The 70,203-nt window shown below is 41.3% G+C and overlaps 5 protein-coding genes across 10 annotated transcripts; 3 read left to right on the top strand and 2 right to left on the bottom strand.

Annotated features, from left to right (window-relative positions):
- The first annotated feature begins 11,848 nt into the window (after window positions 1–11,848).
- zhx2a (zinc fingers and homeoboxes 2a) lies at window positions 11,849–38,120 on the top strand. Of its 4 annotated transcripts, XM_082553156.1 has the most exons (14): window positions 11,849–12,294; window positions 13,855–13,907; window positions 27,913–28,392; window positions 28,610–29,326; window positions 29,917–30,129; window positions 30,284–30,547; window positions 30,683–30,898; window positions 31,289–31,373; window positions 32,234–32,419; window positions 34,258–34,661; window positions 36,200–36,446; window positions 36,580–36,736; window positions 37,089–37,208; window positions 37,805–38,120. In XM_082553156.1, exons 3-13 carry the CDS (start codon window positions 28,294–28,296, stop codon window positions 37,204–37,206), a joined length of 2,706 nt encoding a protein of 901 aa, XP_082409282.1. In that variant the 5' UTR covers window positions 11,849–12,294; window positions 13,855–13,907; window positions 27,913–28,293; the 3' UTR covers window positions 37,207–37,208; window positions 37,805–38,120. The 4 variants fall into 4 exon arrangements, with proteins under 4 accessions (XP_082409282.1, XP_082409281.1, XP_082409284.1 ...); XM_082553155.1 differs by lacking the exon at window positions 13,855–13,907; XM_082553157.1 differs by lacking the exons at window positions 11,849–12,294; window positions 13,855–13,907 and adding an exon at window positions 24,217–24,364.
- Window positions 38,121–41,324: 3,204 nt separating this feature from the next.
- derl1 (derlin 1) lies at window positions 41,325–46,652 on the bottom strand. Its single transcript, XM_082553159.1, has 8 exons — window positions 46,314–46,652; window positions 44,796–44,907; window positions 44,619–44,683; window positions 43,954–43,980; window positions 43,323–43,418; window positions 43,098–43,150; window positions 42,870–42,980; window positions 41,325–41,759 (listed from the first exon to the last, which is right to left on the bottom strand). Exons 1-8 carry the CDS (start codon window positions 46,464–46,466, stop codon window positions 41,618–41,620), a joined length of 759 nt encoding a protein of 252 aa, XP_082409285.1. The 5' UTR covers window positions 46,467–46,652; the 3' UTR covers window positions 41,325–41,617.
- Window positions 46,653–47,799: 1,147 nt separating this feature from the next.
- Window positions 47,800–58,526, top strand: tbc1d31 (TBC1 domain family, member 31). 2 transcript variants are annotated; one of them, XM_082552304.1, is made up of 23 exons: window positions 47,800–48,213; window positions 50,124–50,264; window positions 50,464–50,579; window positions 50,897–51,075; window positions 51,255–51,406; window positions 51,489–51,648; window positions 51,886–52,086; window positions 52,209–52,382; window positions 52,470–52,549; window positions 52,628–52,774; window positions 53,249–53,382; window positions 53,631–53,764; window positions 53,883–54,062; window positions 54,156–54,388; window positions 54,510–54,582; window positions 54,723–54,802; window positions 54,894–55,029; window positions 55,667–55,741; window positions 56,097–56,225; window positions 56,339–56,494; window positions 57,239–57,308; window positions 57,390–57,560; window positions 57,816–58,526. In XM_082552304.1, exons 1-23 carry the CDS (start codon window positions 48,143–48,145, stop codon window positions 57,962–57,964), a joined length of 3,141 nt encoding a protein of 1,046 aa, XP_082408430.1. In that variant the 5' UTR covers window positions 47,800–48,142; the 3' UTR covers window positions 57,965–58,526. The 2 variants fall into 2 exon arrangements, with proteins under 2 accessions (XP_082408430.1, XP_082408429.1); XM_082552303.1 differs by having other exon boundaries at window positions 52,455–52,549.
- An 827-nt stretch (window positions 58,527–59,353) lies between these two features.
- Window positions 59,354–62,456, top strand: fam83a (family with sequence similarity 83 member A; the record flags this gene model as incomplete). The annotated part of the gene is made up of 7 exons (XM_082552976.1): window positions 59,354–59,645; window positions 59,726–59,845; window positions 60,002–60,120; window positions 60,314–60,481; window positions 61,066–61,190; window positions 61,303–61,618; window positions 62,256–62,456. The coding sequence occupies 7 exons, from the start codon at window positions 59,354–59,356 to the stop codon at window positions 62,454–62,456; spliced, it is 1,341 nt and encodes a 446-aa protein (XP_082409102.1).
- Window positions 62,457–62,852: 396 nt separating this feature from the next.
- On the bottom strand, window positions 62,853–68,282 carry LOC309716887 (fucolectin-5-like). 2 transcript variants are annotated; one of them, XM_082550976.1, is made up of 7 exons: window positions 68,112–68,282; window positions 67,975–67,998; window positions 66,738–67,032; window positions 65,262–65,410; window positions 64,203–65,084; window positions 64,031–64,118; window positions 62,853–63,552 (listed from the first exon to the last, which is right to left on the bottom strand). In XM_082550976.1, exons 1-5 carry the CDS (start codon window positions 68,143–68,145, stop codon window positions 64,738–64,740), a joined length of 849 nt encoding a protein of 282 aa, XP_082407102.1. In that variant the 5' UTR covers window positions 68,146–68,282; the 3' UTR covers window positions 62,853–63,552; window positions 64,031–64,118; window positions 64,203–64,737. The 2 variants fall into 2 exon arrangements, with proteins under 2 accessions (XP_082407102.1, XP_082407103.1); XM_082550977.1 differs by having other exon boundaries at window positions 62,853–63,522.
- Between the last annotated feature and the right edge of the window lie 1,921 nt (window positions 68,283–70,203).

Raw genomic sequence — 70,203 nt, 5'->3', positions numbered from 1 at the left:
GTGCAGTACTGTATGTCCACGATGTCCACGAAACGCTTTGCATCGTCAAAAAATAAAATTGGCTACTTGATTTCACCTATCGCTGGTTATTTTTAGAACATAACACCCGCGATAAACGAGGGACAGCTGAGAAATATAACATTTGAATCCCTTTTCTCTTTTGCTCTGAGGCACGGGGAAAAAATATCGACAAGTCGATGAACATCATTTACAGATATATTGGGTAAATGCCCAAGACATCTATAGAAATGTAAATCACTGCTTGATTCATTCATTTGCTTAACTTGTTTTGGACCATAAACAGGGCGTGAATAGGACACCGGAAACAAAGCTCCCCACAGGAGTTTCCGCACCGGAAGTAGCATGCTAACGTGCACATAGTCAATTCCATGCTGAAGTTTACCAATTGTCTAATTGGTTTGCTAAAGCGTGCATGGATAGCTAGATATAAGATGATTCCTCTCTAATTATCTAAGTGTCAAAGTGTAGCAAGAATGTGAAGAAACTTCTCAAACCATGCATAATTTCAGTTGATGTGCAGTAAGTTCTTGAGGGATGGATGAGTACTGCCACTTGTTCCATCACATTTCCGGGTATGCCTCAATGAACTTGTAAAGAACACAAAGATTAAAGTGACTAGTGCTGAGAACTGCATTACATTGGTAAACATCAGCACTAGTCACTTTTAAACTTGATTGAAACTGCACAATGAAGCACTATGCCAGCCACGGCTAGTGCAAAATCTGCAACCAATTAGAGAAAATCAATAGTAACTATTAGTAATTAAGATCTATGTACAGTACTTGCATGTTCTGTGGCTTTTGACCATATCGCAGTAGATGACTGTGTGACATGGTTAACTGGCACCGAATAACATCTCATTTTGTCTCGTGACAATAAGCAAACATGTAGCAGCTTGCTACCCTCCCCTTGCATGCCCACATTAGTGGTTTTCTTCAGTCTTTGCTACATGAATACACGATAAGATTAAGAGATAATCATGTTTAACTGTGATTTAGATGGAAGCAAATTACCATTAACCAAGAACAACCTGAAGTATTACATCCAGCAAGTTAGAAACAATTTAAACGTGTACAACTTTAGGCCCAGAATAACAGCGTACGCAGTATCCATCACTTTTGGTTCTTTTGCCGTCTCTTAAATAACCAGCCAAAACTGAATTTGTTACAAAACACAAAGAAGAAACAGCATGAAATCAGGGAGCCCTCCAGAACCCATACTGGACATCAAACAGTGTTCTCAGGGTTCAAACAATTTTCCTCTTCAGCGATCACATATCTATTCACTTCTGTTCCAGCCCATTATTCAAGCAAGCTGTTTAACCCGCGCCCATGACCATGGGTCAGACGTTCAATTAAACTAGTAAATCTGAGTGAATCAAGCTGGAATATATCCTGCTTCCAAGATGAACCCGATTCAAGTTGACTGGCTCAGGCTGTGGTCACAGCAGTGCACCCATTCACTCGTTTGCTGGGTTTTTTTCACTTGGCTGTAAACGGACACCATTAGCCAGTAGGGTCGTTAAGCCACTTTAAGCCAATTAACGTTCCTTGACACGCAACACACTCAGCTGGAAAGCTCGTGTTTAGGTTTTAACAAAGACAAAAGAAGTGGGAGACTGTGAGGAGCACGAAAGCTGTTTTTTATTTAATGCTTAATAACAAAACATCCATTATTGTGTTATGCTGGCTGCAAATTAAAGACTGACGCTTTTCAAAGAGGGAGTGAAAGGAAGGAAATGAGAAGGAGCGGAGAGGTAGAAAGGTCAGGTAAGGAGAGACCGAAAAGGAAAGGATGTGAGGCAGTGAATCAGAACTTGGTGTTGATTTCAATCTGTATCCCACGGTAATTTACAGTATTTTTAGTCTTACTAGAGGATTTTTGAGCATCCTGAAATGCTTTAATGACTACACGAACACATTGCTCATTCAATAACTACAAGACATAAAAGGGAAACAGAAAAGCACTTGCTACAATATACTGTAACATCTGTAATCAGCAAAATGAAATGATGACAGAGACAGACGAGGGGAAAAAAGCTAAAAAATGTTGCGGTTTCCAAATAACAGAGAAGAGAGGAAGAGAGAGAGAGTGAAAAAGGGAAACCCTTAAATGACTCAGTGAAAAATATTTATTCAAAAACAAGCAAAAACAGAGAAAAATGCTGAGAAGCTGTAGTGCTCTTTAGGTGATTATAGCCTTAGTCCCCAGCCCTGCAATAAAAACTTCATATAAATATATAAGCTGTGTATTTACCAAATACAACCACAGTGCTGTTTAGAGCCCTGTCTGAATTCTGCTACAAGGTACATGTTAAGTTCCTACCAGACAAGCAAGAGAGAGGTTCTCTGACACGCTGTATACAACCAAATGAAAGGGGAAATGGGAAGCACATTGCAACAGATTACATAATGTTGGTCTTGTATACTTTGATTACAGACCATGAGGCCAAGTGCATCATGCATATATAAACGAGGTAGATACACAGTGAAACTGACATAAGTTTCACATATATGCACACACAAATGCGTCCACTGAAGGGAGGGAACAAAGAATCAGCAACAAGGTGGATGGTTACAGAGTAGATGAGATCGGTTTCTATGCTTTGACATGCAACTGTGTTTTGTCAGGCCTATCCATATGGCTGCACTGACTATGCCACAAAGAGAGCATTGTTTCTGTGTGGAGCCTGATTTCCTACTCCAGCTAGGAAACACAGTTAGTTTGCGTTGCGCTGAATCCCACTGAGGTTTCTGGAACTATCTGCATGTAAAATACATTTAAGCATATGTCCTGCTAAAGATGTTATATTTAGTAACGTGTTATCATGTCTATGCTTCCTTATTCCGGTCCTTTGCTGTGTCCCATACTACACACTGAACAAACCATTCTTGTATTCTTCGGGTTTTCCACCACTCTTCTTATATTTGCTGTGGCAGCAGATTGCAGTACATTCTGCTCTCGTGCACTTCCCAAGCCAACAAACAGTCATTGACAGTCACTCACTGAACGCATCAATTTGTCAAGTGTGTGATGGTGAGAAAAGTTGCCTTTCATGTGTAGTTAACTGCAATACTTTACCTTAACATGACCCTCACTGTCACTTGTACAACAAAAATAGTGAATATGACCACTTTCCAGCAGAATTACACAGCCTCGACATGTACTCATGAAATCTTCCAAATTTGTAAATTTATGGTTCAGTGTAGCGTGTTCACATTCTTCACCTGTCCAGGGACTGCCCATCTACCTGCCACATGGAGGCAGTGTACAAAGTATGTGCAACAACCAGTCTGCGGGCCACTCTTGCTTCTGCTGTTATTGGTCCATCAGCTAGCCGCGTAGAAGAACGAAGTTATAACACACAAAGCTGAATGTAACCAAATGTTAAAAACAATGACAAGTATCTAGCATGGTTAGTGCTGTTCATATTGTATTGTTTGATCTTTTATGGCTTTTTTTTCCACAGTTCTCCTGTTCCCAGTTAGCTCCTCAGTCAATCCCTTCTGTATTCCCACGCGTTTCTCAACCAATCAGCATTCGTGAAATGCTTATGTCATCAGTGATGCACAGTCAGTCAGGCTCTTTCTGGCCTGCACGAGAGCATGTCTGAGGTGGGTGAACCCCCTGTCCTAACAAAAACGTGTATGCAGACGGACAAATTTGCGGAACTATAAATTAGCCATAACTATACCTTGCTGGAAGCAGATGACATATGGGTATGCCGGAGCAGGAATAGGAAAGAAAAGGAGAGGGAGCAACAATAGAGTTCAGCAAGAGAGTTTAGACTGACTGGTTTCATTGTGCTGATCTGGGCCCGAAGTGCCACTTAGCCAAATGATGACAAGTAAAGAGACAGTTTGTTGCTCACACCTTAAAATAAATAAGTGGCTGTAAGTTTCTTGGAGCCACTCTTTCATTGTCTGCACCCTTGCTTTGTTTTTTGCTTTCTAAAAAAAATCATTTTTCTCATTATTGTCTCCACTGTCTTCATCTTTTGCCCATCATCTTCTCTTGTTTCCCTGCATCACGCTTTCTGCTTACCTATCCCTGTGATTTCAGCTAATCGGCTTTGCCTCTGCTATCTCTCCCTCTGCTCCCACCCCCAACCCCAACCCCTCCCCTTCGGATACTCAAAGCCATATCTAATTGTAACCATCTGTGTGTTTGATGATTACAGTGGTAGCTCTGTCAGACTCTGAGAAACGCAAGTATAGCACAGAGAGGCGGCACCTACACATGCACGTGTGTGCAGATAAACACACACATACAGACACACACACATCTGTGCCATTGATGACTCCAGAGAAGAAGGGAAAAAAAACGCATAGGAAGCAATTTCAAAGTGTCTCCTCCCAATTCATGTCACTGTGGTAAATATTTTCATATCATGGTTTTGTGAAGTGACAGTGGTCCAAACCGCAAGGATAAGGATTTCACAGAAATGGAAATGGGGGTGACAAATCGTTGGATAAATGGTCCTCTTCCTCTTTTCTGTATGCCCTGGGAAAATATAATAGTGCCAGGCTTTGTGCATTGTGCTGCTGATTTTCTCAATTAGAAAGAATGCTGTTTTTGTCCTCCAAAACAAAAGAATTACATGGATTTGAAATTAAAGAAAGCTGGGGCAAAGAGGGAAGAGAGGCAGGAGCAGAGGGCATGAGAGAAGAGGAAGAGCGGCGATCTGGTTTCCTGCTTGTTAAGAGGAGAAGAGTAAGGGTTTGGGCTTTTTTCCTCATCAAGTTAGTAGAAGCAGATGGGAATCTCAAAAACACATTTGAGAAAATGCCGTTGTATATTCTCACTTATAATCACCTATTGAAACCCAAAGAAATCTGAGACTCTCTGTTCCTCTGAAGGATGTAGTAGAAAGAAGGATCCAGGTTTCTCGCATTTTCTTTCTGCTGCCATTTAAAAGTAAATCCACTTAAGTTTATTACTCTGGTATAAATGCCCTGTCCTCCAAAGCACATTGTTATAAACACATTAAGTAGTTCCTTTAAAAATTTTTAAAATGCTTGATAAATATTTTGACCTACGAAGGCCAAGTTATAGGTTGTATGTGCAGTCCGTTCTGGGCCACTCCAGTGGCACTCCAGCACGACCATTAGAAAGCTGGATTTTCTTACAGCGCTGTGCTACTTTGGATTGTGCTCTCAAGTCGAGCGAAATGAGCAAGTAGTCGTTACGGTTTTGCTGTCAATAAGAATTCAATTCAATTCAATTTTATTTATATAGCGCCAAATCATAACAACAGTCACCTCAAGGCACTTTATATTGTAAGATAAAGCCCGTACAATAATAAAAAACCTGACAATCATATGACTCTGTATGAGGAATCACTTTTGCGACAGTGGTAAGGAAAAACTCCCTTTTAAAAGGAAGAAACCCATGGTAGACCCCGGCTCAGGGAGGGGCAGCCATCTGCTGGGACCATTAAGAGGTGAGGGGAGGAAGACAGGACAAAGACACGCTGTGGAAAAGAGCTACAGATGAATAATAACTAAGAACATGTGAAAGGAGTAAGGAAAACATTTGTGGAGGAAGACAGCTTTCAAAAGACCTGTAGCTAAGAGTATATTAATGGTTCTGCTTATAAGCTATGACTAAAAGTGAATGCAGTATGTACAATTTTCTCCAATAAGGAGTCTAAATTCTTTCAGCTTGTTAGTGAAGATTGGTGTAAAAAACATGAAAGACAGGAAATATTAGTCGCTCTCCTGCCAGGCAGTGAGCCCTCTGCTACTGCCAGTTTGGTCCGCTCACCAGTTTATAAGCGTTTAGTGTTCTCCAGTTAAGAACTATGCAGCCACTCTTAAAAATGCAGACACACAGATGCTAAGGTGGTGAGCAGATGTGCACGAGCTGGTAATTCTGGACCATGATCAGCATGTGAACAAGCACTTGGCGTGGATGCAGTGGATTCTAGTTTATGAAAATGCTTTCTGTTGAATATGTTGCATCATTAAGATGACAGAAAGTGAAGCTCTTTACAAGAAAGAACTAGATCTTGGCAGTAGGCTAAACAAGGGGATCCTAAGATTCTCCGGAGACTGAGACAGGACCATCTGATACTACAATCCAGGATGCATTCCTACCTAAAACACACCGACAGAGGATTTATGCATAGCTCTTATTCCAAAAATGTTACCTGTTCCACTTTTTAGCTGCTCAACTCTGCATCCTGTTTCTCATTTCTTCTTGTCTAGCTCTTGAGATATTTTACCAAGCTGCTTTGCCAGAACACGCTGTGGGAGCGCAGCTGTAAGAACATGTTCTCTTTAGCCACCCAGCCATCCCTTCCTCTTCCTTGTATCTTTCTGCCATTCCTTCTCATCTCCCTCTCCCTCTTCATAGTATCCCCACTCTTCATTTCCTGTATCATGGTTGTATCGGGATGTGTGTGTGTAATGTGGGAAGAGCCTTGACAGGATTTATAAACTCCCAATGGATCAGCTGTCTGTGAATGTATTGTTACCAAAGCAGCTTCTTGATAATATTACAGCTGTCTAATGTGTGAATGGGCCAAAACTTCTCGCAGGGGAAGAACATGCACAACTTGGAGACAACATCTAAACACATTCACATCATTCACTAACTACATCCTCCACAGAGCTCATTACAAATGAAGACTCTCCAGTCTCACCTTTTGAGACTTTTAAACAAGTCAGCATGCTTTTGAATGTTTTCTCTCATATTTATGTACACTGTTATGGTCATGCTCATACTCCAGGCCTAAATTTGAAATAATGGGGTCAGTGTCTGTGCAAGTCCCTGAGAGCCAAAAGCTCCTCTAAACATTTTAAGATTTTCTTTTTCTCTTTTCTTGGCTCTGTATGATGTCACTGTGAGCCAGTATCCCGAGCACACAGCTCAAGCTGTGATCATAGAACAGCCACCCAGCTGCTGTTTATACCTTGTGTTTATAAGAGACAGCCAATCAGAAGAAGGTTTGCTTAAAGGGAGGAGCAGAGTTGTTTAGGACAGCTGATGAACTCTGGGGCAGCACTGCAGTCTAAGATAAGATAAATGCGGGTTATTTTGAGCCGTGGATCATGTAAAGCTTCTCTTGTAGTCAAGAATAAAAAAAGTTGAGAAAGAACTTAGCATAACAGGTCCAAAAGGCCAAGCTTATATTATTTCTGGAAGCCAAAAGAACCCAAGCACTTATTGGTACTAACAAATTAATAATAATAAAGATAAAAACATTAGTGAGGTGGCACTGGTGGTGCTGTTGTGAATGGATCGCATATTTGAGGGGATGACAGAGTGGGAAAACTGAGACTTACCACGTGTGTTAGAAGTGGTCAAAATTGTATGTGTCCTGGCATGAGGATGGTAAAATGGTATGCCATATGACAATCTGCAGCCTTCTATATTACGTTTCACTCGGACCGGAGGCAAACTCAGAGAAAATAACCATTTTTAAACTTAATTGTTGTTTCAGCACAGTTTTTTCAACATGCTAAGCTGGAGAATCCACCAAAGCAAGTTCAATCTGTGTCAATTTTAAGGTCTTAAGACCTTTGTGATATAGATTTTTAATGCTTAGGCGTCTGGGTCTGAACACATCATCTTGTCACTCCATGCACTAGCCCTAGGCTGTGTAAGAGGAAGCTACCAATAGCTGGTCAGGAAACATTTGTGTGGTTTTTTTTTTAGCAAAGCCTGAAGACTGACAAATGTTTCTGTTCTGATGATGTGTTCTTTTTAATAAGCCTGTTGGTTACAAAGGAAAAATTAACTTGGAAAACTCACACAGGCTAGCTTTATTATTATTTGTATTAGTCAAAAATCAAATGTCTAACAAATTAAAATCCAGCAGATAAACACTGTTTGAAACTTAAGCATCACTCTACATATATGAATCTACACAAGAGAGATTTTTCCATGTTACATAATCACTATGAGCAAGCTTCCGTGCACATACCACATGCTGACACTTTCATTTCAACAAACCACCCTGTCAGAATACTATATCATTATTAAATCAGCTTTCCTTGAATGCATCTCCCTCTTTCTTTCTCAGTCTTTGAACCTCTCCCAGCTCTTTTCAACTCTATAGTTCCTGCAGTGATATTAATCTTGTCAGAATCAGGAATAAGTAAAGGAATAAGTAATAAGTTAAAAATGTTCGTCATATTTGGAGTTGTCTTTGAGGCCGCAAATATACTGGCTGACTAACATGTTAAAGACATCTTTATTTAAAAATATAAATGACAGTTAACGTCACTGTTTAGCTGGCAGCACCTCCAGTCTTCACAGTGTGCACATCCAAACACAACCGCTCGATGCCAGTCAGGCGTGATGCTACAGTTATTTGGCACCATCTAGTGACCATTTTTATCTATCACGATTATCTTGGGAAGAGTAATGATTTTCTGATCTGCACACAAGTCCTGATGCACATCTGTTTCTACCATTAAAAACACAGAAAAAATGAAGATGAAAATATTTCTATCAAGTTTCTCGTAATAAAGTTTGTCATACCTGATTCCCTTTCATACAGCTGCCAGTGTGCATTAGCATAAAAAAAGATCTTTTGGATGAAATAATTAAAAAAATAATATATATGCCTAAAATTTTGATTTTAAGCAGTCTGATCACTTGAAATATTTCCATGTAAATTTGTTCCCTAAGCACAATGTAAAACATTAAATCTCATCAAATCTGGTCAAATGAAATTTACTCAGCTGGTATACAGTGCCAAGCATATTTTGCTTAATGATCAATTATTTTAATAAATAAACCTCTATTTTATATATTTAAAATGCATTTAACTTGCACAGAATTATAACTGTTCTGCTTGACAGATATCATGCTGGAAGGCTTAAAATGTAACCATAAATATGCATCTCAGCTAGCATTTTACAGCAAAGAAGGAAGTGAGATCTTCAAATGAAAGAGCAGCAAACTCAGTGTAGTACGGTACCACAGTTAGAGACGCACATTTTACCCACACTTTTAAAGGGAACTTATCTAAAGTGTTGAATACACAAAGGTTTCTATGAAAACTTTGCCACTGGCTCAGCATGCAGGAGAACTTCATGTAATTGCGTTTTTTTGTTTTTGTTTTTTTTGTTACACAACACATCTTGTGAGTTAACTCTCATTTTATGTGCATGAGCTTTCTTCTTAGCAAAGAAACAGATGTCTTCTAATTCAATTACTTATCCTTTGTGCTAAGTCATTTATCAAAAAGAGTTTAAGGCCCACTCAAGCCTTGGCGAGTGTTTCAGCAGACATTATCTACAATAAAAACGCACAAGACTTCAACCTCCTCAAAGTAAGCAGCTCTTACCTCTGTATTTCTTAACAATGACCCTAGATAGTTGTGTACAACTGAAGCTTTAATGAACTTGTGGGCTTGTCCTAGTCAATGTCTGTTCTGTTCTTGTTTAATTTTATAAAGAAAAATGTCCGTGATGAACTAAAACTAAAACCTTAAGACTGCACTGCATATATTTGACCCCAAAACACTTGTTTGCTAAATGAAACATTTTTAAATATTCAAAGAGTGTGTGAAATGCCCCCAACAGAAATGCAACTGGTTGAAGATCTGACTGCACTGACCTGTTCTAAAAAAATGCTGACAGGTAGGCAAGAAAACCTCTCCCTGTTATATTTTGATAACATGGTGCTTTACAGTATTTCCCCAAGGGCCACATGAGATCAAGACATATTGTGACAGGTCAATTAATTTCATCTACTTCAGCAGAAAATCCTTAACGATATCAAGGCTCAACTAAACCACTGTAGGTACAGATTAGGCAGGAAAGACACCGGTGAAGAGGCACTTAGCTTTAAGAACTAGCGTGATCCCAGCATCATTCAAACAGTGGGGCTGTTTTGTGGCAAAGGATCTGTGCGGACAGTTTGATCATTAAACTCAAGTCCTTATTTTTTAAAGTTTTTTAGTCATATCTGAAACCTTGATATTAACGATTGTGAACTTCCTCTGGAGGTGTCAGTACCAGCGCTGTAATCTTGAATCAATGGCCAAACACGACAGCCCTTCAGATTAAATATTTGCGTTCATTTAGCCAGATGAGTTTGTAGATTATCTGCTCTAAATGCAAATAACAAGCTGCTGATCAAGTTTTTCCTCTTTATGACTTGACTAATCAGGAAATCAGGGACTGAAAAAAATTATATCGGACATATACTGCCCTAAATTATATAATCCAATGCATGCCATTTCTGCATAAATAACAATTTATCTATTTTTATATTTAGCTGGTATTTCTGACCTTAATATTTAAGATGATTTGTGGCTGAAATCTGAATAGAAGCCATTAGCTTATCAGCATACCACACCATCAATCAAATAAGTAGCCACAGACAAGTAGCTCTCCTGCAACAAGTTAATTAATATGCCCAATGTGCACAGAGCTAAGAAAACCAGATCAAACATCACTGGATTAACCAAGACAACAAAACAGTGGTAGCATTGTATGCAACACACTGATACTTTTAGTGACCTTTTGCAGTTGTCTTCTAAATTGCTAACTGTTTCTCTACACTGTTATTATTATTATTTTTTAATATCTGTATTTAGTGTGGGGCAGCATGGTGGCACAACAAAAATGTCCTGGGTTGGTTCAAATCCACCCTGGGGTCGGGGTCTTTAAGTGTAGAGTCTGGACGTTCTCCCAGTGTCTGCATGGGTTCTCTCTAGGTGCTCCGGGTTCCTCCCACAGTCCAAACACATGCATTCAGTGGGGTTACGTTAACTGGTGATTCTAAATTGGGCCATAGGTATGAATTTAATTATGAATGGTTGTCTGTCTCTATGTGTTAGCTCTGCTACAGACTGGCGACCTGTCCTGGGTGTACTCTGCCTCTCGTCTTATGGCAGCTGGGATTAATGAATTGATGACTGATGGATGGGATGAATTCAGTGTCCTCCTGCATTTACAGATCCCAAATCTATAAATATTTTTGTTACTTTTTTAAAATCCCAGATACTTTCCTATTCAGACCAAGTCTTTATCTTTGCACTACTTCCAAGCACTTTGCAACTTGTTCTCTAATGTGTGCATTTCTATTGTTTTTGTATATATTTCTCTTGTTTTGTATATATTTGTATTGTTTGCTATTAATTCCTGCTGTCTACTACTATTTATATTTTATTCCGGCACAGTTGGTGTGAAGCACCCACAATTTTGTTGTACATGTACAATGACAATAAAGGCCTATTCTATTCTATTCTTCATCAACCTCTTCAGTGTCTCCACATCAACAACAAGCTTCGCAGTGGCTTAATCCTGCTCATGTGTCTAAGCCAAACAATGAAAACTCCAGGGTCATTGCTCTGTAACAACCAACCCTGGCCTATCTAACCTCCACTGATCTCTGATTGTCGAACATTTCTTGACACTGACTTTTGTGAATACCAGAGAGAATCAGAGCTTCTTAATATTTCTCCTGAATCCATCAGTATGCAGTTAGAAAACATGAATGACACATGCATGGATAATCCAAGGTCAATATCAGTTCTAAAGTGAATCCAGTGGAGGTCACTGTTGCGTGGGAGCTGGTCCTCATGTGTCACCTCAGGGCAGAATTTTACCAACACAAACTCCTGAGTATGAGCTGACCTCAGAGTAACCTTCTTGGATCCAGATGTAAGCGTGTTGCAGAGGCAGAGGTGAATACAGGATTCCCGTCTGCATAATGCAGGACAGCCTCCAGCTGAGAAGGCACTGCAGCAGCAGCCCCACACCTCACATCACATGCACGTTGCATACAGGGAGATACTGGAGTGGGCGTGGTAACAGGCGGGGGGCGGGACTTTAAGGGCCGCAAAAGCCCACCCCCTGAGCTTCTTAAATATTCAATTAGCTCCGAGCAGAGAGGCAGGCATCAGCACGGGGGGAAACTTGACGGCAAGAAGACTCGGTTCATTCATTTTTGGAGCAGCGGGACTGCTTCATGGAGACACTAGCACTCCTGTTGTGTTCCCGGAGAGTTGTTTCACTTTCTCCGGCCTGCCGTTAAACTTTTCACGGCCGTAACACCATGGACCCGCTGTGGACGGGCACCGGCGCTTCGGTACGGCATGCAAATACGTACTCTGACGTCGGCGATCATGTGGCTTTTGGCGTAGATCCTCCTTGTGATCGCCAATTTTTTCTTTCCTGTCGCCTGTTGTCTGCTCGGTTATCGAGCCGCCGAGAGAGTGTTTGAAACAGATTCGGCGTGTTTGTCGGCTCTCCAGCGGCTCTGGGATTGTACCGCACTACCTGAGCGTCGCGCCAAAACGGTGGGCAGGTAAGAAATGGAGAAACTCTTCTTCGTGTTTTTTTTCTCTCCCTCATCTCCCTCCTTCTCCCCACGGCTCCCCCCTCGAAAAGTCTCTCAAGTTAAAACTGCGTGTAGTTGTTTGTTTGCGCCCCTCTCGCGGCTCGTTCGGGCTTAGCGTGGTTCCCAAAACACCCACGCGCCTCTGGATAAATATTTTAACTTGTCTGGCCGCGTGAACTTTGCCTGCCCCTGCCGTTTCCACCTGCGTGCTCTCGCAACGTTTCCCGACAACTTCTTAATTGGACGTTTTCGCCTCCTCCGCGTTTCAAGTTGTGTGTTCGGTGTGTTGTGTGACCGTGGCGGGGGAAGGCAGACGGGAGGAACATCGTGCCTACTTTTCCTCCTCCCCGTGTCGACATAACCAGCAAAACATGGCCGTCCTTTGCCGACATGTTGTTACGTCGATGGCGAGAGGGGGAACATTTGGGGAGAGTATTTTTTTTTTCCTCCCTGCGCCCCTCTGTCACGTTTTCGGGCTGGCCAGAGGAAACGACCGTTGGGACTCCTTACCAGCGGCGTGCACCAGCTCGCATTCAGGCGTGCTGAGGTTTGAGTGTAACTTTTGGAGTCCGACGTTGTTTATAGACTTTGATTCGTGCGTCTCTGCGATGTAGGCGTAACGTTACCCCTGGTGATGCCTCCTCCCCTCCCGAGACCGCGGTTCTTACTGCAGGCAGGCAGTGCTGTTGCAGTGGGTCTGAAACTGCTGTAAAAGCCAGGCGTGGTTCTCTTTTATTCATAATATGAAGTTTGGTCATGAGGCCCGTGGCCCAAACTGTGAGCAGTCTGTAGCATTCAGCTGGGGTCAGTGCTCTCTGTCCACCAGTACGTTTTTGGAAGTAACCTGCGTGTACACACTGAGGTGACACAATGCCCAAACACAAATGTTAACACATTGCCCAGTTATACATTTAGGATGTTTCCTATATTAATCGTTGTTTATTTATTTTTACACATAACAGTGCATACAGATCTGGCTCTGTCATCTTTATTACTGGATAAATACTCATTATGAACATTTGAGGTGCTTTAGGAGAGTTGGGTGATACCTCAGTCTGGCACTAAATTTCTTTACCAGCTATGCAGTAAAATGCAGTGCCGTTGGCTCTGTTAGCGCTTCATTCATGTGGGCAGTCATCATTATTATTTTCCATGCAGCACATGGGAAAAATCATTAATGTGGGTGACTGTTAAATGTTCTTATTTACCAAATAACAGACCGAGGTGTTTGTAATAAGGAAAATTAATGGTGACATTCAGTTACAGCAGTCTGCAGCAACTGCCAGTGGCACTTGTGGTTTGATTATCAGTGCGCAGATTAAATATAAAGCCACACTGCAAATACTGTCTATAATAATTAAAAGTGCACGTATAGTCGGCATGGTCACTCCCTACAAGTGAAAAAACTAGTTGGTTAAAAAAGAAAACATTCCCGCAGTTGTCTGTCTGGTGTAAATTTTTAAAATGTGTTGTTCATTTCACGCTGTTCCCTCAGCTCTACGATGACCTGATGTTTTGTGTTTCTAGGCTTTCTCTGATCAACAGCGATTCCTCCCCTCCCACCCTCTTGTGTTAAAGATGTAAGTGATTTTGATCAGAGTGCAGTTAACCCTCCTGTCAGCCGCGTTACCAGCAATTCCTCTGGGTATAAACTTGGGCTCCGCTCACTAAGCCACGCACCCTTGCTCTTTCTGTGTGAAGAGACATTTGGCTCGTGTTTTTGTTCTTCGCGTGGTTTTCCACTTGTGATCTGCCAAAATCAGAGAAGATGTTATGTAATTTGGAATGACAGCCGGATCGTTTTCATTGGTAGCTGAATAATCAGAGCGGATACCTTCTTTTCTGGATTAGAAGTACACAATCACATTTCGTTTTTTCTCTTTTCTTTTTTTAATCGTAATTTGCTTTATTGCAGAATGGTGTAGGGAGCGTTGCTGCCAAAATTAATAAGAAACCAGAAAATTTGCTCAACAAACAGTCTGTTACAAGCCAGTAAAATCCCTATTGCCATCTGAAGTCAGGTATATGGGACAACATTACTGATTTGTTTTTACAGTTTGGCAGATGTGTTTAATCCCGTGAGAAACAGTTTAATTTATTTATTTATTTTTAAGGGATGTGTTCTCGGTATAGCTCTAGGGATTAGCGAAATGCACAGATGTCGGTGTCCTACCTTGTCCGATGCATCAGCCATCGGTCCACCATCACAACACTGTGGAGAATTTTAGCAAACAGACAATCATTGGGTTTATTTATTAAAGCGTTATGCTGCTATAGTTTTTAAAGAACTGGCATAAAAACAAATCTGCTCTTTTTAAAAGCTGATTTTATTTATTCTCTCCTTCCTAGCTTCCTCAACAGTCTTTCTCAATGTACTGTGACCCCTTCGAATGTCACAGCCAAAACATCCAGCTGGGAAGTGAGCCGCTCTATTTGTTCCTAGAGGCGTTTTATTCGTTTGCTCTAGTCAGATGGTGGAAAATGAACAAGACTCAGTCTGTCACAGTTATTCAAATAACGAGGGGGAAAAAAAAATCAGAGCATCAAGAATTGGTGTCAAATTATAACCGAGGAACTGAATGAAAACAAAAAGATCTTTGTTTGATTCACTCCCGACAGCCTGTACACAAGCTGTTCCAAATCAAAGCAAAGCCAAAAGGTGCGTTAACAGCGGGAAAAGTCAAGGCTGATGTTTTGTTTATTTAAAATAAAAATAAAAAAAATTACACACACGCTGCAACCAAACTAGCTTTTAATCTTTCAACATTGTTTTTGTATTCTGACAATGAATTGAGCGCAGTCTCGTCAAATGTGACTTTTAGAGAGGACGTGTGATATCTCATTGTTGACAGTCATCAGGATTGGCACAGATGTTGTATGTGCCAATCATGCTAGCAATCTTGTGAGATTGTCAGAGTGCAAATAAGCTAATATGGAGCAGAAAGCTATCAGTTCAGGGTTTTGGTTTTGTTTTTTTTTTGTTTTTTTTTTGTTGTTGCTGTTTTTGTAATAGAGAAATTCTGTATGTTTTTGTTTTTTTTTTCGATAAATGAAAGTGGACAGGCAGCTTGAGGGTTTTTTTTTTTTTTTTTTTTTTTTTTTTTTTTCCTTAGGGGTCTAAGCTTCCTTGAAGGCAGAGAATGACATTAGGATTAGATAACATATTTGATCAGATTGAACTGTTCTTGGTTTTTGGATTGCTTTTCTCTTCCCAGTCCAGCTCTTGTGTAATTTGTCATACCTTCCCTTCCTTAAGTATGGTTGCTTGACAGCCACCCTTTCACTAAGACCATTCCTGATGAGACTTTAGTAAACAGTAGATGGCTCAACTGAAGCGTCAGATGCATCTGTGCATTTCATTACGTATTACATTTGCTGCCCTGGATGTTAGGCCTGCCACTTCTTTTATCCTCCAACAGAACACTACATGCCATGGAGAGACATGCAGGTTTTTGGCTAATAGCTCTTTGGGAATCATCTTGTTGGTGCAAAAATTTTATTTTGCACCTCTCAGACTTCTATCTTTGGCATATTTAAAAAAAAAAAAAAAAAAAAAAAAGTAAATTCAACTAAAGAAAGGACAGAATGATGTTTTTGTGACAGGCTGCTAGTAACAAAAGAAACCTATTAAAATTGGTTATTTGATAAGTCGTCTGTTATGTTTGCACACAATAGTTCATATATCTTGAGTTGGATGCCTACTGGAATTCATAGATCAGTGTTAAATCTCTTAACAAACAAAAATCCTCTGAAGCAAATGTGGTGAATCAAGACTTTTACACAGTACTATATATAATGTGTACTTTTAAAATATACTTTCTTTTCTGCTGTTGTCAGCATTTGAAGTAAGCAACAGGTTTCCACATTAACCCCGGGCAGATTGTTGTAGTTTGTTTAACTCAAACAATAATCTGAAGCACGATAACATCAGAGCCTGTTCAATTTACAGTGACAGTTTGGAGGGTGTAATGATGGGAAATTTGTGTTAAAAGGGGTCATTGCCATAATGTACGCTTAGTAGCTCGATGGGCGTCTGCTTGATTTTTTATTTTTATTTTTTTACAGCCGTATGTTAACAGTGAACCATCAACCCACGTTGCTTGTTTTTTTTTTGTTTTTTTTTCCCTCCAGGTTTATGCATCCGGATAGAAATAATATAAACTGCATGTGAGTGCACAAGCATCAATTTATGGTCACACATTTTTATGTTTGTCTTTAGCTCACGCTTGTATTCCACAATCTACGGCTGCTGTTTTTTAGAGACTAGCAGACCTGTCGTGGGTTTCTAACACAGACTTTTTTTTTTTTTCTTTTACACTAATTGGGAATGCATTTCCTGACCACACATCACACTGGAATGAGTCATCACGGGTTGGAGGATGGAGGTTGTTGCTGTCATCACGGCCTGTCGTGCTCAGCTTGGCACAGTACTGACATCACCAGCATCTACGCTGTGCTTTGTTCCAGTGTTTTCTCAGTTCAGGTCCTCCTCTCCGCTGTGCTTCCGCCGGCTTCTCAGACGTGTTGTTAGGTGACTAAGGCAACCACAGAGATGAGCTCATCACCTGTAGGTGGGGCTGAGAGGGAGGATGTGAGGAGACAACTTAGGGAAAACAAGAAATCAACACTTGTATTAGAGACGACTTGTGATGTCTGAGCTTGGTACACAAGAAGACGTTGGTTAGCACTTACCGTACTGAAAGTGATGCAGATGGACAACTGGAGCCAATGGAGACTTGAGCCTCACACGCATTTTAACCTGTAAAAGTAATTCTCCATGTTAGCATCAGGTCGATATTTCAGCTTAAAAGAGCTGCCATTCGTCAGCTCAGGACCTAGTTGAATTCCTTGAAATATTCCCCCACAGCAGAAACATTTCCAGGTAAAGCACACAAAAGGTCGCAGCGTTCTTAACCGCTGACAGTTTTGCGTTTCCACTAAGGCAATCCCCATCTCTTAATGGATCACTTGATATGGTGTCGCCCGCTCGTTCTCTTGAAAATCTTATCGCCGAATAGGGGGCGGGTCACGGATAAGGAACTGAATGTACGTTTACAATGCTGGAAATTCAAACTGAATGAAGGGTGTCGAGGAGAAAACTGGTGACACGGAGAGAAAGAAGGGGTGACAAAGAAAAGAAAGGAGACACTAGAGCCAGAATGTCTAAGCAGTGTGAGAGAGAGAGAAACAAGAGACAGTCTAGCATTGAGACTGCAAGATAGGTGGGTGTGTGTGGGAGAAAACTGTGTACACTGGAACCCACCATTAATATCTGCAGTCAGTCATTTTATAAGCAGTGGATCATTGTATTTTATTAAAGTGTTCACTGCTTAATTGCCACATTGCTATTCACCAATAGGCTTAAATAATTCTTTTTTTTCCTTGTGTAAGGATTTTACCCTCCTGTGTACATCAGCCATCAGCCAGTGGTCTTGTTTCTCACAGCTTCTGCCGCAGGGTCAAACTTAAAATAAGTTGTGCTGAACAAATCCACTGGTGAAATCTGAACTTAACAACCACCACATGGAAGTTAAACAAAAAAAAAAGTTGGGTTTTATCTTCCTGCACACAGTCATGTAGACCATTTGTGCCTGAGGATGTGTACACACTGGCTTCCCTGCTACCATTAGGCTGTGTCCTCAAGAATTTCAAGTTTAAGGGAAAGGGAGAGGGTGCTTGGAGAAGAGGGAGCTTGCTAAAAGGCTTTCTGCACTGCACCACGTCAACCAGTGGAAACGCTCAGACACACCCCTTCTGCACAGCCGAGCCCAATGGGGAAAGGCTGGAGATCGTTCACAACATAAGCCACACCCACTGCAGGGAAGGCAGAGATTGACAGGTGGGAAATCCATCCGCACAGAGCATTGACTGCTCACCGAGGCTCGTGGCAAACACGAAACACTCCATTGCAAGGTAGTTTAGAGAAATGTGGAGGCAGAGTGTCCTCTGCATATTGAGGACATACTATATGCAAACATCACACCGCATTACGCTACAGTGCAATTTCACTTGGGGCAAACTTTGGACTAAAGCTTTAAAAATCCCTCTCATGTTCTGTTGTTGACCTGATTTGACCTTTGCCCTACTTAATTTGTTCCCTAAATATAACCGAATAATCACATTTTTGCCCTTCCCGGAGGGATCGGAAAAGCCTAATATAGTAAGGTTTGGCATGTCGTTTAAGCTTTTAAAAGTGTGTGGAGTACAAGAGTTTTATCTGACGGGAGAGTGAAAAAAGAGTGCACAGCTGGGGTGGGTGTGGTTGCAGTGGATGAGTAGTGTGCAAAGAGGAACACAGAACCAATTCGCCTAAACAAAAAAAAATGTTAATGAGAGATATATTTTTAAACTTTTTTTTTTTTCCCATTTGTGGTTACCCAACACCACATGTGCTATCAATTCCTTACTTCTTGTAGTTGCTGTATCAAATGAGTGCTCAATGACATTTTGGCCCTCATCATTTGGGTCGCCAGGGGAACCTCATCAACGAGTGTTCATCACAATTGTTATAACATATGTTATGACAACAGTCCTATAAAATGACAGGTAAAACGTTACTCTAGAAATGGCAGAGACCAAGTTTGTTTGTGTAACAATGCCTAAGACTGAGCTGATGGTTATGAAGTAAATATAAATACTGTAACTAGCTTCTACACTCTTTCAGCCTGCAGTTAACTGCTGGTATCCCAAGTCTGACTCGCAGCTGTACGCATACGTCTCGGTCATGTCAGCAAAGCTTAAGCACCAGGCTGCTCTGCTAGTAAAGTTAGCTAATGGCAAATATGATGATAGTGGAATTTACATTATTCAAGTGTCTCCTTGCCACACATTACACTAGCTTAGCAGGCCTCAGGTACTGTCCCCTGGACTAGGGTCCCAAGTAAATCCTAGTGGCAATAGCTGCCCACATGTAAGTTGTGACTGTGTACGTGTTGCACAATAGTGTTGGCTACAAGTCAGTTTCTGTCACACTTCAGGCAACACAAAATCTAAGATAGCCCACCATAGTGTGACTCATATGTTTAAGATGCATCCCATAAGAGTCCAGTAATGTGGGATCCAATGCCATACAAATATATTTATTTTTTAGGATCTAGCGCCCCCCCCCCCCTTTTTTTTTTCCAAAGACAAAACTCTTTAAAAAAAAAAAAAAAAAATCAACATTGAGTTGGATTATTCACATCGCAGCTGTCGTGACACTGATTGACCTCTGCAGCATCTCTGCTCTTGGATGCAAGCACACACTCACGCACATTTTCTGTTGGTTACAGTGTTACCATAGTAACACAACCATCGGGTGCAGAGTGGGTGACACTTGGGTATTTTTATAGCCTGCCTTTTGTGTGTGTGAGAGACGGTGCTCTTGTGTGTGTTCAATGAAGAGACAGGTGTGTGTGCTCGCGCAGTTTTAATGTGTGAACAAGATTAAATGGAGGACTGGATTCATGATCAAATGCAGTGTAGCCTGCTGGACGGCGTTTCCTGTGTACTGCATGGGGAACTTGTAATGAGGTCACCACAGGGATGATGAGCCTAGTTTCCTGGAGATGTCATATCAGGATTTGGTGAATTGATCTATTCTAGTAAAGAAAACTCCTGCTCAGTCCCATCAACTTTAGTAGCTTAGAGAGTACAGTAGGGCAGGTAGATTTGAAAAAAGTAGTCCTTGTACCACTATTTTAATCACGACTCCAAGATGGCACATGTAACAATAAAATGCCATTTAAGAAGCATAGGACGGGCCACATTCCCTTTTGGCAGAATCACCATTTTCATCATTAGTCTTCATACCAGCCCAGCAAAAGTAGCACTGCTCTGTTGCTATGCAGAACATACCAAGCCCTCAAACACAGTGCAGTACTTCGCTTTGCTCTAGAGGAGCCGCGTGATGAGATTTAAATTAATTCTGCGACGGTCCGAAATTCTGCTCTTCTCCCCTCCCCACATGTACACGCACACACACACACACGCCCCAACTGGGACACGTTGTATTAATGGCGACGGTGCTTCTCCTCAACCACACAAGTGAGACGTACGCATTGTCCTCCTCACTGCAGTGGCTGACTCTTGGAACAAGCAGTCAGGAGGGAAAACTCTCAAAACAAGACGGGGAGAGAGGAGCACGCCCCATACAGCAAAGCCAAAAGAGCAGTGCGTGCAATACGTTTTAGTGATAGATGTGTGACTGAGCCATGGAGTCTTTTTTTTTTTTTCTTTCTTCCCTGTGTTAAAGTATCAGCAAAGTCGTGTCACTCTTATAGTCGGTGCAGTTGCAGTTTTTTGGTTTCTCTGCCGCCTTCTTGTCCTCTGCTTGTTATTTTAGAGCTTCAGTGTGCCCGGTTGGATTGTACTTCATGCATGGCTTCAAGTGCGGTAACTGCAGAGGTTGCCATTCATGTGCCTTTGTGACTGGATGCCTGAAAACTCTGGTACTATGTATGTGTTACAACATCAATTTCCTCAGTCGTATTTGCTCCTCTGCTAACAATGAAATCCACCAGCTGTTTAGCTCAATCTTAGTTCAGGTTGTATAGAGCAATGAGTCAATGCTAACCATTTCACATTTCAGACCCAGTGTGGTCTTGCAAAAGACTCCTGATCAGTTTTTGCTTTATAACTTTGATTCATTGCAGTTTTTTAAGTTATCCATTAAAAAATGCTAACTTCTAGAAAAATAAAGCATTGCTATGAATTATTAGCAGTTTAATAGGTAGTGACAAGCTGGCACGTGGGCTTTATACTCCTGATAGGTGTTTTTGTGCGACAGAAGGCTGCCCTGCTTGACCAAGTCCGGCCTTTGAGACACTTTTATCCTTTACCCCACTTTGAGATTATGTTAATGACGTCCAGAAATAGGAGTTGAGTTGAGAGAGCTGCTGTGACTCATCTGCTCACTGTCGTTTCCTTCTCGCTACCGCTTGGATAGATGTCCCGCCTTATACCACTGTTATGTTTCTGTCATATTAAATCATGATGTCTGTCTTCATACATTAGACAGGCTCAGTGGTATGCAGGGTTTGTATTGATTTCCCCTGTGTCCTCCTCAGTATGTATGCCAGTGTGTATCTTACGCTGATTACTGCCTGGGATGATAAATGTATTCGCTGCCTGGCAGCATTAAAATGTTGCTTCTTCAGAAAGACTGCTCCACTAATATAATGCACCAAGCAGACAGACAGCTAGACAACGGGAAAGTACAGACAGACAGACGGCAGCCAGGCAGGCAGGCAAGGGGGCTGCCAGGCTGAGTATTCATACAAGTTTAATGAGCATCCAGACAGTCGGGAGTTTGACTCCAGCTCGGAGCTCACTCTGCACACAGACGCTGACTGGCTGATGAGGTTAGACACACTAACAAACAGGTGGGAGACTGAAGGTTTCACCTGGGTTGTGGCCGTAGCCAAGTTTGAGTACGGAGTGATTAACATTTTTGGTATTTGGTATGAAGTGAAAGTTGCCATGGCGAAAGCTCAGACAGCCAACTAGTTCACATTTCGTTCAGCTCTGCAGCTGAGGTGTTTAGAGCCAAGTAATCATTCTGGAAAGGCCTCATATTCTTTTCAAGGACACCTGATAATATATACATATACTTTTTTTTTTTTTAATGCGTGAGACTTTAGAGTATCCATTAAAAAGTTTATTAAGGTATCTAGATAAACCTAGACAGTTTTTCAGCACTGTGGCTGTTAATCGTACTTGTCTTTTCCATCATTGGATTTGGGGCTCCCAAGTAGCCAGCGGGAGTGCAACCCCTCCCTCCTCTGCTGAAAATGACAGAGTAGAGAGAGGAAGAGGCTGTCTGTGCCAGTGTTTCCTCAGTGTTCACCAGTATTTACACAGGCTTTTCTCTTTGTTTGAGACAGTCCACGCACATGTTTAACTTAACTGCAACAAATCAGACTGCAGTGTGGTCTGTGTTTATGTTGTGTAATATGATGGACTTCTATCAGATTCTGAGCAGTGTCTGAGTCAAACTTGTTCTCGGCGTGTTTTTTGTTTTTGTTTTTTTTTTTTAATAAAACCGGTGACTCAGTAGTACTGACTTATGAAGCAAACTCCTCCTGATGTCATTCAGTGACTTGGTGAACATTTTTGAGAAGCTTGGAGCAGCGAGTTGAAAGCACTGAGTCATTGTTGAGGCGCGTAGAAATTGCTATAGCATACAAATACAGATGTTGCGTAAAGGAAAGCGTTTAACTTGCATCCACCCTGCTTGTGTGGGTTAAGCTCAGTGCTCCCTCTGCCCTGTTGTGCCTCAATCACCTACAGTGGGGCAAAAAAGTATTTAGTCAGCCACCGATTGTGCAAGTTCCCCCACCTAAAATGATGAGGTTAGTAATTTGCACCAGAGGTACACTTCAACTGTGAGAGACAGAATGTGAAAAAAAAATCCATGAATCCACATGGTAGGATTTGTAAAGAATTTATTCGTAAATCAGGGTGGAAAATAAGTATTTGGTCAATAACAAAAATACAACTCAATACTTTGTAACATAACCTTTGTTGGCAATAACAGAGGTCAAACGTTTACTATAGGTCTTTACCAGGTTTGCACACACAGTAGCTGGTATTTTGGCCCATTCCTCCATGCAGATCTTCTCGAGAGCAGTGATGTTTTGGGGCTGTCGCCGAGCAACACGGACTTTCAACTCCCGCCACAGATTTTCTATGGGGTTGAGGTCTGGAGACTGGCTAGGCCACTCCAGGACTTTCAAATGCTTCTTACGGAGCCACTCCTTTATTGCCCGGGCAGTGTGTTTTGGATCATTGTCATGTTGGAAGACCCAGCCTCGTTTCATCTTCAAAGTTCTCACTGATGGAAGGAGGTTTTGGCTCAAAATCTCACGATACATGGCCCCATTCATTCTGTCCTTAACACGGATCAGTCGTCCTGTCCCCTGGCAGAAAAACAGCCCCATAGCATGATGTTTCCACCCCCATGCTTCACAGTAGGTATGGTGTTCTTGGGATGCAACTCAGTATTCTTCTTCCTCCAAACACGACGAGTTGAGTTTATACCAAAAAGTTCTACTTTGGTTTCATCTGACCACATGACATTCTCCCAATCCTCTGCTGTATCATCCATGTGCTCTCTGGCAAACTTCAGACGGGCATGGACATGCACTGGCTTCAGCAGCGGAACACGTCTGGCACTGCGGGATTTGATTCCCTGCCGTTGTAGTGTGTTACTGATGGTGACCTTTGTTACTTTGGTCCCAGCTCTCTGCAGGTCATTCACCAGGTCCCCCCGTGTGGTTCTGGGATCTTTGCTCACCGTTCTCATGATCATTTTGACCCCACGGGATGAGATCTTGCGTGGAGCCCCAGATCGAGGGAGATTATCAGTGGTCTTGTATGTCTTCCATTTTCTGATGATTGTTCCCACAGTTGATTTTTTCACACCAAGCTGCTTGCCTATTGTAGATTCACTCTTCCCAGTCTGGTGCAGGTCTACAATACTTTTCCTGGTGTCCTTCGAAAGCTCTTTGGTCTTGGCCATGGCGGAGTTTGGAGTCTGACTGTTTGAGGCTGTGGACAGGTGTCTTTTATACAGATGATGAGTTCAAACAGGTGCCATTCATACAGGTAACGAGTGGGGGACAGAAAAGCTTCTTACAGAAGACGTTACAGGTCTGTGAGAGCCAGAGATTTTCCTTGTTTGAGGTGACCAAATACTTATTTTCCACCCTAATTTACGAATAAATTCTTTACAAATCCTACCATGTGAATTCATGGATTTTTTTTTTTTCACATTCTGTCTCTCACAGTTGAAGTGTACCTCTGGTGCAAATTACTGACCTCTGTCATCATTTTAAGTGGGGAACTTGCACAATCGGTGGCTGACTAAATACTTTTTTGCCCCACTGTAACTGCAGAAATCCAAAAAATGCATTCAAGGCCGGTGAGGCGGCACTGGTTCAGTGGGTCATATGAAGTGGCTCTTCAGATGCAGCTGACAGATGCATCTCCCATTCTGCCCTACCAGATGTGTGCTACAGTGCTGGATTTTGGGCAAGGCCAGTGAGAGACACTGATGGTAAGTGGTGCTCTTGAGGGCTCAAATGGTTTTTTTTTTTTCCCACATAAAAAGCATCCCAAGGAGGTTTTAAACTGAGCCAAAAACAGAACTGCAGTATTTTTATATCCGTTTTGTTAAATGAGCTCAGCCATAGTATTTCTCTTTGTTAAATGGCCAGAAATAACATGGCATACAATAGCTCCATATTTACATAGTAGTGTAAAGACTGTCTGCCATACTGTAAGTTTGCTTACTTTGCTTTTGGATGGTGAAAAGACTGAGAACTCTCTTCAAAGTGCTGCTCATGCCTTGAAGTCAATATTCTGGAAAGTGGGTTTTCTTTTTTCTTTTTTTTTCCTTCCCACTGACTGTACCTTGACCTTCCACAATGGCTCAGAAAAATACAAGAAATGTGCCAGTGTATGGATCCAGCAGGATTGCAAATTCCCAGACTGTCAAAACACTGAGCCTGAAATTGATTTTAGTTTTTGTCTCTAAAAGCACCAAACACAGTTGGGTGGTGTGTGTGTGTATATACAGCCTCCGTCAGGATGTAGCAGCCACTTGACTACAGCTCCACAGTTGCTATAGCGACACCATGGTAATGAGTCTGCATTTTAATGATACCTCAGTGGGTCGTTTGAGGGGATGAGATATCTCGGGACAATGAGTGGACTTGCGAATGATGGCGTGTTGAAGGGGAATCGCGCCTTTTGATTAATGTGTAGCTGATGGAGAGATCCAGGAAAAGTATGTGAGACTCTCGCATGATCGAAGTTCAGGCCTAATATTTGCAGCTGATGGATTACCCTGAAGTCACATTGTTGCTCTTGCTCTGCCCTGCATCGTACAATCATACTACTTATCGTTCTTCTGTCCAGATTAAATTGCCATGTGATGCTTCTGGGTAAATAGAAGTATGAAATATTTAAATGGTGTTGTATACGTGGGATTCATATTTGGAAGAGGTTTTCTCGTCCTCTGTGCTTATGCGGGTTGATAGAAGAGCACCGCTGCTGCATCGACTCATTTGATTTTTACTCATGTGGATATGAGTATGAAGCTTCAGCGTGAGGCCTCCAGAATATCAATAGACTTTTTCAGTCAGATAAGCTTTTCTTTTTCCTCTCTCTTCCCACTCAGTACAATATTACCCAAGAAAAGTTTCCTATTCTCTCAGTCCTTCAGCTTTTTGTAACTGCTGCTACTTTATGAAGTTCTCATTTCCACTAAAACTCAAATAAAGAAGCTCGCAGCTTTAAAAGATTTGGATCAGAAGCTGCTTTATCTCTGGTTTCTCACTCTGTTCACGCTTGGCAGCACAATCTGATTTATGAATGATTAGTCAATATTTCTCAGGACAACTTGTCTTACAGCAGCAGACCTGTCAGCTGCATATATTTGCATACCGGCCGTGTTGCCGAGTCACAGTGATGAAAGTGTGATGATTAAAAGTTTTACTCTACATAAATAGACAACACTGGAGCACTGTTGTGGAACTTAAAATAAAAATCATCTCATCTAGTTGAATATATCTGCCACTTATGAAGGCCAAGTGAAACTGACAGACTGTAACAATAGCAGGTTTGTGTGATTTAAATAAATGTTGCTTGAGTGACAGATTGGAGAACTGGACTCGTGAGCTCCTTTAGTCAGGGGATCCAGTCATGCTGTTATGGATGGCATTATACTGGCGTTGTTTGGGTCCACTGGTCTCAAACTGTCCAGAGTCTTGAGGCAGAATCGATGCTGGGACAACACCTGACAAGACCAGGTTTGTGCTCTGTTGTAGACTAAACACAGGGAGCTACAAACCCCATGGACAGAGAGCCCTTGAACCGAATGAGACTGTTGCAGGGAATAAAACACAGGTGTAATGTATAACAGCGGTCTCCAACCTTTTTTGCGCCCGACATTATTTTCACGGACCGGCCTTTAAGTGCAACAAAATAAAACTAGTACCGGTACCAAAAAAAAAAGAAGATTTATTCATAACACACGTGAAAAGACCCAGGAAAACCGAGTTAACGATAAAAACGATAACAAAATAACGCTGAAAACCGATTTTAAAAACCCTGAAAACCATACATTTCACACCTGAGCCTCAACTCTCACGGACCGGTACCGGTCCGAGGCCCGGGGGTTGGGGACCGCTGATGTATAGTATCTCGGATTTTCTTTTAATTTGTCACATATTTGTATTTATTCAGTTGCCATTTCAGAGAATTGCTGTTTGATCCAATATTCATTTTTCATTAGCCACGCACAGGAAGATGTGTCTGATCAGTGAATAATTAATCCAAATTGCAGTATAGACAACCCACCCACAGGAGGTCACGAGCCAGTGTACTGCTGGTAAATTAGAGGGTTGCATGAGGTACAAAATATTTGCCAAATCAAATATGCAGATCAGAAATAATAAGATTTTCATCCTCTGTGGCAACTTTAAAAGGAAGCAGTTGAAAGAAGAAAAAATGATTATGCTGCTCAAAAAATTATAAGTAAAGGATTTCAACTTGAATATTTCATTCATCAAGACTTAATGTGGGATTTAAATATCCCTTGATCCCTTAACCCCCATACCAGTTGCAGCTGCACCCCTCTGAATGGTATCTTCCTGATAAATAGATGTCCTCTTTCTCTCCACCATTGCCATGTTTGCTCATAGGTGATCATCTGATTCTTTGTTTGAGTTTTTTTTTTTTTTTTTTTTTTTTTTTAAATATGTAGCATGCATGTTGAGTTCCCAGCGGTTGTTGAACTTGGCAGTATATGAATTAAAATGAAGAAGTACAGAGTTATGCATCAGTCTTCCAGTGTATAGTGTTGTTTGCTCTTCTAGTTTACTTCACCTAGCTTCTAAAAGGTAGTTGGCCAGAAAAGTCCAAAGCACTGTTGGACTTTTTCTGTTTCCCAGTCTTTCGAGGGCCAGCTTTGTACTGCTCTGACCACCTGTAAGCTTTCTGCTGTGCTTATGTATCAGCCACCTTTTTTACTTTGAGCCATTTTTGCTCACTGCCCAGCAGTTGGCTTTACCTCCTTTGGACAGTGGTGTGCTGCACCCCTACATGGGTCAGTTTGGTGCCAACTCAAAAATATTCATGTTTCTTCTTTCCCATGTTGGTTTTTTGTGTGTGTGTCTGTTTAAAGGGAACTGATGTTGTGGGAATGTTTATGGTTCTTACTTTGTGGTGCATTGCATATATTGTACATTATAGAAAAAACATTTTATTTTATTTTATTTTAGAGCCCAACACATTTTATTTATTGGTGTAATTCTTTAAAATCATTCCTGTGAAAAGCTGGTATGACTCATGTTATTCATATATTCCTGCGTCTTATGTAGACACATTAGGCCACACATGCCTTGCTGATATAACTGTAACATGCTGCTGTCTGCATACAAATATGTCATTCTAGCTCAGCTTTGATTTCCTTGTCTTTAAAGTTATCATAGTTTCATAGATGTGTTTTAGGAAGTAGAGTACATGCAAAGAAAAGGGAAATATATGTTTTTAAACATATATAAAAAATACACTGCTTTTTCTCTACTTTCTGCCATCTAGGTAGCGTCCTATCATGCAGTCCGAGGAGATCAGCCAGCACTGGAGCTGACACTGTCAGTGAGCCCAGCCTACATGACACTACAGGAGTCCCATCTCTGCCAGACTTTCACCGCCTACTGTCCTCCTCCTTTCTCCAGCCAATAATTTTACTCTGGGGGGGGTGAGTGTTCCTCGGACTCTGATCCCAGTCTCACAAGTTGTCCGGTGCTTGCTACCTCGGGATCTATATCTGTATTCTTCTAGTAGGCAGTCCTCCTGACTGCACTTCAGCACCTTAAGAAGGTCTTTGCATACAAGTCCTGCATCCTGGAACTTCAGCCATAGCCTCCTTTATAGCATCCCTGGCCAAACACGAGCACCGGGACAAACCCATCCACCAACATGTCCAGTCGACGTAAGGCCTCCACTCCCTGTATGATCCGACCAGAGCAGACAATGGTGGAGCTGGATGATGAAGTGGAGGACTCTCAGAACATGGAGGTAGGCTCTGCCAACAGCATGTGGGTTTTCAGTATTGTTTTATTTATTTATTTATTTTTTAATGGTGTACTTAGTTGAATTACTTTTAGTAATCCATATTTGAATAATTGTTGGGAGGAAGAATTAGATTTGTTTGGAGTTCAGTGGGCATGATTCAGATGATAAATTGATATATCCAGATTTAAAAATGTAATTCTGTTGTACCTTCTCCTGCCAGACAACAACAGAGAACCATACCCAAGGGGTGCCTATGGATAGCAGTTCAACACAACCCGAGCAATCCATGGACTTGGATGTAATGGAAAAGGCCTCTGACCCTCCTTTGGCTCCTGACAAACCAGCAGCTGAGCCACCAGACGTTTCTAAGCCTCAGCGCAGACAGCAGGGGGGATATGAGTGCAAATACTGCCCCTTTTCTACCCAGAATTTGAATACTTTCAAAGAACACGTAGACGCAAACCACCCAAATGTCATCCTTAACCCCCTCTACCTGTGTGCTGTCTGTAACTTCAACACAAAAAAGTTTGACACCCTGACGGAACACAACGAGAGGTGCCACCCAGGGGAGAGCAACTTTAAATTTAAACGTATAAAAATGAACAACCAGACAATCTTAGAACAGACGATAGAGGGGTGCAGCAACAACGCTGTCATTTACAACACTTCTGGTGCCATTTCCGGCAAAGGGGACGAACTCGGCACTGTGCCACTGAGCAAACCCACCACAGTCAAAATCGGTAAGCCAAAAATAATGACATCGGATAACAAACGGACAGACTCCCAGTTGGGAAAAATAACTGCGGATCTCACCAAGAAACCAATCACAGCTGTCAATGTGAATGGTACGGTCATCATCCCGGAGTCGACTCTCCTTAAAGCAGACGGCCTTTCTCACATCATGCCTTCCCTGCAGCGGCCTCTAAACTATACCCAGGTAGGAAAAAGTGGAGGAACAGTAAGCAGGAATTAGCTTAGCTTACCTGGACATGAGTGGAAACAACTAACTTCATTCTGTTCACATTTAAAACCTTTATTTTGAAGCAATTTTTTTAAAATAAAGTCATTGTTTTAAATTATACAAGATGTAACATAATTATTAGTTAGCTTAGTAGCCTGGCTAGCTTTTTCTCCTGAAGAATTTATGCTAACTATGCTAACTCTAATTCTTGGGCTTAGCTCCATATTTAGTAGATAGTAGTTAGAGCGATATCGCTAGAACCATACAAAAGTTGGAAGATTTTGCTGTTAATGCTTTGTTACAACCATGCACTCAATAACCCAGTTAGTTTTGTGATATTTGGATAAGTGTTTATTTTGTGCAGTTTATCATTGCATGCAAAAAAACACGATCTTCATCTGCAGTCTATAAAAGCAGAATAGCTTACATGGCGAATTAAGTTTTCTGCAGGTTTCTTCCTGTTAAAATAGAGTTTTTTTTTCCTTCCCACTGTCACCAAGTGCTTACTCTTAGGAGGGCATCTCATTGTTGCATTGCACTTTTTTTTTTTTCTTTCTTTTTTTTAGGTGCCGAAGATTGCAGTGCCCCTCAACACAACCAAATACAACCCCACATTGGACGACAACCTGACGCTGATCTCGTCCTTCAACAAGTTCCCCTACCCAACACAGGCTGAGCTCTCGTGGCTCACCGCAGCATCAAAACATCCAGAGGAGCAGATCAAAGTCTGGTTCACCACACAGCGGCTCAAACAGGGTATCAGCTGGTCACCTGAGGAGGTAGGAGAATTGTGTTTATTTTTGTCCCGGTTTTTCACAATAAACATAAAAACAAAACATAGTAATATAAATAATAACTGTATTTAATTTACAGTCACTAAATGTACCAATCAGGTTGTGGGACATGTATAACATGTCTGTTTTTCAATGACAGGTGGAAGAAGCGAGGAAGAAAATGTTCAATGGTACAATATCCTCCGTGCCTCAGACTTTCACCGTGGTTACTCCTCAGCTCAACTCCCAATCATCTACCAACCAGTCCACCTCAAGCACGCCCTCCAAACCCATGCAGCCAGCAGCCTCTGTCCTGCAGTCCCTGCCCTGTCAGCTCCTGGGACAGACCAGCCTTGTGCTGACTCCTGTAGCCAATGGCTCTACTGTTACTTGTGCACCACTGGCACTCACAGTGGCTAACCAGGTACAAAACTCTAGGTGGAAAATGGCAGTCTTTAAGGCAGCAGAAGCAGGGGAGGGGTAAAGTTTGCCTTTGACCAAACTGTTTTAACTTGCCTTAGCTTTGAGCATGGAAAATGTTCTTTCATGATTACTGCAGGTGGCGCAGTCGCTCAAACGACCCTTAGCCTCTCCTTCGGTTGCTACAGAGAGTAAACGGCCCTCCATCATTCAGACCATCTTTGCCCCGATGGCCACATCCAAGCTGGCATCATCTAAAGTGCTGAGTTTCACCGTTGACCCCAATAAAACATCAGAGCAGCTGTCTGTGCTGAGGTCCAGCTACACACAGTGCCCTTTCCCTGAGGAAGATGAGGTAAGAATAAGCGAGTGAGAGAAGTTTTTTGTGCTACCGTGATAGGTATCACTGCTTGTATTTTCTAGTTGTTGTTTTTTCCCCAAACACCCAGGTGGTTCTTTTGTTTTTTGTTTTTTTCTTCTTCTTTTGGCTGCTCCTTTTAGTTGTTGCCACAGTGGATCTATCTGACTTATCCATAGCATCCTGATCAGTCACACTAACCCTCCATGTCCTCCTTCACTACAACCATGAATCTTTTCTGGGAAGATTCATGGATGTGGGGAAGAGGTAGTCCTCTTTGGTCTTTCCATATCCCATATCCCTGCTGTGTACATGTCCATTTCCAAACATGCAGTTGAGGGGAAAATTACTGTAGTTATTACTTTGATGTATCTTGTCATGTGGTAGATTTACAGGCTGATAGAGACCACCGGGTTATCCAGAGGAGAGATAAAGAAGTGGTTCAGTGAGCAAAGACTCCTCAATCTCAAAGGTATGTGACGTATTTAGTGCTGCAATAAGGAAACATGTGAAAAACAAGAGCACTGAAGGGCAAGTGCTATACTAAAACTTGTGTTTTATGATGTTTTTATTACAACATACTGACGTCAGTCTGTTTTTTGGGAATCCCTAATATTGACCTCTGTATTGTTTTCATAGATTATTTGTGCTCATGTCAACATTTAAATTTAGTGTAGTATTTTAATCTTTTTCATTCATTGTGAAGTCAGAATATTGTACAGGGGGGATGTTTTAAAGAGCTCAAACAGAGTGCTTATGTCCTCCAGTGACTAATACATTGCTTTAAAGTTTGGAGATGATCCAGTGGAAACTAATTCTTTTTCCTAATTCATATGACCCGTCATGAGCTTGAAGCATTGCCTACTAAAATAGTGTATTTTATTATCTTTATAAGCAATAAAAAATTACAAGATTATATCTTTATTTTGCAGTGTCTGATTTCATTTTTCGCATTTGGTGTGACTGTGACCTGATTTTCACCTAAATTAAATTAGTTTGAGTTTCTGTTATTATCTAATATTCTACAGAATTTGAAAATGATATCTTTGAAGACTGGATACTAATCTGCTAACGGACAAGTCATTACAAACTGCCTCTTTTTGGCAAGAGAACTACATTTTTCTCTATGTGCAACAAGTACATTTAGTACTAAAAGGTGGATTTCAATGGCTACATCACCATAATTAGAAAATTATACTCTAAAGCTGGCCTTTAAGGATCGTTTCTAGGCATTGTGCTGTATCATCCAGAAATAATACTCACATGTGTTGTGTTAGAAGAATATCCTAGCATGTTTTGGTCCGTAAATATTTCTTTCTGTCGTACTTGAAGGTGTTCCTCCTCCACCTGTGCTGGTCAAAGCAGAGGTAACACCACTTCCTAAAGATGCCCCAATAAAGAAAGCGGTCCCCAGCCAGTTTCCACTGTTAGAGAGGGTGAAGGGGAAGTCGTCGGAGCAGCTGAAGGCGCTGGAGGAGAGTTTCCAGAAAAGTAGCTCTCCAACAGAGGCAGAGCTAGGTAAAGCCTGCAGCAAAGTCTCTCTCACAGGGGGGAATAGCTGTGTGCATGATAGGGAAAAGTATTTAAAAAATAAAAAACAAGGCTGTTGGTCAAGTTGGAGTGTTTTACATTAGCCTTGTCGTTTAAATTTTGCCGGGCAGTACTGCACAAACATCAGTGACGTATATCACAATAAGCCCAAGCCCAGAAAGCCCACTGCCTTGCAACACCCCTAGTTTGTAATGATGAACTCCAGTGGTTGCACAGAAAAGCTGGATGTAGCAAAATGATACAAACGCGTTTCTTCAGGAAAGTGTTGGCAAGTGTCCTGCTCATGAATATAAAACTGTCATGTTATATGTAACACCAGCTACAGGTGGAGACATCTGTCCTGTCAACTTGTGTTCTTCTGATACCTCATTAGGCCTTTTTGAGCTTCACCAGGCTTTGTTGAAAGATTAACCTACATTTTAGTTAGCTAGCATCTTTCATGACAAATCAGTGAAACCCAGGAACAAAACTTTCAAGCAGAGATGAAGAAACAAGAAGAAACATTAATGGGTGGAGTAGGGATTTATGTTATGAAGATCAAGGTCACCAGAGTTTAAATATTTCAACTGAAAGTGGTGATGAGGACCTGACCAAGTGGTCAAAATCAACAGTGAAAATTAGTCCATAGTTGATATTGGCATGTTGGTGTGGTGAGCTAGAAACATACAGGAAGCTCTCCACCACGGTTTGGTGCCCCTGTTGAGCGCAGCAAAGGCCAGATAACATGTCCCATTTCCACCCAGGAAAAGTGAGGAAAAATGAGCCGAGGGAAAGTGAACAGACACAGAGCCCAGTAAAGGAAGGACACCAGCCAGCACAACCAGGGTGCTGGGACATAACCGCGGTGGCACAATATGACCCAGCCCCACAAGGTACCCACCTGATCTCCACCGTGACTGAGGGGGGCAGACCACGGGAAAGAAAAAGAGGCCCCTATAGATCCACGTCCCACAACAACCCATACCACCCAAGGTAGAGAGCCGCAGCTCTTAGATAGGGCCTGAAAAGAAAAATGCTTTTCCATACGTCTACCAGCTGCAGGTCACCCAGTCCAAAGCCAACCTGGCAGAACCCATTGGATGCCATCCTTGGGGTGGATCCATCCCCCATCCAGCACCGAACCCGCTCTGGCCAGTGCCAGGAAATGACCTTCAACCTTCCCACCACAGCAAGACACCAGGCCAGCCCCCGCACATCACAGATCTTGCAGTAGACAGAAACATTTGAGCACTGAAGGCTTCAGCCAAAGAAGTTATCTGCAAACTTTCTAAATTTGCTGAGAAACTGATGTCATGTAATGAATGTAATTTTTCTTTTATTTCTTGGTGGTTAAACCATCTGACTCCACATTTTTTGATGTGTGCAGATCAGAGACATAGGACAGTCGCCTTGGAGATCAGGAGTTAATTATGCACAGAGCGCTCTGTGTCAGTCAAAAAATGTTGTGAATTACAGAACTTTTAATGTACTCGTTAAAAAGTGAAGTGGTATTAGCCAACTAGTTAGTTATGTTCTATATCATGGTCCTAAATTTAGGATGTAAATGTTAAAATTTCTTTAAGAAAAAAGTAATATTTTCTTCAGTCTTTACTAGTTCACAGCATGCGACTTAATTCCCTTCCGCCCCAGAGGAGCTACGGGCTCGTCCCTGGTGGGTGCCTGGTTGGCAGGAATAGCAGGAATATTTTTAATGAGGCCATTTTTTAAGACCCCCAGAGACAGACCAAATTCCAAGGTTTAAAAAAAAAAAAAGAACTTAAATAAATAAAACTGTGAGCTATTGAACTCCTATTGTTCTCCTGCAGATCAGCTGGCCCAGGAGACCAGGCTGTCCAAGACAGAGGTTGACTGCTGGTTTTCGGAGCGCAGGGCACTGAGGGACAACATGGAGAAGACTTTACTCACAATGGCTGCTAAGAACACGGAGGACAGAATAGAGCGGCCGGGTGCGCTGCTTAATGGGGCTTCTCATCGAGAGCAGGACGGGAAGCCTCTCCGCTCCTCTCCGCATCCGCCTGTCCTTTCCTCCTCCTCGTCTTCCTCCCCCCCTGTGCTTGCCGCTTCCTCCCCTCGGCCTCCGACCCAACCCTCATCTGCATCGCCTCCCATCCTCACGTCATCCTGCTCCTCTTCTCCACATCCTCCCATCCTGTCAGCCTCCACGAGCCCAGCTCCCATCAGCAGCCGCTCCCTCGCCCTCCTCAGGGAGGTAAGAGTTGATAAAGACACATTTCCATTTATGCTGATTACATAGCAGAGTGTTAGAATATGCAACAGAGTATAAACATGAACTAATGTAAACCTAATTTTAGGAAAAGGTATTTTAAGTTAGTTGGTGAGATGTTAAAGAAGTGGACGGTTATCATATAGAAAAAATCTACATGATTGACTCTGTAACACACAGCAAGATAATACCGTAGATGAGTTTCACGTACGGTACTCTGCAAATTTGGAACAGAAAAATTTTCACACATAACATGCGTATATTTTTAGCACTTTGTTCACATATTATCTTCCACATGAAAACACCTAATAACATGTTGCATAACCATTAACACACACTGCACATGCCTGCTGTAAATGCTGGCAGTTGCAATAATAAAAATAAATGATAATAAATTTTATTTGTGGGCACCTTTCAACACAAAGCAACAAGAACAGTATTGAAAGGTCAGGATAACAAAAATATTAAACATAGAACATCTAAAACAGGATCATATGTAAATGAACCAAATGGGATTTCAGCTGATATTTGAACTCTGTCAAGGAGTCAAGCTGACGAAGGTGCTATCGTAACAAGTTCCAAGAAATGGGGAGCGAGTGAGCTGGGTGGACGTAATATGGTCCGCAGACTTGTTGTAGAGATCTCTACCATCTGGAGCCAATTGGTGTCCCAGAAAAGAACTCCTCAGAAAGAATGCAGTTAGAATAATCCAAATGAGGTGACTGGACTATGAACCAAGGCTTGTATGCTGTGTTGAGAAAGAAAGAAAAGGGCGAAGGCTAGAAATGTTACAAAGGTGGAAGTAAGCTGAGCACGAGACGTTACTCATGTGGGATTAGAGTGACAATCATCCACTAGAGATTACAAAAGGTTTTATTCTGGAAAGTGAGGCTTTTTGATCTTTTGATAAGAATAACTTTACTTTTATTGCCACTGATACTGAGCTGATTGACTGTCATCCAAGTGGTGATGTCCTGTAGAGGAGGTGAGGAGTGTAAGAAGTAATACTGCGTCTACAAAAGAGCTCCTTGCACATGTAACCCGCTGATTTCACCGCTGCTTGTCAAGGCTGCTGCCTTTTTCTGCTGGAAAAGGTCATGTGACTAATCGGCAAAGGACATACTGTGATTGATATTGACATCATTTCCTGTGTGCCAGCACTGCATGTGTTATCCAGGGTGGAACAAATACATTGTCATTTTGAACGCTTTATTTTGGATAATGTTATAAAGTACATAAAATATATTTACATGTTCCTTTCAGGTGAGCATTTTTAAGTTGGCTTTTGTAGTTAGTTTTGGTTGGTTATTGGTGCTCTTTACAAATTTTTACATGTCATTTAATGTATAACACTGCATTCCAGATTTTAATAATCCATAAGCCAATTGTTAATATTTGTATGACAAGTTATTTAGTTGCTAATTGTTTAACTTGAAGCAAGAGCACAGAGGCCCAATAAAACATGTTGTTTTTGCTTTGTAATTTTTGAATTCCACGTATATCTTTGTTGCTTGCCATGACAGACGTTTTGCCGGACCCAGTGGCCATCTCCTGAGGAGTACAGTCAGCTGGAGGTGCAAACAAGTCTTGGACGCACTGACATTGTACGCTGGTTCAAGGACCACCGCTCTGCACTGAAGAACGGCGAAACTCTCGACTGGATGGAAGGTTTCCAAGGCGTTGCAGAGAAGCAGAAAGCAAGCCAGGAACAGAACGGTCAGAGTTCTGAGAAGAACAAGTGCATTTCCTTGGAAATCAAGGCTGTAAAAGGTAAGTTTTGGAGGAGAACATAGAGTAGTGTCATTTTTTTTCTTTTCTTTACTTTTTTGTAGAGTCTGAAACTCTTTGGCTTGTTTTGGTGCTTCTTTTGCTCATTTTCCAAATTCTACATCTCTGTGTTCAGTGGACAAGGCTGTTGAGAAAGTATCTACTCCAGAACAGTCCAAACAGCCAGAGCAGGACAAAGTCCAGCGGTTGACAGACAGACTGGCAGATGGTGTGACCGACCTGAGCCGGACCAGGCCGGACCAGAACAGCTCAAATGCCACTGAAAAAGGAAGGTGAGTGAAGAAGAGGCAAAGAAAGTCTTTTATCTTCTATTGTCAGAGTCATGTTAGGCAGAACAAAAAAAAAAGAAGAAACTTGCTGCCAATATTTGATTTTTATTTATGTATTTATTTTAAACTCCTATCTGAGGAGTTATTTTAAGATACCTTTCCAAGAGCAGTCCAGAAGTACCGCATCGTATGGACACTCTAAGCTGTGGGTGCCGAGCTACTGATTTTCATGAAGGGTTTATGCTGCATTTCTTAGAAACATCAGTGCAAAGCTTAAAGAGAAAGTCTTTTCTTTATTTCCAGTTCCCAGAAGCAGTCTGTTTGTGTTCAAACTTTCAGTCTGGTTTCTTGCCAGGTGGGTAAAGGTGACCTTGGCTGTGGGGGAGGATGGTGAAGGAGGAGCGGAAAGACAAAGGTTGGCAACTGACACGGACATTCTGACCTTGGAGCAACCGGGGAGGGTCACTGGTTGATGGTGAGTTGAACTGGGTGAAACAGCCCTTTTTATTTGTTAGCAGTGTGAGCTTAAATCTGTTGCAGTAAAAACAGAAGACTGATGTGTGAAAGCATTGCACCTTCAAAGTCTGCCACAAAGGTTTCATGGTGTCTCGCTGCCTCTCACTCATGCTGGGATATGTTCCAGTCCTCTGCAACCATCCTATAGGAAACATGGATCGTGCTAAGAGATTTATTCATGCCAAGTGAAGCTTGGCTTAAATAAATGGTGAACTGCTCCTTTTTTAAGATGCCACAGCTGCAGCCTCCGGCTATCCAGGAAGTTATTAGTGTGCAATTACCTCTGATTGGTCCTTCACAAAGATAGCAGACACCATCAATTAGCATGGAGATGGACTACATGTTCACACACAAATCATTACAGTCACAAGAAGGCAGAGCAAAGGGAGCAGATGACAATAGATTTCTGTTTCTACTGTATGTCCACAACAGCAAACTGTCATAAAAATATTGAATTCTAATCTGGGGAAGCAGATGAAACACATTTAATTTGAACACGAAAGGAAGAACTGTAACACAAGTATTGATTCAGGCTTTGTCTCTGGTTCTGTACAGTACATCACTGACTGCTGAGTCACCGACGACCTGAGATGGCCAAACATGGAAGCAGTGATGTCATTGTCTGCCTGTGATGTCATCCCAACATCCTGGGGGACTGTGGAGTTGCACCATTAAAGCACTTGATGGAAGCGTAGACCCTGACATTTAGAGGAGTGCCAAAGCTGGACTTGATGCATTGCTCTTACTACAGTGCTCGCTCTCTTTGTTTTTTGTTTTTTAAGAAAAAAAAGAGCCCTGTAAATATTTTCTGTATTACTAGAGTTTGTACAGTTTTCCTGAGAAAACGTTTTTGGTTTTTTTTGTTGTTTTTTTTAAAGAAAAAGGCTAACTGTTGTCCCAAAAACCTGGAATGTTCGGTTTGGTTTTGTTCTTTGAGATCAAACTGTATGATATAGTCTGTCATTTGCTGAAGATCAGACGTATTTTTTGAAAATCACTACTCATTATGAGTAGACTTTGATGGCACTTGCATATTTCCCTGTGGTAGTGATAGATATTGTCATGACCGCCTGAATGAAAACTGTTAGGAACTTTTTTGTAACTTTTTGCTTGTCTTCTGCACCTTAACTCGCCCTCTGTAGAATTACAGTAGAGAAGATGGAAATCACTCAGAAGTGTCAGAGCAAAGGAAGTAGAAGGAGTGATGGTATCTTTTTGTTTTTTCTTTTGGGCAAACTGAACACAGCTACAGCTTCACTGCTGAGAGACCAGAGAATGAACACAAACAGCCACAGACCAAGACTAACCGCATTAGGGTGGATGCATGAACGCTCCGTACATCCTAAACTCTGTTATCTTTCCTCATCGGCTCGCTCCTGCGTCAGAACCCGGGGCATGTCCAAGACACTGAAACAGTACAGAATGTTCACGTTCCTGATTAACTCCACCGAGCGGAGGGCGGAGTGTCTGTTCGATCGCACCGTGCTGCCTTTTCAGCTCTCTTATCAGACGTTTCCCGTCGGCCTCAGAAGTGGGCAGAGCACAGCCGGGCTGAGGATTTCAGCTTAGCGGTCCAGTGTTTTTAAAAACTTGCCTGAAAACGCCAAAAGCATATTTTTGAAAAACCTTTTAATGCATGGCACACAATAATCAAAGCTCCTTTACTTGAGCCGTGTCAGGTATCCACTTTGCTCAGCTGCGATCTGTGAGCACACCGCTGGTGATTACGTAGGTTCTTCTGATCAAAGCCAGATCGGGTTCAGCTGATTTCTGTACAGACAGACATTTGGAATGTCACAGCACCCAAAGCTGTCATGAAATACTTGCATGTACTTCAACTTTTTTTTTTCGTACTCATTTTCAAGAATGATTAAAAGAAATAAATATTTAATAATAAATATTAAATATTTGTGCAGTCAAAGAAAGTTCAGTTAACCCTCGGTTTAACAGCAGGTGTATGGCTGTGTGCTGGCTGAATGTCTGTTGCTGCTGCTACTGCTTTAGTTTCACTTTCAGTTATGCATCTGGGATACTGTAATTTTGTTTTTTTTTTTTCTTTTTTGCTAGTATGAAATACAGCTTGTATTTTCATTTTCTACTTACAGTCTGCTGTAACTCAATAAAAACACAACCAACTGTAAAGCCTTCCCTTGGTCTTCCGGTGTAAATGACACACACCAAATTTAAAGCCTTTTGTGAAGGTTTGGCATTAACAGAATTCCTGCATTCAGTGCTCATAAAATGTGGTCTAATCTTCATCTAAGTCACAATTGCAAACACAGCCTGACTGTAGGGGGTTTGCATTGAAATGAACTGGGCTATCACTGTGTGGGCTGGGGGAAAGGATGTCTGTAGCTGTAGCTTATGTACAAAGATGCGAAGGAATTTAGAAGAACCCCACCCCACCCACACCTGTTTCACTTCAATATTTCTGGAGTGTTTTGACTGAAGAACCCTCATCAAGTCATACCACAGAATTTAAATCAAGATCAGGTTTTTTTCCCCCTCTTTAACCATTCTGTTGTACCTTCAGTTGATTGACTGCTGCTCTGATAGTCTTCTGTAACATTTCCTGGCAAAATTTTGAATTGTTTCACTTGGCGATCGCAAATGTTCCAGGCCAGCAGCCACAAAATGTACTCTCTCCACCATGCTACAGAGTTGGGATGAGGTTTTGGTGCTGGTCCTAGCACCACGTATTCACCAGGCTTCAGTTGATCCATCTATTGTTCACTGAAACCTCATCAGAAATGTTCTCCGTGGAAGGATGGCTGTCAAAAAGCCATTTATAGGGAAGGGAAACAAACGAGGTAGAGACATGCAGAATTACGCAAAAAATGAACTGAAAATCTGGCAACTGTTCCTATGGAGAGATGAATCCAAATTTGAAATTAATTGCTGGTTCAAACTGTTCATTGCCATGATGGAGAGAGGTAAAACAGTGAGTGTGTACAGCCATCTGTAAAGGACGGTGGAGGCTCTGTCACGGGGTGCAGCTGCACATCAGCCAGTGGTTTTGGAGATATTGTCAGAATTGATGGACACAGAAACGTACGTTGATCCTCATGTAACAGAATACGGAAAGCATCTGATTGGCAATCACTCCATTTTCAGCATAATGATCACAAAAACACTTACAAATGCAGTAAAATCATACCTGGATAAAAAAAAACACACAATGGAACACCATCAGAGCCAGAGCCCGCACCTCAACATCCTTTCAAGAAGTCTGGAGAACCATCCCTGAAGTCTGTTCTGTACAACTACTCTCTTTTTTTTTTTTGGCATTAAATACAGCATGTCCATGTATGTTTGCACATTGTAATAAATCACTGCACCCACTTTCCTAGCAAAATATAAAGAAATCAGGAATTCAAGACTTTTGCACAAAGAGTTTTGACTTTACTACTTGTGGCTGTTGTAAACGTTACTTTGCTTCCCCCGACTATTTCCTGATATTTAGGGAACAAATGATTTCCAAGTTAATATCCAGATGGATAAATATTGACAATGAGTGCTAAATGTGTGTTTTATTATATTAAGGTGATTTCCAATATGTCTTGTTGGCACCTGATTGGCTGAATGGTTGTCTCCTGTATAAGTAAGACAATGACACACTGACTCACTCAACCTTTCAATAAACAATTGCTATATTTACAAAAAAAAAGAGCAGGATCCTATCTTTACCTATATTTTTTTTTTCAGATGAAATCAGTAAAAGATCCAGGTCTGTGCCACAGAGGCTCACAAACATTTCACACCAATGTAGAATCAGACCTGGAGACAGTGCTCTCTAAATAGCTTTGCCCATGTTCTGCTGAGGGGACTGCTGGGAGCACGCTCCCAGTGCATTGGTAATTACAATGTAATCTGATATGGCATCACAGAGAGTGAGAGGAGGAGGGGGAGGAACACAAGAGTTGAAATCCACAGCGTGCTGGTGTGCAGCTGCAACATCTCTCATCTTGACAGTCCAATGGCAGGGTGGGTTAGAAAGGCGGAAGAGGGATGGTAAGAAGAAGATGAGAAAGAAAGAAGAAAATAGACGCGGCAGTCAAGAATAATCACCAAAACAAAAAAAAGAGAACAATTTAATTTTCTATCTTCCTAACATGGACACATTTCCAGTAGTAAAAGTAGAGCTGACTTTACTTAGTGAACAGAGCCTACAGCCAGAGTCCAGGTCCTGCTGTGCAGGGCAGTGAAATGCGTGCCTTCTCAAATTTGATCCTGTTGCATCTTCTAAAGTTAACCATGAATTAAATTTAAAGTCTCAAGATTCAACAAGAACAAATTCAATGAAACAAGCGTTTAAATCTGAGAACAGCTGCCCAGCTCTTCTGGCAGCTGAGAGAGTGCAGTTCTCTCTCATTCGCCCCCAAGTCGGAAACCTTGCCCCCAGTTGTGACGTCCTCCGAGTCCCCCTGCATTGTCCTGGGGAGCTTGCCTCCTGGTCGGAGGGACTCCAAATCCGGACACCCCTCCCCTCCTGTTAGGAAAGAACCGGTACCTGCAGAGAGATGTTAAAATGTGATCTCTGAACTCAATCAAGCAACAAAATCTGTTTGGTTTTGGTGAGAAGAATTAGCATTATAAATTTTAAGTGTGACAAAAGCACCCATAGCTACACCACACAAACATATCTGTGTTATCGGTTTTTTGATAATTTGTTGTCTGCCTTGACTTTGTTGTTACATGATTCTGTGGCAGACCCTCAGCCCCTCCACTGGGAAATTAATTTTCAAACATTTGACTCAAATAAGTGATTGGACGGGAAATCAGAGGTAAAATCAACCCTTTTAAAAGACACTTTAGATATCAGTTTGTGTTTGAAATTTTAACCGAGCAACAGAGGGTTTCATAATTGTGGAAATACAACCCTATCATTAAAAATAAACAGTACCCAATTTAAACAGGACCACTCTCCCCTTCGTGGTCATCTCCTCAGGCAGTGCAGCAATGTTTCCAACACCACTGCTGCATTTGAATCATTCTGTGACAGTCTGGCCATTTCCATGTGTGCATGTCTGAATCTCCTTCAGCGTCTCTGAGTCATGCTCACTTGCACATGGTCCGATTAGGACCTTCAGAGAGTGATCTAAATATGGGAGCCTTGCTAGAAGCAGTGCAGCTCTTCTAAAGAGCCAAAACCACAGATGACTTCATGATTGCACCTTGCAAGGACGAGCAACAAACACTTTCAAACCCCATGTCATTACAGTTGTGGTTACCCCTTGTGCTGCTGGTTTGAAAAGACTATATAACTTTGCCTGTTAGTTATCAGTGTGGCCACCAGTGACAATTACAACATGACATTAACTGATAAAACAGTCTTGGAGTTGCAAAGAAGTAAACTGTAAAACTGACTCATTAGGCAGGAATGCACATTTTCTGTAAGAGCCACAATAACTAAGTCTTCTCACAAAGTAAGGCTAAAGCAGCAGATTCTCCAAGTGTACTGAGATAAATGAGAGTTTAAACTCTGGATTGTGACAGGCGATGTGTTAATAAAAAGCTCCATAGTGTTGTTTTAAAGCTGAGTGCACTTCAGTAAATGCAGTGATAACACTTAAACACTAAAACGGCGCTTCTGAAATGCTGCGCGTGCACACAAACGTACAAGAACTCTGGCGTGGAGAGGAAGGCGCGTCCTCCCAGGTCCATGGGGTATTTGAACATGAGGAAGAAGTAGAGATGGCCCACCAGGTTTCCTGTCAGTTCATTCACAAATCTGCACAAGAACAAAGAGAGGAAGATTACTCACAGGAACACCATTACACAGTTAGTACAAGTTATTCCCCAGACTGGAATACAGATTTAAAGGCTTTGATCTAAATTTGTTACTTACGATCCTCCGATGATAAAGTTGAACGCCAGAATGACCCAAGGTAGATAATGAGCCTAGAACAAAGCAGCAGAAAATTGTGTTCATAAAAATCCTGGAATTATTTATGCTGAGTTAGCATAAACCGTCACAGTTACGTCATTGGTATGTGTATTTTATCCTTTCTGATATTTCTGTGAAACGTGAACCTGACAAGAAGATAGAGCATTCAACATTTGATGGGCGTACCTTAAACTGCGTTCCAAACCAGAAGGACACCACGGTGTCTTTGTTGAACTGAGCCCAGATGTACAACACAGACATAATCAGCGGGATCATCAGCAGCTGAAAAGATGAACAAAACCAGCAAGTCACAATCAACATGCCAGGAGTATTTTTACAGTACGTTTGCAAAACATCTAGTTTATGTAAGTCTGATTCATTTTTCTGCACATTGTCATCCCACGACCACCACAAGTTCATTGTCACATACCATCAAACAACACAACAGCCTGGCTCTGTCCAAAGACAGTCAAATCCACTTACCGGTACTAGCACACCTAATAGTTAATGCGCTGCTCTTTAATCTGTGCAATTTTATTTTTTTCCTAATGCAACTTCTTGGCCAGGAGCAGAAAGAAATGGTCTGGATACGCTTTGTGAAATGCCGCATAAATTAGTAAGCTTTAGAGGAGCAGGTGGCAGCGTCTCTGCAGTGTTTATTTTTTTTCTCCAAAATGTAAACCTTTCCTTTTTAAAGTGGGTGTCTTGTGTTATGAAACACTCCTAAGATTTCAAAGGACAGTTGTAAACAAATGCTTTATATAGACGCTACAGCAGTCTACATGCAGAGAGAGAGACAGACGAGGAAGATGCTCACCTGCATGTTTATCAGCAGCCCGGTTATCTGCAGGTTGAGTCAAGGACGACAACAATAGAATCACAGCTGGAGCTGTACAATTAGAACAGCTGGGGACCGGGAGGTTGCCAGTTCAAATCCCCTACACCAGTTTTTGGAAGCTGCCAGTCACCTCTGCCGTTTCCACTTGAGCAAGGCATCTGACCTTGGCATGGGAGACCCCCACTTTTTTTTTTTTTAACCGTTCTCACCATTTAGCTGAACTGACAAAGACTGAACATGTTGTTTGGATGAGGTAGAGTTTTGCTGCTTTTCCCATATAAAGGAGAAATGTCTGAGCAGCAAACACCCAATCTGAGCTGAACTCTCACAAGAAGACAGAGAGCTGAGATGTGGGCCTGAGTGTACTGCTGGTGCTGCATGTGACCTAGATTAGGTTTCTCTGCTCTGCAGGGGCAGACTGACACTGGGCCGCTGGCACAGAGCCACCCTGACATGGCACACTGCTGCAGCGAACGAGAGAGAGGCAGAGAGAAGATGAAAGAGAAATGCAGGAGGGGTCAGAATGAATGGTAGAGTGGGAAACAGGCTAACAGGGAGGTAGCTGGATGATGAAAGAATGATTTCCTGTTAGGTAGATTAAAATGTGAGATTTTAAAACAGGAATTGCCAGTTTGAAAGGATACAACTATGCAAATCCAGTTGAAGAGAAGCATGAAGATATAGTCTGCAGGCCTGCCATCAAATGACCCTGGTATAAGAAAAAGAAAATCAGGACGAAGATGATGATGATGACACAAATGAAAACAAGATGCTAGAAAGAGCACTGTATGTTTATAAACCGCCTAGGCCGGTGAGCTTACCTGTCTCTAGCCGAGTGGAGTAATGGTAGAGGAAATAAAGGTTGACCAGGTACAGGAAGCCGGTATTAGGGGTTATTGGGAAATAAAGAGTGGCTGTCACTGGTCTCCAGATCTGAAATAAGCAGAAGAGTTATTAACCCAACAGAAAAATCAGTAAGACATCAGCGTCGCTGTGCCTGTTTGCACATCCAGATGTTCACCACCAAGTCTGTAACACATTAAGTCTCATGTGGGTTGCAAATTATTACTTCCTGTGTGGTATTCCTCTGCAGAGTGTGTGTTTCCTCACAGTAATATTTGAAAATTGGTAAAAGAAGTTGAATCAATACCACATTTAAAAAATTAATGGGAATTAATGGTTAAATTCCCATTAATCCGGAGGCAAAAGACAAGATGCAGTTACAATTTAAAGGAGTGTCTGATCATACCATTATCCAGTTTTTGTGCCGTCAAACAAAAAAAAAAAATCTTATTTTGTTGTTTGGGACTTGACAAAAGGTTAATAACTTTTCAATCAACAGAGTCTCATATTCAATGCTTTCACACAGACCATCTTAACTATAACTTGACATTTTATAGGCTCATAAAGATCAGGGGGTTATATATAGTATACTGACTCTGCACTACACTTTTATTTCAGTTTATTTTGCTTTCTTTCATTAGCCATACAATAGGCTGCCTACATAATGAAATTAACTGTGGTTTTAATCAACATGTCCTAAGATTAATAATCCACAGCAAGAAAGTCCAATAATTCCAGAAGGTGCATGGATTGTTCAGTGAAAAGAACCTTATTCCTTCACTTAAGAAAACACAGTAATACCACTGCAAACAAAGTACATAGCAAAGTACTGTATTAATGCTGTAATTATTTATATTTAATATTCTTCAGATTATCCCTTAACTATAGATGTGAGATACATTTCGAATTACTGAAGGTGGAAATCATGACATGTCCTTCTAAGTTAAGTACTAGAACTGATATGAAGTGAATTACTTGGTAGCTACTTTTCAGCACTTAAAGTGATCACACTGACCGATTCCCTTTGCCCTGAGCTGTGTTTGATTACTGATTTACACCTATGCCCTAAGCTTGCACGAACCCACTTAGAGGCCTTCACAGTGCCTGAGGGCCTAATTTCATAACATCCCCTGCAATACATGTCTCCACCTTGTGGACGAGAGCGCACTAAAACTAACTTATATTTCCACAACAAATACTTTAAAATAAAACATGTCTATACTTCTCTGGTAATTAAATTATAAAAAATATGTATTTGTTTTCATATTTGGTTTACATTTCAGCGTCACTACATATCCAAGCATTTTGACAACATCCGGAAGTCCCACCCTCCTGCGTCTCGCCCTCTCATTGGTTGCCCCACACTCAGGCCTCCTGAGTTAGCAGTGCTAGCCACCTGCTAACTAACTCCTAGTTTCCAAAAGACAGTAACTCAGCATTTATCCGCTATCTAATCCAACAGACAGACAAGTTACCAAAAACCAAGAAACACTCACATGAAATCTGCTGAAGACCATCTCCGGAAATAGCAAGAGATTCCTGATATCAACCAATCCCAATTTGCCTATAAGGGGAACAGCAATGGAGGCAGCAAACCAGTACCGGGTGATGAAAGGGATGCTTCTGAACCAGTCCCCGATATCTGACATCTTTCCATAGGATTACTGCCAACTTTGAGACCTGAAATAAAATTTCTTCTTTAACAATTCCCTAAAGTCCTTCCCAAATCAGCGACTGCTTCCTGTCTTTATATCACAACTGCTCCACTGTTAAGTTTACATGACGTGGCTAATCACGGTGAGCTAGCTTCAAAATACGATGAAGCCACTGACATCAGAAAGGAAACATCCGGTTTAGCTTTCCAAAGTAAAACCCAATTCGACAACTGTTACCACAGACTGGATAAAACAAAACAAAAAAATTTACTTACTATATGACTATTACTGAACTAGAGACAAATAAAATCAAAAATATAATTTAAATTATTATTACCAATTAACAAACTACGTTTATCCGAGGCAAATAATGGAAAATTACGCATTTTTGAGCGTACTGGAATGCTTTCATTTTAAAGTTAAACGCTTGTTGCAGAAAACAGCACTTGTGATTGGATACACACATAAAATGAAGAATTTTAGAGAAACCATTCCTGTTCGCGCTGTGTAAAAGTGTTACAAAGGTCCTTAGGCAGTATGATCAGTTCGTGGGGTCATTTATAATATTAAGGATGTGCACAGTTGAGGATAAAGTGTAAATACATGCCAACCCGTGTGTGCTTGCACATATATTGACCAAATTCGTTTATAAAAAGCTCTTAATTTAACCATTTAAACCGGATGTGTTTTCAGTATCTAACAATATCTTGTTTGCCTTACATTTTATTGCACTTCCTGTGAAATTTGCAAACACGCTCACTTGACCATCCAGAGGCAGCCAGCAACACAAAGAGGCGTGCCGAACGACGCCGTTCTCGCAGCCCCCTGTGGAGATCTAAAAACAGACCACAAGAAGAGAACTGGGCACGAAATAATGCTTTTTAAAAAAGTGGTGGCGATCAGTTAATCGTAATTAATTATCAGTTCAGTTCAGGGTTCAGTTGCTGGAGTTTACCTTTTATCTTTCACTCTGCCTTTAAAGAAGTGGGTGAAGGATTTGGATATTTTACTTACATACTTAAGTATTAGAATGGCTTTTGGAGGTCTGACATATGAGATAAGAAAACTTATGATAATAAAAAGAATAACTGAAAAACTCGGAGCTTTATTGTGTGGATGTAGATGAATGTATGAATAAATATATAAAATAAACAAATATACACTAATACATAAATAAACGTCACGTATTTATTTTTTCAATTTTATTTTTAAATAAAAATTTACTTAATATTCACTTTTTTCTGGGTCTTGTGGAAAAAGAAATCTACAGGGGTGGAAAAAAAACCTCGCGTTCATGTTCCTTGGCCACGCCTTCTGCCGTATTTCGTCAATTTTGGGCGACAAAATAACTGTTCTTAAACCCAACCAATAAAATAAACAAAACAATAACAAGTGAATACAACCTGTTCGTAGGGGGTCAGCTAAACCTTTAGGGCACTACTTAAATCTGAATTACATTGCTAAGCCTTAATCGAGGGCATTAACGGTTTCTCTCATTACCGCACTTCGTCAATGTTACTCTTTTAAATTTGCCGCTGTTTACCCCGCCTGTAAAAAGATTAGCCGGCTAACCTGCTAGCGGGGAAGCCATGCTATATCATAGTGACATTAAGTTAACTCAAGCGGTGTTTTGTAAATTTACCTCCTGAACTGTGTGGACTTTTTTGAAAATGGAGGTGACGGACATTGGGAACAAAGAGGAGGGTAAAATCTGGCATCGAAAACCAACACCGGGGAAGAGGTAGGTTTAATTTTCACAAAAGTCTTCTTTAGTTTCTCAGACTGTCAGCAGCTGATGCTGCACGGACTCATTTACATGCGGGGCATCTTTATTACACATAGCGCTCTAAGTTGTCAGTCTGTATTCCCGTGATTGCTGTATTTTGGCACTCTTACTTTAAGTATTTTTGCTGTCTGTTGGTATTTACATAACGAATACTGATTCGTTACTACTGTTGTGATGAGTTATTTTATTTACTAATTGCAATCAAAGAATTAGTTATGTTTTACTAGTTCATTAAGGCAGCAGTAATCCTAGAAAACTATGAAACTTTAACTGTAGTTCTAGCAAATCGCAGATTTACAAATGATTTATGTTTGAATGTGAATCAAATTAAAGGAAATTTTGAATAAATAAATGAAAATCTTCTTCACAAGTCTCTGACTGGCTTCATGAATATAAAAATGTTGCGACTAGTGCACTGTGACCTCACCCCAAATTTCACCCCAATCAAACATCCGTGGATGAGACATGGATGAAATTGTCTATGGCAATTATTTATTATTAGTCCTTTATTTATCCAGGTAAAAAATCTCATTGAGATTAAAAATCTCATTTCCAAGAGAGACCTGGCATTTATTTGTTTGCTGTTTAGTTCAGTTTCTTTTGAACATGGAAGCAGTACACAGAAAGTCATGCAAAATACACTGCTTCACTTTGGCTGACTTAGTTGACATATCCAAAAGAGTGGGAAGAAGTGCACACTTATTTAACCCGACTCTTTGCCAGTAAATCCATTATTGTTTATCCTGCCTCTTTATTGATATTAACCTCAATAACAACAATATACATATTTATAATTTCACTTTTACTTGCATTTACATACACTGTGTGAAATACAAAATCCAAATACCTCCAATTTTGGTGTGTTGATTGCAAAATCTGAATAAACCTGGAATTCTAACTAATTAACCAGAGACATTTATTGACATTCAAACATCTCTCTCTTTCTTATACCTAACGAAAACCTTATCTTTATACCTGTTTCTGAACTGCTTTATCTTTGCACATTGCTTCAGTTCTAGTTTCACTCCACACACAGAAACACAAAAATATTTTCTTGTAGTACGCACAGTGACTGTTTTCAAGTTGCAAAAACCTTTAACTCTTTACTTCTTGAAACCCTACTAGGAGTAAAACCTTGGAGGTCTTTTGTTGCTTCCTGTCATATTTGGTTGTAGAACAGAACGAGTGAGTGTGCATCAGAAGTTAAAGAGGGTGGTCTCTGCCTCTGCAGCTGCCCTTGAAAAAAACTGGAAACATCACATGGTCGTCACGCCACATCTTTGACTAACGTGTCATAACTCGTCATTAAGGGTTCATGGGAGGTCGTCAGATGTCATCTTGGGGTTGTTAAATTATGTAGTTAAATTCTTTCTCTTACAGAAAACATGCTTTGAATGTCTCGTGCTAGTTGATCATATTTTGCTGTGAACGAAATTTATGCAAAATTTGTATAATACTTAGTAACAAGCAAATTTTGTTCTTTTCATTTAGGTCGAATCCTTGTTGCTAATCATTCATTTTTAGGTTATTGTTTTTAGAAAATATTAAATAATGCAAGAATGATCTATTCACTCATTTTCTTTCTAACATTCTCTCACACCACCATCAAGGAGCCCAGAGATGAAATTTGATTTCGATTTCAGTTCTTTTATAAAGAATCTGTGCCAGTGAGAAATTGTTCTATTCCTAAGGTAATGTTAACATAGCTCATATCCCACACCTGTGTAAGTAAGACCTCAGGTGGTTAATGCAGAAGGTGCAGAGAGATCGTAGTAGATCTTTTCCTAGGTGACCACTAGGGAGCAGCGATGATTCACTCAGACACTATTTTGTCTCTGATGAGGTGCCTTGTTTGCCTTTTTCAGTGTGTTAGTGACTGTGGTCCGCACTGCTCAGCAGGCCAAGACGGTGCGTTTCCTCCACGTGGCCTTCGACACCACTGGTGATTCCTTCCTGGCTGGGGATCACCATGGCAACATTTATGTTTTTGACATCAGTAGAAACAGGTGTGTGGCTATGAGGGACACTTGGTTATTTAGTATATAAATGTACAGAATTCTGTATTGTTTAGGATTTACTTTTATCAACCAGGATTGTTTGATTCATAAATGTTCTTCCTTTGAATTAGAATATTAAATATATTCAGAATGGAGTCTTAAAACCTTTGATGCTTTTGAAATTTATTTGATTTTATTTTATTGATAGATTTCGGCTGGTGCAGAAAACAGGACAGGCGTGCACTTCTTTGGCATTTAGCCTCCGCAGGACTACAGAGTTCCTCGTGGCTTTGGCTGACTACACTATTAAATGCTTCGACAAAGGTACGTCCTCACACATAAAGTGCTGCTTAGTTTTTCATTTGTAGTTCATTGTACGGAATTATTGTAGGGTCTACCGTACAATATAAAGCGCCTTGAGGTGACTGTTGTTGTGATTTGGCGCTATATAAATAAAATTGAATTGTAATTTTATTCTTAACAAAAAAATTTTAAAGGATTTTCTTTATTGTAACCACAGCCAGCCAGCACTCTGCGGGTTTTTTCATTTCTCCCAGTAGCAGCTGGTCATTTTAATCCAAAATGTGTAATTTGGTTCTTCTTTTGAACTACAAATTAACTTGTTCTGGTTAATTACATAGACACTAAGCAGCTGGTGAGTTGGATGCGAGGTCACGAGGGAGCAGTCTCATCCATCTCCGTCCACAGCTCAGGCCGCTATGCAATCACCACATCCTCAGACACAGCGCAGCTCTGGGACCTGGACACGTTCCAAAGGAAGAGAAAGCTCAACATCAGGCAGTCTGTAGGCATACAGAGGGTGAGCATGCAGACATGCTCTGCAAACTATCCATCCATTTTCTTCTGCTTAGGCAATTAATGGTTGCAGGTGAGCTGGAGCTTGTTCTAGGTGCTATAGGTCGAGACGCACTAATTTGATATAAATGAATGGACATCCACACTGTAGACTGACCACGTCAGGTGTTGTTTGCATTGCAGGTGTTTTTCTTGCCTCTCAGCAACACCATCCTCAGCTGTTTCAGTGATGATTCCATCTTTGCGTGGGAGAGTGACACACTTTTCTGCAAATACCAGCTCCCTGTTCCCGATTGTGGACCCAGAATCTTCTACAAGGCCTTTGCTGTCACACGGTGGGTCTCTCATCTCACAGCCACTCATTAACAGCCCCTTACAAAAGTCTCTAACTAATGCATACTTGTGCTGTGTTGGCAGTGACGGTAAGAGCCTTGCAGCAGGTGGGCGCTCCAACCTGCTGCACCTGTGGTGTCTGGACACCAAACAGCTGCTCAGGGTGATTCAGATGCCCACGCAGGTTCGAACTGTCAGACAGCTGGAATTCCTGCCCGACAGCTTCGACGGAGGAGCCAGCCAGGTACAAACAGCACTACCAGAAGGGTTTAGGTTTTTTCCAGTTTTCTTGTTTTCATGTTAAAAATAACGTTCTCAAAAATTATTCCTCAAGTAGATTTTTTTTTAAGATAATCTCATATCTTGTACATTGAAGAGAAAATTAACTGGCATGTAACTAATATGGCTATATGCTGTTAATTTGTACATTTCCTCTGAATTTCTCAGTTTCCTTTTTGGTTATAACTTTAATGTCTTATAGACACTGGGTGTGTTGAGCCAGGATGGTGTGATGCGGTTCATCCACATTCACACATGCAAGCTTCTCTTTCACGTGGGTTCCCATGATGAATCCATCACTACAGTGGCAGTAAGCCCTAACGGCCGACACATTGTGGCGATCATGGATAATGGAAGCGTCAATATCTACAGCGTCCAGAGTCTCACGCAGGAATTAAACAAGGTGACAAGCAAGAATGTGATGAATAGGGTTCATACCAAAAGTTACCACATGTCTTGATTGGAAATTTTGTGTGTGCGCGTGTGTGTGTTTGATTGTTTGTTTTACCCTGGCACTCTCCACAGCCGCCTCCCTCTCAGGTGGCAGTAGTCTCTGGTGGTGAAGCTGATCAGGACTTTTCAAACCTAAAGGTCAAGGTAAGGTCAGAGGCTGTTCAAAGACCAACCAAGAGTTCAGGCAGACGCACACAAGTGAAGACCCTTAGACCTCCTGCTGGGACTACAGCTGAGGATAAAGAGGTAAACTGCTAGAACACACATCATTTTGTGGATGTAATGACTGTGTAAGCTAAAGGGTTGTTTTGAATTTAGTTTCTTTGTGAACAGAATGAACTTCCAGCTGGTTTAAATAAGAAGAGACTGGTGGCTCTGCTAAAGGCATTTGGAGAATACCCAGCTAAATACAGGTAAACACAACTTTCACCAGGAAGATTTAGGCATGCATGTAGAAAAATAATAAGTAATTTTCTATATTTGCATTGCAGAATGTTTGTGTGGCGGTCCTTGCTGTGCCTGCCAGAGAATCATGCAGCATACAGCAGTCTGACAGACAAAGGCCTACATTCAGCCTTCCTCACTCTGCATGAGAAATACCCCATCAAAAGTCACAAACTGCTGAGAGGACTGCAGAGGTGCTCACACTCACGCATATAATCCAATTCAATGCAGTGTTAATTATTTAGAACCAGGTCACAACAACAGTCACCTCGAGGCGCTTTATTTTGGAGGGTAAAGATAGAGTACCTATTTGAAAGAAACCTTAACAATCACGCAAACACTTGGCGACAATGGGAAGGAAAAACTCCCATCCTCCGCAACCTGTTGGGGGTGAGGGGAAAGAAAAGAGAGTGCGAGACAGGACAAAAAGGCAAATCAAAAACTTACACAAGTGTTGGTGTCTCTCAGTCCATCTTGACCCAGTTTTACTGTCAAGAAAACTATAGAAGACTCGATGTTGAAACCTTAACAGGAACTTTTCCTCCGTGTGTAAAAGGGCACTAATGGGTTAACTCAAGAACCACCACCGCCAGATTTGTATGTTTAATGAGCATACAGCATAGTTGGACCCAAAAACATTGTGACTGCTTGTTTTGTCTTCTTCACAGGGTGTTGTCTGCTTTAGCTCACTGGGCAGCCATCTTTGGAGAGGTGGAATACCTTCCTCTGGTAGCTTTTCCTTTTGTCAAGCTCTTCCAGAACAATCCGATGCTCTGCTTCGAAGTGGTGGCCACTGTCATAGGTATTTTCTTACAGAGCTCCATCATCGCTGTGTGTTTTTGCAATATTACATTGGCAAACATTTGAAAACTTGATCAGTCTGAGAATGGTACTGCTACAAGCATGAGGTCAAAATACACTGCTGCTTAGAGTGTACAGACACTTCTGATTGCTATATAAATTTGATCCAAATGCAAAAGTCCTCTTTTCTTTTAGTCAACCTGAACCTTTCACAGGAATCTCTGCTGATTCAGTTGTTTGGTTGTGCAGTGAACTGGTGCCAGCACTGGTTTGAGTATTTCCCCAACCCTCCACTGAATATCCTGAACATGGCAGAGAATGTCCTGGCTCATCATGACAAGGAGCTGCTGCAGCACCTGGTGGACTGTGGCGTTACTTCGCAGGTAACAGAAGCTGCAGAACCACAGAGAGGCTGTCAGATAATGTGCCATAAAATTGCACGCGCTCAGTGGGATCACACGTTCTCTGCACTTTTATGACACTTCTCCCCGCTTGCTCTAGCTCTTCGTGTGGCCCCTGCTGGAGACCTTCTTCTCAGAGGTTCTGACTCGGGATGAGTGGCTGAAACTGTTTGACAACATTTTCTCCAACCATCCATCATTTCTGCTGATGGCCTGTGTGGCTTACATCATCTGTTGCCGTGAGCCTCTCCTCCTCTGCTCACAGAAGCAAGACTTTGAGGTACTTTTCCCATCATTTTTTCTCATCTAATCTAATCCAGGAGAACACAAATTTTGACACATAATGAACTTTTCTGTCTCTCCTCTTCTGTAGTATTTCTTCCACCATCGTAACAACATGGATGTTGGAGCAATGGTAAAGGAGGCCTACCGACTCATGAGCAGCACACCAGCTGACATCCATCCCAGGGCCATGCTCTCTGACTTTACACCACTGACCAAAGGCCAGTACCCTGTGTTCAATCATTACCCAGAATTCATAGTGGAATACCAAAGCAGGGAGAAGGAGAAGATACGACTGCAGGAGATGGAGTATCTCAGAGAGAGGTGAGATTAAAACAAAACAATAATAAAGAAAGAAAGAAAAAAAAAGTTTTTTGTAATAGTAAATATTAAAACTTAATATAAGGAGGGAGGAAGAAGGCATAACATGTAAGTGTGTGTTCAGGCAGGAGGTGTCAGCAATGCGTGCAGATTTTTTACGTCGCCAGGCTGAAGAGGAGGCCTTTTATGCACAACAGGTAGATTAATTTTTCCGAATTCTGAAAGGAGTATATTACTGTAATCCTCAGACTGTGCGGCGTTCAACACAAACAAACACTTAAAATAAAGTGGAAATAAAGGGAATCAGTTTTTACTGTTTTAATTGAAACTGTTTTAGGAGCTGCTGCAGAAAGCAGAAGAACAGCGCAGAAACATTCTGTCACAGGAAGAGGAGAGACTGACACAGCAGAGGGCAAAGTACACGTTGCACCTTTGAAAATGAAGTATGACTTAAATGAATGACGGGAGTTCAGAGAATGGGTTGGTGACACTGTGCTGTGTTGTTCAGGTTGGCCGCCATGAAGAGAGAGCTCAAGGTGAAGGAGTTAGAGCTGCTGGACACAACCAGAAGACGCTTTCTCAAACACCAGCAGGACCTGAGAGCCTCACAGTTACAAAGACTAGACCAGGAGATCAGCAGGAAGGTAAATGCAGCAAGTTACACATAAAACATATATACTGGTAGATTTCAAGTTTCAATGATTTATCTCGTCTGTGTATTGTGGATGGTAATGTTTAGCACGTGGCAGCACGGTGGCACAGTGGTTAGCACTGTTGCCGCACAGCAAGAAGGTCCTGAGTTCAATCCCACCATCAGGCCAGCAGGGTCTTTCTGTGTGGAGTTTGCATGTTCTCCTCGTGTTTGCGTGGGTTCTCCCCGGGTACTCCGGCTTCCTCCCACAGTCCAAGTTAATTGATAAATCCAAATTGTTAATTGATAAATCCAAATTGTTAATTGATAAATCCAAATTGCCCATAGGTGTGTTAGCCCTGTGACAGACTGGTGACCTGTCCAGGGTGTACCCCGCCTCTCGCCCTATGACAGCTGGGATAGGCTCCAGCACCCCCCGCGACCCTGAAAAGGATAAGCGGATGGATGGATGTTAATGTTTAGATGTGTATGTGTACACTTCACTATGTTAGTAATCTGGTTCATATAGTGGAAGTTTAGCACATTATAAATCCTGTAATGGACCGGAACACCAAAATGACTCAGTGTATTGTCACAGAGATTTATGTGCTTGTTGATATTTTGTGCTGCAAATGACTCTTTATGACCAGGAGACAGCTGCAGCAGTCCAGGATCTCGAGGTCAGACAGATGGAGATGGAGGTTCAAAGGAAACAACTTGAACAGGTGACAAACACCCTCCTGACTCCCTACCAGCCTCACCTCCTTCACTCTGCACTTCTTCCCTTTGTGTTAGTACATTTCTTTCCAATAGTGACTCTCATTAACCTGGAAAACAATTTCTAAGTAAAATGTGTTTCACGAACCAAGTTTTGGTTATAGCCAAAACAGTTACAGCTTCCAGTTAAATGCTCAATTAAGATCACTCAAGCATGAGACCTGTTACGCTTTGGGTAAAGTCTTGTGAAATGTGGTTTCACAGATGTTTATATAATTCCCAGCACTGTGACTGTTATTAAAAGTTCCACTGTCTAATCAGTTTTGCTGCTTTTCTTTCATGGTTTTTCCACCACTGTCCCAGCGTTTGTTGAAAGAGCAGGAGCGTGCAGGACGAGAGGACGAGGAGCAAGTGGAGAGGAGAACGAGGCCGGCGGAAAGAGAGGGAAAGAGTTGCACAGAGCTGCTGCGTAACGCTGAGGAAGACATGCAGGCTAGTTACAAATTCCAGTGTAATTGTCAAACATGAAGTCGTGTGTCCATCTGGCTTTTCAACAGGAGCAGTAGAGTCACCTAAATCATATTTCTCCACAAACACACACACAGAGCCGGGAGGAGTTCCTCGGAGGGGCACGTCAGCTGGGCCTGGAGTCAGACTGGAGGGAGGTGAGGGAACGCCTGCAGCAGGCGGACTCTGGGCAGGACAGGACGAGAGAGGGACTGACAGAGACGGACACTGTGGGAGATGTGGCAGGAAGGAAGGTGAGAACAACATGCAGAGCTGGCAAAAATACAGACATTCTGCATTTAAGAAGTACATACACTTGTGTTACAAACTTGAGTAAAACTTGAAGTACTGATTAATGGGGGAGGGGCGGCATGGGGTGTACTAGACCATATTTATTTCAAGGCTTTTGTTTTTCAGATTTATAGAGAAATAAAATATTTTGTTTTAGATTATAATTCTATAAAGTAAAATAAAAAAAAACATAAAATAAAAATAAAAGATTTTTATAAAGCCCGATAAAATGTACATATACCAGTAAAAAGCCACTGACCTTGGGCTGTTAGGCTGGACACTGAATTATTATTAAAAACATCATAACAACGACTTGGTATCACAGCACAGGCACACGAGCACACACCAAATCTATCCAGTCTCTTTTTGCCTCCTAATGTCAGAAAGTCCCCCCTTCAAGAAAATAGAGTAATGGGAATTTTATTTTATGCCTTAGTTTAGATTGCATGTATGCTTTATTTGACATTACTGTACTTGAGAGTGCTTATATGTTATTTATAACCAGTGGAATTCTTGATTACTAAAATAACTGTTTGCTGCAGCCCTGATTTTTATTATGTGTCGGCTTGAAAAGTGACAGAATATATGAGTTTTTATTGGGCTTTTATGTGAGACCTTAAGACAAATCTTTGTGATCCCAGTTGATTGTTATCATCATCATCTGATGTAATTGTTCATTTAAAGAATGACTGCTTGTTAATTTGCAGTGGGATGAGGTGATGACTCTCAGAGCTCTGCTACAGGATCATCACCAACCATGCCCTTCAGCATTTACAGGTATTACCGCCTCACTGCCACACACAGACACACACACAGTCTATTATTCAGACTCATCTCAGTGTATTTATTGTTTATCAGATGGTGAGGGGCAGACGAGGATAAGGTCACCGTGTTTGAGTAGAGACCCTCTACACAGACACGGTGCTGTCACTCCTGTCAGGACTAACTCCTTCACCACTGCGAGACCAGCAGGAAGTCAGGTGTTGTGTCTGAACAGCAGCTCACCCTCAGAGAGCACCTCCACCAACTGTAAGTCCTTGTTATCACCATGTTTTTTAAAAATTAAGTGGCAAAATGTATTTCCCCATCGGTTTACCAAAGCTGGGTAGTATTTCAAGTAATGATCTATTGTAACCACCGCACGATTATAATCTGATTATAATAATCTGTTACTAATCTGTCAAGTGTTGGAGCACAACTACAAACTGTGAAGCTGCCTTCCTTCTATCCTCCTTTGTCAAATGTGTTTTTGTATCAGTAATCCTTTCTTTCTTTTCCTGTCAGTCTCACTGGACCGAGGTCGGGCCCAGCTGGACAGCAGTGAGAGAGAACTGCTGAAGGAAATCAGAGAACTGAGACAGAAGCTGGCAGCAAGAGCCAAAGAGGGCAGCTCTGCCTCCTCACAGTCTGTCCACACACTGTCCTCCCAGTGACCACAACTCCCTCAAACTCTGGCTTCACAGAGTCACAGAAACATATTCTTATCTCGAGACCTCTGGAACAGACGGACAGTGAATCAGACCGATGAGCTAACTGCTTCCAAAGAATGTTTTTGCCATCCATCCCTCCAACTTAAAGTACAAATGCAGTCAAACAGCTTCCACTCTTCATCCTCATGAAAACTCATGTTTTAGCAAAACACAAGTCGAGAACAGAAACAGTTTATTTCAGTTTCTGGCTTTGTTTGTGCTTCATGTCATGTGCACATTGTTGCTCGCATCAACCTGTAATGTTTGGGTGGTTCTCTCAAAAACCAGCTTTGACTATTTTTCTTTAAGCAGTGTGTAAGACCATCTGACATACTCTCGGTACTGTGTGTAACGGACTCACACGCTTCTTCTGCAGAGTCCATAGTGAAGAATAAACTGTTTAAATTTGCTGTCATGTTTTTAACAGATGTGCAGTTCTTACATGAGTCCTTTTTTACTTTAATGTATTTTGTATTTGCTTTATTTAAAATCTATTTGCATAAAAACATTTAAAAATCTGCATTGATCTTTGTGTCATTATGACTTTCTTTATCAGAGTCATGTATTTTTAAAAAACAAACTTTAATTTAAATATCTGCAGTCACACTTTTCTGTATTCAGAATGCATTTAGGTTGGGTTATAATTTAGATGAGAGGATTTATGATTTGATTAGAGTTAGAGATTAGACTCTACCAAAGCAGAAGTGCAAAAACACTGACCTATGGGCCTCTTCTCACTGTCTGGGTGTGGCATTAACTGTCATCACTTTTGGTCTTGTGAGCATCCAGGTGTTATTTGACATGAGCTGAACTGGCAGCGATCTCCATTCCTGTCACTCACTGCTTTCTATCTCTCCACCCATGTTTTATCTGTGCTCACCTGTTCTTCTGCATCATTCTGTCACAGGCCATGGGAAGGAAACTGCAAAGCATGCACTGCCCTGTTGTCACTGCCAAAGTTAATTAACAAACAAAAGCACAAACAGGGAGGTATTGGAGCCACAGAATCACATCTAAAAGCAGAATTTCTTTGAATGATGTCTCAAATTTTACAGGCTAATATTTTTATTCTATCTTTGCATCATTTCCTGTAAATTTCTTTATCTTTACCTTCACAGTTACACACTTGAAGGTCACTGTCTTACACCCACAGTCTGACTGACTCACTTTTCACCTGTCACTTCTCATTATGTTTTAGGAAACCATCTTGCCCTCAGCAGGGGTGGATCTACCTTTCTCTCTTTACCTGTCTGCATGTCTGAATCAGTAGATCTCTCTTAGAGAAACTGATTTCCAGAGCTGTAACGTCAGCATGCTAACTTTTCTCTAACCTGAAAATAAGGCTTTGTATCCATGGATGCCTCCAACAGTGTGTCTGCGCTGTGGTACAGGACGTCCAAGCCGCTGGGGAAGGTAAGGCGACGTCTCCAAGACCTCCGCATCCCTTCCTCCTCCTATGATTTCATATCTAGCAGCTCCACAGTGGACCTGAGCCACAACGAGAGCGCTCGTCTTGCAGCGGACTGTCTGCTCAGCCGGGGCTTGGAGGATTACCACGAGGTGTTGAGAGCAGAGGGAGAAGTGGACTTTCTGTCAGAGCCAGAGAAGAATTACATCCTGAAGAATGGGAGGGATAGTCACACAGGTTAGAAATATTTCCGTGCATCTTTAATGTTCCCATTATCCCAGGTTGAGTTGCTTTAAATGGTTTTCTGTCTCATGCAGATGATCCTAGTGAGCAGCATGATGATGGCAAAGAGTTGGAGAGTTTATCTGCTGGCTCAAACTCTCCCACACAGTGCTCTGAAGTGTCAGCAGACAGTGACTGTACTCTGGCAGAGTCAGGTCAGTGTCAGCTGAAAGGTACTAATGGAGTACTAAATATTTTGTAAAAGTGTTTAAATCCTCTGTAGGTCAGTGCACATTTTGGGGGCAATGTATTTTTGAGCTTTCTGTTGCAATTCACTGCTGTTTATAGTTTTCTTTTGCTCCTTTTCATAGACGTGAAATCGAGCGGTCCTGTGTTGGTTAAACAGATGATTCAAGTTTTCTTCCCCTCAGACTGCAGAGCAGCTGGCATGAAAGACCTGGTTAGGCAGTTCATCAGAAAGGCTAAACTGGTATGCCTGGATGTGTCTGTGTGTTTCTTTGTGTATGTTTGTACATGTAAAAAGGAATATAGCATGCATACCCGCGCATGTGAAATAAAAACCCAGTGCTGGATCTTGTGAGCTGAGGCAGTGTGAGTGATCTCTGTGACTGCAGGTGTTTGGTAAAGTGATTCCTCAGTAACTCATAACCACGTGTCTATAGGCCCTGGCTATAGTGGTGGACAGCTTCAGTGACGTGGAGCTGCTTTGCGATCTTCTGGAGGCGAGCAAGAAGAGAAACGTGTCTGTACATCTGCTGTTGGACCAGCTGAACCTGAACCTGTTTGTTAGCATGTGGCAGGACCTCAAACTCGACAGTAAAAACTTTCCTGTGAGTCCACTCGTCATTCTCTTTCTCACTACCTTCAAATTGCAGCACTCTTCTGAAGAAATCAAGAGTAAAAACGTTAAGTATCCATATACATGCTTTATATCTTGTTCTTTTTTTATCTTGTAACCATGCAACCTTAAATCAAGCCTGCCAGAGAACCACAGTATCTCTGATGCAACAGTACAGCACAAGCAAACACTGTACATGGAAAGCACCTTCACCGAGCTCTATATGATGACCATGCTGTTTTCTTTTCATGAGCCAGCATTTGATCTTTAAGGGACTTTTCCTAAAACACGCTGCTGCCACTGGATCATGTAACAAAAATGGCTGATGCCCATCCCTGTTGTTCTGGGATGGGCATTTTAACTCAGTAATCTGTAGTCTAGGCAGGTACCACAATTATCACTTCCAAATTAGGATTTGTTTTCTTAGCCCTGGAAGTTGCTGCTTAAAAGACTGCTTATGACAATCAGTAAACAAATGATATGTTTGTCAAGATAAATATCTACATCCATCAATGATACAGCAATAAAAATACAAATGATACAGTTTGTGTTAAATAATTGTGTGTGTGTGCACAGAAACTGTCAGTACACAGCGTCTATGGACAGACCTACTGTGCAAAGACAGGCAGGAAGCTGAAAGGTCAGATTGCAGAGAGTTTTATCATCAGTGACTGGACTGAAGTGCTGACTGGTTCATACAGGTATAAACATGCAGGAACATCATCATTATCAACAATTTTTGTATGTATTCTCTTAAATTTTCTGTTGTACAATTAGTAACCGTGTGTGTGTGTGATCGTGTGATCCCTTCAGCTTCTCCTGGTTGTCCTGGCAGGTCCATCGGAGTCTTGCTGTTCTGTTAAAGGGCAGCGCAGTCACATGTTTCCTGCAGGAATTTCACAGGCTGCACTCCAGCTCCAAACCCGTCACCGGCTTTGTCACCTTTATCACTGTGCCCCACACTCTTTGCCGACACGCCACATCACATGCGGCTCTTCATAGCGATACTGGTATCAGTAAGCAGACATCAAACCAGACAGGTCTTCAGTGGGACTGGAATAAAGATGCTGAAAACACTCAGACAAAAGCAGCTGGGACAGTTCTACATAAACCCCAGAGCCCAGCACTGGTGAGCAGCCGGGGGGATAACCAACCTCAGCACAGAGCAGACACTGGTACACAAATCCAAAGAAAACCTCTGCAGCTGTACCCGAAGCCTTTGATTCAACCAGAAATGGAGCGTGAGGTGCAGAGAAAATCTGTGGAAAAGCCCAAATATACAATGGAATCTGGACACACAAGGCATAATGAAAAAGAGAAGAGCGAATACCAGATTCAGAGCCACCTAAACCTGCCTGATCATACCCACTACATCAGCACTACAGCTGAAAAGAATGCAGCGATTCAAGAGTCAGACCCTCTGCACACTGTGTCCCCGACACACAGACAGCACAGGACTGTACTCTGTGAAACACCTTTGAAGAATTCAAATCTTGATCCTGCAGACGTGGCTACCGAAGGGCTCTTCTTTCAGCAGAGGAACAGAAACACAAACCCTCTGAGGACTGCTGCAGACCTGAACACACAGAGAGGACAGCGGAGCTCCTCACACAGTTTCAAACCCAAACCGGAACTTCAACATGATAATCCCAAACTCCACCCTCCTCCTACAACACAACACAAACAAGCAAACACCACTCATCAGTTTCTTTTTACACCTCTAAGAGGACACACACCTGGTGTGCAAACCAAATTCTCCTTTCTAGAAACCAGGAGGCAGGCTCAGCCACAGAGGTACTACCAGCCCCAGCTCCAACCACAAACTATCAAAGAGCTTCCAGCTTCAACAGGAGCTCATCTTAGGCCTCAGCTTCAGAAAGACCCAAAGCTCTTTCTTCCAGGTACAGCAGCCCAGATTAATCTTCAGTCCCACGCTTTCCAGCAGCCTAATCCCCTTTGGAGGCTAAACTGGAGCCCCCAGAATCATCCTATGGAGCGTCACAGCTCCTTCAGGACCCCCCATAGGATGGGACAGATGGCTGGCTGGGGGCCTTTACAGAGCAGCATGAATACACCACTGAGAAGAAGCAAGAGTATGAACGAGAGACAGACAGCAGGGTTCAGTCTAAACAGAACGTTTAGCTAACTCTATATTGGTCACATTTATCCACCCACAGACACACAGGAGCTGCAGCTATAAAAACAACACAATATCCTCATAAGTTTCACTGAGCTTGGGTGATATTTTAATGTAAACCTCTTGAAATTATACTAGACCAAGAGATGAGCTTATTATTGCTACAAGTCCAGCAGCTGTATCTGCGTATTTTTGTTAAAATAAAATATAACTTCATGACAATGTGTAATCTGTTACATGTCTTTAATCCTGAAAGGTGTGTTAAAGTAGAACATTTGGGGTAATTTTACAGCCGCTACACACACTCACGAAAGTGCTTTCTGTTATTAAACATCTGCTAAGGTTGATGTTGAGTGGAGCGATGTGAGGAGTTAATCTGTTGCCACTAACGTGAAGAGAACAAACAACAAGCCTACACTGTCCTGAGAGATTTTATTATCTGCATAATGCTCAGAACAGCTTGTCTGATACAAACAGCATCTGAAACAGACTTTTTTTTATCAGAAATATAGAAATACTGTGTTTAAACTAACAACCACAAGCAACATGTGAAGCAGAACATGAAGCAGTTAAAATAATTCACTTTGTTTCATGGTTTAATGCAAAAAAGAGTCACTGCTGTATAGTTATTGAAATAGTGATGGCTTAGTCACTATGCTCTTTGTCTGAACCATCTTCAGCTGGTTCTTCACTTCCTTCCTGTCTGTGTTCACCTTTGTAAACAGTCAACACTGCAGCATGAGGATATTGTGTTTCATGCTGCTGCCCGTCAGTCTCTAACACGCCTGTCAGTAAGATCTTGTTCCACCAGCGCTGTCTGAAGATGTGCAAAGAGACACTGGTCAGGCTCTCCCCATCCTGGTAGTCCTCCCTCATCTTCTCTGGGATCAGGTCCTCTGACATCACCAAGATCAAAGAGAGAAAAACTGTTGGTTTATAAAAAGGAGCCAATTTAATCCAAACTGTCAGGAATTTAAGCCTTGTGACAAGAGCAACTTTAAATACAAAAAAACCTGAAAAATTACATTTTGTAGGTCTTAAAGGCAAATTAAATGACAAAATAAAGGTGAAAGAAAATTTGTCAAGTTCTTCTTAACTTTCAATAAAAACACAATGTAACACAGTGCTGACTACATCTGTGCACTTTGGCTGTGTGAAATGAAATGACAGAAATGTCCTTTTTAATGAGACAACTTGTTGGGTAGGAAACATGGAAATGAGCAAACTAGGATCAAGACTCGGGGAAATATTCAAATACTGATGCTGCTGATAAAAATGTAAACTGATGGTCATCAATGGACACTTGTTTATCAGCTATAAAAGTACCAGTTAACTAAGCTGGATGTTTTTTCATGAAGTGTTTGATATAAGAGAGCACAGACTAAATTGAATGAGTGACAGTACCTGATAGTTTCCTTGTCTCACAGCCAGCTCACCTCTGAACTTGTAAACTTTCTGCTTCAGTATCCAGAGCAGCACTGTGACAAAACCACTGCAGAGAGAAACAAATTTACTACACAAAGCTGTTAGAGGATGCTGCTCAGTCAGTCACTGCCAGTGAAGTGCATGTCCTTACTTTTGCCATGATCCAGCAGCTACTCAGCTTCCTTAATGAAGGAGTTACTGTGTTCACAAAGTTGGGTCTCCAGATCACCCATCCACCAGGTGGCGTGATGATGTGGTGAGATGAAAAAAAATGAATTGACAAACATTTGTGCTCCATTTGCAGTTTTATTTTTACAACAGGTTCACACATGACAGACATTAATAAATCATGTTTTAAATTAAGGGAAAAGATAACTAATTATTGATTCACATAACCATCATATCAAAATACATGCAGCAGAAGCTTGTCCTAAATGTAACTTCCGACACACAAAGGAGGCAGTGAAGACAGTTAAATAGGCTGTAGAAGATTGTTAAAAATAAACAATAACATCTTTCTGAGTGTTAATAGAAAAGTTCTGCTTAATTTCTCCACTGTTTATCTTCCTGCTACACTGAGCCTGAACCCATCACCTTTGATTTATTAGAGGAAAGTTTGCTGCAACCCAACAAGCCACTACTGACACCTGTCTAACTGAATAAACAAAACCAACCCATGGATCTTCTTACACTGCACAGATGAAATTATATTTATCATAAACAGACTTCTTGTACCACAAATGGTTCCCACCTTTATTCATGGCAGCGTTCATGCCACAGACTGCTGTTCTTGTCTCATCTGGAGCCCACTGATCAAAAAATACACACTGATCGTTGACCCAGATCCAGAAGTCGAAGCCACAGATGTATTGAAGACCCAGCCAGACAAAGGGAGTGTCAGCCTTCTGAGCCGCCAACCCAACCCAGACCTGGGTCTTGTTATCAAGGATGGAAACCAGATGCATGTGTTCCTGTCTGCAGTGGTACCGGGCGTCTGCCCATGTCTTGTTCTCTTTAATCAGTTTAAAGGGCTCTAAAAGGAAAAACATCAAAAACATGAAACTTAGAAGCATCAAACCAAACAGTGTTTCTGAGTGTCTAACATGCTGCGTTAATCCAAGCACATAATTCTTACTGTCAACATTTACACATTTATATTGACTCTACTGACTGACCAGTTAACTTAGTGGGTAAGAATGTTTTATTGTACCTTTTTTTCTGCCTTTCATCGTCACCTCACACAGAATTAAAAACCCAGATGTGTTTTTGTACACAGTTACATAACGCCCCCACTTTGTTCCATTTTCACAGTTAAATGTTTTAGTTTCTCCTCTAGTAGTTGTGCTTATTGTTGCACACCTGTAAACAAAGACAAAAGGTTGGACAGATGTACAGAAAGAGTTTCTGGCTCTGTTTGATTAAATCATGCTGTAAACAGTGGAGACAGTCGAACAGCTGGATAATAAATGTGAGCTGCTGTCTGAGAACATTTTAGAAAGAAGGAAAACACCTACAAATAAACAACAAAGGAAAATGAGAATAAATAAAGATTTTTATATTCTTCACATATACTTGATTATTACTCCAAACCACATCACACCATATTAGACCTCCTATTTCATCTGATAGGACTGATACAGGGTTCTCTGTTTGTGTCATGGTCGGCTGTGTGGCAGGCAGGAGTGGTGGACCCAAAATGCAGGATTCTCAGGACACGAGGTTTAAACAGAAAATGCAGCTTTATTGCTGGAGCAGAACATCAAGATAAAATAAAACTCACAAAAGCAAACAAAACTCTAAACAGAGATGCAGGAGGACTGGAAATCCTAAACACGCAGCAAGTGAGGGTGAACAGCCGTTAACGACGCGACGCTGACACAAAGACACACTGGGCTTAAATACACTGAGGGAGTCATCAAGGAGTTAGAGACAGAAGGGGGACACAGCTGGGAGAAATAAGACCTAACGAGACAGGGGAGAGGTAAAACTGAACACACTGACATGAGACATGAACTTTCAGAATAAAACAGGAAACTTAACAGACACAGAGAACCAGACAGGACACTGAACTTGACAGGCAGACTCATGAGCAGACACAATAACACCATGGAGAGACAGAGGGAACACAGAGAAGTGGGAGCAGGCAGGCAAGGAACAGAAACCTAACAAATGGCAAAAATCACAACAGAATACACATTTGGAATGAACAAAAGCATAAGGAAACACAAAACACTGAGTCCTCAGACTCAGGACCATGACAGTGTTACTGTATTTAAAGACATTTAAGTGTTTGGTTGAATTTTATGTTTGACAACATTTTTCTCTATTCAGTTCTCATTTTCTCACTTTAATGTGATAGAAAATGTTGAAAATATTTTCCTCATTTGCTTTTGTTTTGCTTGTTTGCAGGTGTTTTCTAACTTGTACATCATCAGCCTCTCAGTATATCAGCTGTGACATCTATCATTTACATTCAATCAGCAAAATCAAACCACAGAGGTTTCTCTACAGTCACTGTGACATACAAATTTCACTACAAGCATAATAATCAAAGTGTTTTAGAACCAGAAAAAACTCCAATATTTTGTTCTTGGTTATTAAAATCCTTGAAATTATTCATGGACACCATCTAAAAATATTGGACTGACTGAGAACAGAATGATTCAAAGTAAGATGAAGGTATTACTCAGTGGTGTCAGCAGGATTTCTCTCAGATGAGTTCCCGATGAGGATGTGAGCGCCTCTTAGATCAACATTCTCTTGATTTGTGTTGTAAATTGTGATGCAGGAAATTTCCCATAGACCCAATAAGTCAACTGTCCACCAGGAGTTGGTCTCTTGTGCAGTGTGAGCAGATATCAAGATATTCCCATCCAAAGCTCTGTCAGCACTGAATTTGACACCATTCTTATCTGTGTAGACTGAAGACTGAAATGCCACTTTGTCATCCAGTTTGATAGTTTCCCAGCCTGGACTACATCCTGATGATGTAACAGAAAGTAAAGTTAAAAAATTAAAAAAAGCAATGTCAGTGGTAATAATACTTCAGAAATGGGCAATAGAAAACGGTCAGTGACTATGCAATCCCCAAAATTTGCTAGCATGATGTCAAGGCAGAATGGGTACGAGCAACTTCTTTTTTTGCCATGCCATGATGCCGCCTTGACCATATCAAAAACCACTACACACACACACACACACACACGCATGCAGATTATTCCCAAGCAGCATCACTACATTACATTGCAGTTAATGTTGAATAGTTATGCCGTTAGCCAGTGTTGGGGAGTAATGGAATACATGTACCGCCGTTACGCATTTAAAATACAAAATATTATCTACTGTACACTGTGTTCGTGTTTTCCTCCGAAACAATAAGTTCCTTTGGAGCAGCCTTTTAACACCTCTCTCTGTCTCAAACTTGACCCAGACAACAAAGTAAAGCTATTTTTCGGCTACAAGCCCGACACGGAACCCAATGTATTAGCCAGATGTCCCTTTACTACGGTTCAGAACCTTCCCAACACTGTCTTTAGCAAATAAAAATTCATCAGAATTAATGAAATTTTATAATTTGACTCTAAAAACATCCCGAAGGATGACCCAGTTTAATATAATCCACTCACACCCACACACCAATGACTGCATGTTTATAATCACAGGGATCATGTATCCTAATAACATAATTCAATATAAATTTACATTTATAACATATTTATACAGATATTTGTAATATTGCTTTGGTCCAACAGAAAATCCCCACATGAAACATTTTCCCACAGATGCGACGTCTACTGTGATGCATAAATAAATGAATTGAGAAATAGGATATTATTTCCTTTACAAATAAGTATATTCACAACAGAAGCACCATCATACTTTTCGATATAACCTGAAGAAACTGATTAGAAATGCACTCTTACCTGGATCCTGTTGAGTTGATCTTTCTGTGAAGTTTCAGAGAACGATGTAAGAATGAGTGAATTACTACTTTTCCATTCTTTATAACGATCATTGAAACATCACTGTGCCAGGCAGGAACATCAAATGATCCACTTACCAATCAAAGTGATGAACAACAGACTCCACAGCATCTTTACTTTAGACTCTTTGCACAAATGTGTCCTCTAATAAGAGAAAGAAAAGACTTCTACCCTCACTCTGGAGTTTTCTGTAGACACACTGATGTTGATATGATCCCCTCTCTGAGTCAGAGCTGGATTTGTATTTCTGTCACTCCCCTCATAGCTGCCAACATGAAAATATTCATTTCTCTTGTTTAGACTCAGAGTGAGGCTGTTATGTTCAGTAGGCAAAGCATTCCCAGACTTTTACATCTGATTTGCAGATGTGAACATAGCGTGATTGTTATGATCACCATGTTCATCCTAGATTGTGCGTCCATCCAAGTAGCAGCACAAATGTAACATGTAACTTTCTAAATACAGAAAGTTACATGTTTTTGAAACTAGACGCTAAGTGGGAGATGAAGAACAAGAAAATGTTTATTGCTAAAGCAAAACTTGTCACAGACCACCAGGGGGCTCCACTTACACCCAGCAACAAGGGTAATGTTTTTGGGTTTTTGCCACCTTGTGAGTTGAGTTGTGTGAAGCCCAGATTAAAGTTGGAGTAACATATTAAACCCGATTCTTTTATCCCCTGAACTGAACAGAGAAAACCCGACTCAGTGTGGTCAAAAATAATTATTATTTTTATTCAAGAATTATTTCCGGAAAGGGATGTGCTCAGGCAAAATTCTGAGCAAATCTAAAGCATTACAAGCCAAATGCATATAATATAGTTCTGTCATACGTCACACACAGTTTCGATCAAAACAACTCTGCAGTACCCTCTGCCTAGTTTCACTTCCTGTCTACCTGTTCTTTTGCAACGGTGCACAAAGCGTGCAGAGTTTCCTGTCTTACACAGTACTCTGTGACCTTTAGCTCACATTATAACTCAGTGACGTTTTTCTACACTGGCCTCTATAAAACAATATAAATAAAAAATAAGCACTAAGAATATATATTTATTCTGTAACAAACACTATGGCATAATTTTTGTGCCTCTATTCTGAGCGCACTTAAAAATAATAAAAAAAAACACTAATTAAAAATTGCAAGTGCAAATGTTGCATTTTGAGGAGAAAATTATTTTGAGCAAAGAGAAGTTTAATTTGAGCGAACAAAATTCCCTTCAACAAAATTCAATTCATTAATGAATGCTGTTGGTCCTCTTTCAATATTTGTGAAATCGTCTATCAGGAACCTTGGGGTAACCTTTGATTCTGCTCTTACCCTGGATGTCAACGTTAAATCTCTGGTTCGGTCCTGCTTCTATCATTTAAGAAACATTTCTAAATTGAGCCCTATAGTATCTCATACTGAACTGGAGATTGTTATTCATGCATTCATTTCATCACAATTAAACTACAGTAATTCACTGTTTACATGTCTAAACAAAAACTCCCTGGAGCGTCTGCAGATTGTCCAAAATGCTGCAGCAAGGCTTCTGACAAAAACATCTAAGTACTCTCATGTAACACTGTTGCTTATACAGTTGCACTGCCTCCCCGTTGAATTCAGAGTCCACTGCCAAAGCCTGTCTTAGGGGTAGTATTGTATCATACACCACAGCGCAAAAAAAAAGGCATCAATGAAAGAACAACTCGATCTAGAACACACAATACAAAAACTGGAAGTACAGTTTATTTTATTTTATTTTTTTTGTGTCCCGTTTGGATCTTTAGCCATCAGAATTGTTGTCTTAAGGCCAAGAAAGATGCCAAGCGGATTTATTTTACCAAGTGGATCATCATGGCCTTGCCATATTGGTCCATTTGATTGACCTTTATTATAATTATGAATTTATTTTATTTTCGGTTGCTACAAACGGGACAGACATGACTGGGGGATAGGACAGGGAGAAAGAATGAAAGAAAGAGAGGGAGAGAAAGAAAACCAAAGGGGAGAAGAGATGGTGAGAAAGGGGGGAAGAAAGAAAAAACAAACAAACAAAACACCTGGATCACCTGTATGGAGAAAAAAAAACAGAAGAGAAAGCAAACAACAAAGAGCAACATGATAAAAAAAAACAGCACCATCACAATAAACTAGCTAGCAGTAGATAACAGTAGATACTAAATATTA

This window comes from Aulonocara stuartgranti (genome assembly GCF_965226115.1).
Source record: "Aulonocara stuartgranti genome assembly, chromosome: 11".
In the NCBI taxonomy this organism is placed as follows: domain Eukaryota; kingdom Metazoa; phylum Chordata; class Actinopteri; order Cichliformes; family Cichlidae; genus Aulonocara; species Aulonocara stuartgranti.
The sequence above is the reverse complement of the archived record's forward strand: the minus strand, read 5'-3'. Positions and strand labels throughout refer to the sequence as shown.

Excerpts from the sequence above, each read along its gene's own strand:
- zhx2a (XM_082553155.1), top strand. The coding sequence starts at position 28,294 with ATGTCCAGTCGACGTAAGGCCTCCACTCCCTGTATGATCCGACCAGAG. Across the intron at positions 30,130-30,283 it reads TCAGCTGGTCACCTGAGGAG|GTGGAAGAAGCGAGGAAGAA; the intron begins GTAGGAGAATTG and ends TTTCAATGACAG. Across the intron at positions 36,447-36,579 it reads GGAAATCAAGGCTGTAAAAG|TGGACAAGGCTGTTGAGAAA; the intron begins GTAAGTTTTGGA and ends CTCTGTGTTCAG.
- derl1 (XM_082553159.1), bottom strand. The coding sequence starts at position 46,466 with ATGTCAGATATCGGGGACTGGTTCAGAAGCATCCCTTTCATCACCCGG. Across the intron at positions 43,981-44,618 it reads TCAACTGGATTTGCATAGTT|ATAACCGGGCTGCTGATAAA; the intron begins GTATCCTTTCAA and ends CTCAACCTGCAG. Across the intron at positions 42,981-43,097 it reads AACTTTATCATCGGAGGATC|ATTTGTGAATGAACTGACAG; the intron begins GTAAGTAACAAA and ends GTTCTTGTGCAG.
- LOC309716887 (XM_082550976.1), bottom strand. The coding sequence starts at position 68,145 with ATGCTGTGGAGTCTGTTGTTCATCACTTTGATTG. Across the intron at positions 67,033-67,974 it reads ATCAACTCAACAGGATCCAG|GATGTAGTCCAGGCTGGGAA; the intron begins GTAAGAGTGCAT and ends TTACATCATCAG. Across the intron at positions 65,411-66,737 it reads AATCCTGCTGACACCACTGA|GTGTGCAACAATAAGCACAA; the intron begins GTAATACCTTCA and ends CTTTGTTTACAG.
- tbc1d31 (XM_082552303.1), top strand. The coding sequence starts at position 48,143 with ATGGAGGTGACGGACATTGGGAACAAAGAGGAGGGTAAAATCTGGCAT. Across the intron at positions 54,803-54,893 it reads CTGACACAGCAGAGGGCAAA|GTTGGCCGCCATGAAGAGAG; the intron begins GTACACGTTGCA and ends TGTGTTGTTCAG. Across the intron at positions 57,561-57,815 it reads AGAGAGCACCTCCACCAACT|TCTCACTGGACCGAGGTCGG; the intron begins GTAAGTCCTTGT and ends TTTTCCTGTCAG.